The 57,588-nt window shown below is 45.9% G+C and overlaps 2 protein-coding genes and 1 non-coding gene across 3 annotated transcripts in view; 2 read left to right on the plus strand and 1 right to left on the minus strand.

The window, feature by feature from the left end:
* Positions 1-10,162, minus strand: part of PSMF1 (proteasome inhibitor subunit 1) — a 13,304-nt gene extending 3,142 nt beyond the window's left edge. Inside the window, exons 1-5 of the mRNA XM_042464848.1 lie at positions 9,829-10,162; positions 8,554-8,706; positions 6,522-6,604; positions 3,519-3,713; positions 2,388-2,441 (exon numbers count right to left, since the gene is read on the minus strand). Of these exons, the coding sequence (XP_042320782.1) occupies positions 2,388-2,441; positions 3,519-3,713; positions 6,522-6,604; positions 8,554-8,706; positions 9,829-9,957 (614 nt within the window). The 5' untranslated portion in view covers positions 9,958-10,162. The remainder of the gene's footprint in view (positions 1-2,387; positions 2,442-3,518; positions 3,714-6,521; positions 6,605-8,553; positions 8,707-9,828) is intronic.
* A 6,947-nt stretch (positions 10,163-17,109) lies between these two features.
* On the plus strand, positions 17,110-22,424 carry LOC121928111 (tyrosine-protein phosphatase non-receptor type substrate 1-like). The gene is made up of 3 exons (XM_042462397.1): positions 17,110-17,203; positions 18,181-18,528; positions 21,779-22,424. The coding sequence occupies exons 1-3, from the start codon at positions 17,110-17,112 to the stop codon at positions 21,919-21,921; spliced, it is 585 nt and encodes a 194-aa protein (XP_042318331.1). The 3' UTR covers positions 21,922-22,424.
* Positions 22,425-52,604: 30,180 nt separating this feature from the next.
* On the plus strand, positions 52,605-52,704 carry LOC121930245. The gene has a single exon (XR_006103893.1). It is a non-coding gene; the product is annotated as a small nucleolar RNA SNORA5 (small nucleolar RNA).
* Positions 52,705-57,588: the final 4,884 nt, after the last annotated feature.

Raw genomic sequence — 57,588 nt, forward strand, 5'->3', positions numbered from 1 at the left:
AGGAGAAGGGAATGGTGAGGGGTGGAGGGAATCAGGTCCAGCATTCTTCTCTCCCTCTGAGGCCTGGACCAAGGCAGATGGACCAGAGGGAGGGCTCTTCTTCTTCAGGCTAGCCCCTGAATGCACTCTAGCCCAGTAAAGCCTCTTCTGAGTAGTTCCAATTTATTTAGTTCTAGTCTGCTCTTACTTGGAGCATTAAAATATTTGTGGGGGATATGTTTCCAGATAGAATGATAAAGTTGGAAGAGACCACAAGGGCTATCTATTCCAACCCCTGCCATGCAGGAAGGCACAAACAAAGCACCCCCGACAGATGACCATCCAGCCTCTGTTTAAAGACCTCCAAAGAAGGAGACTCCACCATTATCCAAGGGATTGTGTTGCACTGTCAAACAGCTCTTACTGCCAGAAAGTTCCTCCTAATGTTTAGGTGGAATCTCTTTTCCTATAGTTTGCATCCACTATTCCAGGCCCTACTCTCTGGAGCAGCAGCCAACAAGCTTGCTTCCTCCTCAATATGACATCCCTTCAAATACTTACTTAAATCGGGCTATCATATCACCTCTCAACCTTCTCTTCTCCAAGCTAAACATACCCAGCTCCCTAAGTCTCTCCTCATAAGGCATGGGTTCCAGACCCTTCACCATTCTGGTTGCCCTCCTCTGGACATGCTCGAGTTTCTCAACATCCTTTTTGAATTGTGGTGCCCAGAACTGGACACAGTCTTCCAGGTGAGGACTGACCAAAGCAGAATAGAGTGGCACTATTACCTCCCTTGATCTAGACACTATACTTCTATTGATGCAGCCTAGAATCACACTGATCTTTTTAGCTGCTGCATCACCCTGTTGACCCTGTGGTCTACTAGGACTCCTAGTACATGTAGTCTTGTTAAGCCAAGTGTCCCCCATACTATATCTATGCATTTCATTTTTTCTGCCTAAGTCCAGAACCTTACATTTCTCTGTGCTGAAATTCATTGCGTTAGTTTTGTTAGTTGGCTCAGCTTTCTAATCTATTCAGGTCATTTTGAATTCTGATCTTGTCCTTTGGGCTATTGGCTACTCCTCCTAATTTGATGTCATCTGCAAATTTGATAAGCATGCCCTCCATTGTTTCATCCGTAAAGACACTGAATAGCACTAGGCCAAGGGCAGATCCCCTGTAGCACCCTTTTGGTCATAGATGTACTGTGAAATTGCGAAACTGCAGATAATAATGAACTTATTGAAATGAATGACTTCTGGCAGAGGTTGACCATAGAGCTGTGCTGTAGGACCTAGAGAGTTTCCTAGAGAGAACACCTCTCTAGGCATTTCTAGGTCCTCCAGCCCAATTCTATGAACAACTTTTGCCACAAGCATACCACAGAATTGTGTTGGAGGACCTAGAAAATGCCTAGAGCGAACATATTTTTTCAGATGTGGGTTAGTGAAACCATGGGTACCAGTCCTGGAGATACAGGAATCATATTGTATGTCCAGTTTTGGACAGTGCACTTTATGCAGGATGTGGCATCTGTATTTGAAATTATGCACTACTGTGAGCAGGTCTTCTCAAAGCTAATTTCAGTCAATGATTAAATGCATTCCAGGTTCACAAATAAACATTTGGGAAGACAGCTGTGGTGGTATCAGGTTGTAGCTATTGGGGGGTAGACAAGATGAGAGTGCTGCTTTTTGAATTTGCATATATGTACATGAGATATCTTAGGCTACATCCACATTGAGGAATTAGTCCAGTTTGACACCACTTTAACTGCCACGGCTGGATGGCTATGGAATTCTGGGAATTGAAGTTTTGTGAGATAATCAGCTTTCCTTTCTCAGTCAGAGCACTCTGGAACTACAACAAACTTTAGTTCCCAGAATTCCATAGCATCCAGCCATGACAGTTAGAGTGGTGTTAAACTGGATTATTTCTGCAGTGCTGATGCAGCCTTAGAGATGGGATCTAAGTTTAAACACAAAATTCATGCATGTTCCATATACATCTTATACATATAGGCTGAAGGTAATTTAATTCATTATTTTGAAAATAAATTTGTGCATGAAACAAAGATGGTGTACACCGAACCACCAGGAAACAAAGGTGTCACTATCCTAGCCACCCATGAAACAAGTTTTGGTTTTTTTTGGAACGTTTTGGATCTTAGAATTCCCGATGAGTCTGTACTATAGTAAATCTGTTATTACTGATTAAGATACATTTACCATTTATGAAGGAGTCAGAGTTGGGTGGCATAAAAGTAGAGGAGTTGAAGGTTTGTTGTACCAACTCCATAGCCCCAGACAAGTAGCATATTGGCAGTGATTCTGTATGCTGTTCCCATCGCTCTGGGAAAGGGACTTTTAAAAAAGGCCCTTTAGATAAAGAGAGAAACTTACCCAAAGGGGTCCAAATCTTCTCCACCAACAGCAAAGGGTCCCATGGGGTCTTGCCTAAAAAGGAGGGCAGATTCACTCAGATTTTGGACAAGTTTGAACAGTCCTTCATTTAATAGAGGGACAAGCACCTGTAGCAGCCTTTACAACCAGGTTGGTCAACTGCTTGCTCCTTGATTTCTTTAAAGGGTTTTTAAAAATTGAAAATACATAGCTACATTATGTACTTATTTCTTAAAAGACTTAAATTCTATGCTTTTATTGTGAGACCTTGGGTAAATTTAGAAACAGGACTATATAAACAGTTTGAAACAATTCCCAACTAAAATGGTACAATAATTTAAACAGGGTAAAAGAATATTAGTTAAAGAAGTTAAAACAGTTTTAAAGGCTGTAACAATTTAAAACTATGTACATGTATATTTAAAGCCGGCATGGTGTAGTGTTTGAGTGCTGCACTGGGAGACTTGGAAACCAGGGTTCAAATCTCTGCTTTGAAACTCACTAAGTGACCCCGAGCAAGTCACGCTTTCTCAACCTCAGAAGAAGGCAAAGGCAGCCCCCTAAACAAATCTTGCCGAGAAAACCCCATGGTAGGATTGCCCTAGAGTTGCCCTAAGTCATAAATGACTTGAAGGTACACAACGACAACAACCACCACCCTCTATCTTGGAGACATCACTTTATTAGACTACAACTTCCCAAATTCCCCAGTCAGCGTGAGGCACACAACAATAACAGCAGCTAAATGGAATTTTATCAACTATGATGCTGACTATAACACATTTAGTTTCTTTTCCCCTTCCATTTCCATTGACAGTTATGGGATTACGCTGAAGTGGGACATCTGTGAATTTCAACAGCAAACTCTAATGTCAGGTTTTATTTTCAAAAACTTAGAATTCTGGGGATTTTGTTGGGCTACATACGAGTTTGTGACCCACACATGGCCAATACTTTCCCTACTCCTCATTTAATGCCAGCCTCCAGGTATGAAGTGACACCAAAATAGGAGCATCCCTAAGCAGGCAAGAGATATTATTCTCGCCATCATGACTAACTTGCAATATGCTGCCTTGTGAGGCCCGAGAGGTGCCCACTCTTTGTCCTCTCCTGCTTTGCAAAGGAACTCACCAGTTGGGCTGCCGGCTGCCATGAGGATGTCGAGGTGGGATCCACAGTGGGTCGTGGTCAGGCGGGTTGGGAGGAGAGGGGTTCCTCTCATGCTTGGGCTCCTCCCTGGTGCGGATGTGTTCTTTGGTGTCCTCAAAGGGAGAGACAATGTGGTGGACGATTCGTGTCTGCAGTTCCTCTGTGTTCTGGTAGACCCTGTTGGGGCAGGAAAGTCAGAGAGGCGGTTAAAGTCTGGGCCAGTCTAACTTTCGTCAAAGGCAAAGTGTAGAGGCCCAAGAAATCATGTCTAGCCTAGCTTCATGGGGCAAACCAGGCTCTTCTAAGCCAGTGCCTTCCAGATGTGCTAAAATGCAATTCCCAGCATGACTGATGGCTTGGATCAAGAGTATTTCATAGAATTATACAGCTGGAAGAGACCACAAGCGGCATCCAGTCCAACCTCATTCTGCCGTGCAAGAAGACACCATCAAAGCTCCAAAGGCTCCAAGGTTGATTCAGCCTTCCAGGTCAGTAAAATGAGAACCCAGCTTGGGGGTAATTGGCTTACAGACAGTAAACAGCTTAGGGCGGCACATCCCATTCAATTGAATGGGCACACGTGCCTGTTGCGCCCTGTGCGCATCCGCGCCGCCACGCACGAGCCCCATTGTTTCCAATGGGACTCGAGCATAGGCGGAATTCGCCTTACGCGGACGGATCCGGAACGGATCCCCCGCGTAAGGCGAGGACGCACTGTACAAATGTGCCCAAATATTAATATCGTTAGGTGTGTGTGTGTTCTCTTACCTCCCCCCCGACACCCCCTTTGGGCATGTCCAAAATTAGGACTTGGAGAAAAAGAAGGCTATAAATAAATATAATAATAGTGACAATCATAGTCTCAAGCTGAGGTGTGGTAAGGTGTGGCAGAAGGCATGGTCAACACCTGCTTTATTAGTAGGAAGAAGAGTCATTTCTCCAATACTGAGTCCATGAACAAGTCTGACCACTTTTAAATTTGACTCATGCTCAGACAAGAGAGGTTGTTCTAGTAGATTTATTTTTAGTCTACCTCATGCCACATACATTTTTTTGAATGTTAACACAACTATGATATTGTTTACAAAAGCTTGACTCAACCACAAAAATGCTCCTCTATTCCTATTACAGTTTACATTTAAAACGAAAGGCAAGTTTCTAGTCCTCATGGTGAAACCAAAAATAAGCTTACCAGGGTGCAGTTCACGCTTGGCCAAATCTCCACACCCAGTGAAAATGTGAAGAAGATAGTCAGGGCATAGGGCTTTAATATAACATCTTGCTCCTCCTCACAATAAGCAAAATTCAAAATCATGCAACAGACGCTGTGCAAATTGCCTACCTCATGTAGGGAGCAGAAATGTTTTATTTTATTTATTGTATTCTGAGTATTTATACCCCACTCTTCACCCACAAAGACTCGCAGAGTGGTTTGCAGATTGTTAATCTGACAGTTGGCAAAGACCTTTGGCTACATCTCATTGCACTGAGGTGGGATGACCATATGCAACCCTGATTTGCATGCATCTGCACAGCTGAAGAGCCCACTGTGTGTACATGTATACACACAGAGAGACATTTCTATGTGTGCCTCTCTACAAATAAAATTCTTTATGGATTTTTCTGCTTATAGAAAACAGCTCCATTGCACAGTCTGAAGGCACTATATATATCTCAGGCTGCATCTGCACTTCAGAAATAATGAAGTTTGATACCACTTTAACTGTCATGGCTCAGTACTATAAAATTCTGGGATTTGTAGTTTGTTGTGTATCAAGAGCTCTCTGAAAGAGAAGGCTAAATATCTCACAAAACTACAAACCTCAGAATTCCATAGCACTGAGCCATGCCAGTTAAAGTGGTGTCAAACTGCATCATTTCCATAGTGCAGATGCACCCTCGGTCTGACACTAAGCATACCTGGGCCTGGCCAGTGGCTTGCAAGTTCAGCAGAAGCTTAATGGTAGAAAAATAGTTTTTTTCAGTTCAATTGCCAGAATCCCATTTATGTTGACCTCCATCACTTCCTGGAAATATTTCACCAGCCATAAGAGAAAACAAAATACTGTATATAATGTACAAGTCTAGAAATGTTTGTGCAAAAACTGATCCCCAAAAGCTGGGTCGACTTATCCACAGGTCAATGTAAGTACTGTATTTTACACTGAACTCTTTCCCTTCTCTGAGTAGAGTGGCAAAAGGTAAGAGCTTAGTTCATTCTGGGGCTCACCCAAAAGAAGCACCAACCCCATCTACTCTTTCTACCATGATGCTGCTTCTGGCCTTTTTGAATGCTTGGATGGGAAAATGGCAGTGGTGGCACCCCTTTGGTGCTTCCCCTCAAAGGAGTGCCAAGAGGAACTGGGCTTAGAAGGATCTGAATAAGACATTTCTGTATGAAGACAGTAAATGTCATCCTTTATATCCTATGTAACATGCCCCTAAGTTTTACCCTCGACTTATCCATGAGTCATATCAAAATCCATAATTTTGGTCCTAAAACATGTCCTCCACTTATATATGAGATCGACTTATAGTTGAGTATATATGGTAGATCATTGTGGCCCAAAGCTACAAAGTAGCTTTGTAGCACTGTGTAGAGTATATATTGAATGAACTGGTTTTTACCTAGGTGTTAACTCACTATTCAACAAATGATTCAGTGGGTGTCTTCTATATGGGACTACCTGGTAGGATTCCAGCCTCTCTCTGTGTTGTACTGTGCGGGTTCAACAATCTAACCAAACAGGATTCTTCTTGGTTTAATTTGCCACTGGTACGTGAGATGGCACTCCAAGACCTCCTTCCCAAACTGATGGAATCATGTGGCCCTAAGGGGCTGCTGGAGTCTAACCCTCATTGCCTTTTCTGGCCCCATCACTGGGTATGCTGGCCAGGGCTGATGAGACTAGCAGCCCAACAACATCCCAAAGGCCATGTGATTTTCACCCTGGACCTACAAAGTTGAAAAAGAGCAACAGTTACTTGTCAAAATCAGCCAGGTGTTCCGGGTTGACGTAGTCAGTCACCTTCAAGGTCAAATCTGCCACTTTCTGGGATTTGGGCTCCTGGAGGGGGAAGGAAAGAAGACAGCACTGAGTTTGGGACTGCCATAAGATATAGGGGGCAGTCCACATTTGCAAGAGAGTGAGATGGGACACTAGTAGAGAATGAGGAATGCCTTATTTAAGGGGAGACAGGTGGGAGAATGCTTGGCACTGCCCTCCACCACACTGCTCCTTCCATGTACATCCCAGGGAAAGGGCACCCTTGCAGCCATGACAAATAGATGTGTGAGGCCTTACTGTCCCCTAGATACACAGCTAGAGGCAGGTTGGTGGGAGATGGTTCTTTCTATCCTCTTCTCTATGCAAATTCCTACTCCTTTTCATTGATTTAACCTCTCCTTCATTTGGGCTGCTTTCTACTAACATCAAAAACAACCACAACCATAGAGTGTTGCTACCCAGAGCTGTTAATTTCTTGCTGTGGGCCAAGCCTACAGAGTCTGTGACACAGCTGCAGAAGAGAGCAGGTTCAATCGCTGGCAGCTCCCATTAGAACTGGCTGAGATTAGTATGCAAAAGGATCTTATAGCACCTTTGAGACTAACTGAGGCGCATTAAAGACCGCCTAAAAGCGGCGGTCTGACAGTGCTGCTGGTTGCTCCGCGAGGGAGCCGTATCAGCCAAACCGTGCGGCTCCCGCGCGGAGCAAAAAAGAAGCCCGTGGCGCGTTACACACCGCCATAAGGGACATCCTTAGGATGTCCCATTTTGAAAAAGGGGCGTCTCTTCCAGATTCCCCGTACCCTATTATGGACAGAGTCCGTAACCAATGGCGGCGGCCGTTCCACACGGCCGCCGCCATTTTGACGTAGCGGATGCTCTGCGTCCACACGTCACAGCCCAGAAGTAATGCTGCAAGTGTGCGCTTTGGCACTTGCGGCGTCTCTTCCGGGTTGCTGGAAGGAGTGCGATTTTTGCGCTCCTTCTTTGCAGAGCGGAGGAGTCACGCGGTTTGGCTGCTGAGACTCCTCCGCGCTGCAACCGGCAGCGGCCCGAGACTACCCCTTTTGGGCGGTCTGTAACGGGCCCCAAAATGGTGCTTCTTCCCTTGGCGCGGTTATGATGCTGCGAGGCGCCAATGGTGCACTCGTGACATCATAAGCGCCGTGCGACGTGCGGACGCTATGCGTCCGACACGTAATAATGGTGGCGCCTGTGTGTATAGGGTTGTTGTTCCCTGTGACCTTTTCCAACTACAGTATTGTTCTCTACAGCCCTCTGCAACCTGGTAGTGTTTCTTCTGGCTTTCTGCAAGACGTGCCCCACATCTCTGTTGTGGAAGGCCTGGAGGGAACAAGTGAACTGGGGAGTTGTTGTCCAGCACCTTCAAATAGCCTGATGTTAGGGTTGTGGAATGCTAGATGGAACATCACTGGGTCATGGAAGGCCAGAAGGAAGCATGCATTGGGCATGCAGGCTGGGGAATTGTAGCTCAACATCTCTGGAGGGCACAAGGTGGCAGAAAGTCAGAGGAAACAATGCCAGGGGTGTGCAAGGCCAGAAGGAACAACGCCAGAGGTGCAGAAGGCCAGAGGGAACAATGTCAGGGAAGGGTAAGGCTAGAAGGAATAACACCAGGATCACGTACGTTCAGAGCGAACGACACCAGGATTGCAGAATATCAGGGTTGGAGAACATCAGAAAGAGCAAAGCCAGGGTTAGATGGAACAATGCCAGGATGGTGGAAGTTCAGAGGGAACAACACCAGAAGGTTAGAGGGAACAATGCCAGGGATGTGGAAAGCCAGAGGTTGCAGGAGTTATGGAAGGTGGCTAGACCCATGGTGTGGTTAGCTTTATACTCCATAGACCACAGATCATATCTCCCTTTCCTCACCATTCTTCAAGGCAGAAAGTCTGGAAATGAAGGAGGGGAATTGCATGGCCATTGCCACATCCTCCTCCATTGCCAGAGGGACACTGCACTCTTCGGGAAGGAAGCCACCTCACCATGATGTTGAGGATGATACTGCCGTCCATCATGATTGCCTTCAGGAGGAGGTCGCGGGAGTCGTCCTTCAGCCGGTAGCGCAGGGTGTAGAGCTCCTTGTCTGCATTCCACCCGGTGGGGAGCATCTCCGACTTCCTCTCATTGACACCTGGCTGGGCAACAGTCATTCCCCCCAAAGAAGAGAGAGAGGTGATGTTTTGGCTCAGTTCCACCATTTCAAGCAGTTGAGGAAGGGCTCAGGACATACCCAGGGACTTTTTTGGACTACAGTTCCCAGAATCCCCCAGCCAGTGGTCATGCTTGCTGGGTGAAGTCTGGGAGCTATGGTCCAAAAAAGTCACTTTCTCATAACATTGGACGTAACTACACTACATATTAATTTTATCTAAGAGCTAGGGCAGTGCAGTGGTTGGAGCATCAGGATGGGGCATGGGAGATCTAGCTTCAAGTCTCCATTGGAACAATAAACCCCTTTGGGGCCAGTCACACAAATTCTGGTCCAGCCTACCTCACAAGGTTGTTGTGAGGATGAAGTGTAGGATAGAAGAGTCTGGTTCTTGTCACAATTTATGGATCATGATTGTTTTGAGCCCTTCTCTCACTCACTCATTCTCCATCGCAAGTTAAAGTGATGTCAAACCAGATTATTTTGGCCATGCGGATGCAGCCTTAGTCATGTTCAAAATGGAGGACCTTTTGGAATTCTTCCTGGACAGAAGGCTGAAATGGAGGACATGCCTAGGAAAAGGAGAGCCTCTGGTCACCTTGTCTCTGTCTGCTAAGGTGAGGAGGAGCCCTGCCAAGGGAGTGAAATTGGCAACCCATTCCTGGACCCTGTCTGCTGAGGGAGCAGAGAAGCCTTTCCAGGGGAGTGAAACTGTCCACTCTCTTCCTGGACCCTGCCTCCCAAGGGGGGCAGAGGAGCTTTGCCAGTGGAGTGGAGTTGGCAACCTCTCCTCCTGGACCCTGCCTTCCAGGGGAGTGAAGATGGCCACCCTCTTCCTGGACCCTATTTTCCAAGGGGCAAAGGAGCTCTGCCAGGAGAGTGAAGGTGGCCACCCTGTTCTTGGACCCTGCCTTCCAACGGTGCAGAGGATCCTTGGTAGGAGGGTAAAACTGGCAACCTCTCTTCCTGGACTCTGCCTTATAAGGGGACAGAGGAGACCTGGCAGGGGAATGAAGTTGGCAACCTCTCTTCCTGGATCCTGCTTCCAAGGGGCAGAGGAGCCCTGCCAGGGGAGTGAAATTGGCAACCCCTCTTCCTGGATCCTCACCTGGTCCCCAGGCCCCAGGCAACGGTAGTCGTGGGTGATGAGCTTCCAGTGGAGGTAGCAGAGGAGGGCGTCCTGAGGGCAGGAGATCCCAGGTGCCACCGAGTGGAAGAGCAGCTCCAAGCCGGCCATGGCGCCTCCTTTGTGCCCTGGGGAACGTGGGAAGGGGCAGACACGTGTCAGAAGCAGAAAAAAACACCACCACCACCAGCAGCAAGAGCAACAAAGAGGGATGGAACTGGGGCCCCAAAGTGAAAGGGAACCAGGAGAGGGACAAAACAGCTGCGTAACAATAGGAAAAAAGGGCTGTCCGTCCCCATAAATAGGTCCGGCTGGAAACAAGGAGCCCAGCACTTGGTTCCGGGGCTTTTCTTCCAAGCCTGCATCCACACTGGAGAAATAACCCGGTTTGGCACCGCTTTTACTTGTTGTCTGGCTCCTTGCTATGGAATTATGGGAGTTGGAGTTCGTTGTAGGCCCAGAGCGGAGCAGAGCTCTGCTCTGGGCCCCACAACAAACGCCAACTCCCAGAATTCCATAGCAAAGAGCCAGATAAAGAGTTAAACGGTGCCAAACCGGGTTATTTCTCCAGTGTGGATGCAGTTCAAAGTACAAATGTAGTTTGCATTCAGTTTACTGTGCAGAGGAGAGAGGACAGGAGGAGGAAGTGTCTTGCCTTTCCAGGAGGCTCAGGGTCACCCAATGGGGTCACTCATGGTGTCACCCACCCTTTGACCTCCTGTCATTTCACACCATATAGAATCCTTGGGAATGCCGGGTAGACGCAGCGCCAGAGGAGCACTGTGATGGCGCCCTCCATGTGGTGCGGCATGCGGCATTATGCTGGCCTGGGCATGCGTTGTATGGATGCCGCTCCCCAACTTCGTCCTTAGGCCAGTAGGGTCTCTTCCCCTTGCTTAAGGTGTCACCTGGTGCCATCCGCACCCTCTGCGCCCCTTTAGTGATGCCACTGGGCTGAGGCAACAGCAAACTGCTGCAGCCTTTCCTACCTTGTCTGGTCTCCCTCATTAATAACATTTGCCATCCTGACCCAACTCTGATGTTGCTTGGCCACACTTGTCCCAGTTTTCATGTGTGAAATCTTGGAGGGCATGCAGTTAGTCAGGGATGCTGCAGTTTACATTGCAGAGCCCATAAAAAGCAGAGGTTGAACTCAATGACTTTCAAGATTCCATCCAACTTTTATGACTCTAAGTTACTTTTTTTTGGACTGTAGTCCTTAAAATCCTTTGCACACATTGGCAAGAGGATTCTAAACATTCTTCCAGTCCAAAAAGAAGCAATTTTGCCCTAGCAGTTCTAGCCTGAAATCTAGGCTAGCTGGTTCCCATGGGTGAAGGTGATCCTTTTTACGTCTCAATAATTGTATGATCAGAGAAAGTGCAGAGATGGAAACCACAGACAGTCTTTGGAAGCCAGATTTCTGTCCTTGGGACCCTCTGGGTGCTGGGTGAATTGCCAAAAATGCCCACAAAAACGGGAAGTGGTTGGAAGGACTTGTCTGGTTTTGAAAAGTGGCCTTATAAGTCACTTAAAAGTTGAATTGCGGTTGCTGGAGGCTTCCAGGAATAGAAATTCACCCTTATTTTTGGCCAAAAAGGGGTAATTTAGGAACCTAGTGGCTGCTGGGCTGCAGAAACAGCTCTGGGGGCTTCATGTGGCCCAAAGGCCACCTATTGACTCTTTGGCTCCTGCACTTTCTTCTTTTTGTTTAATTAAAATTTTATCAACAATAACAAACACAAATAACAAACAAAAATCAATATGCACTTTCATAATTAATCTGATTTCCCAAAAAGCTCGTATAGCTCATTATTCCAGACTTCTGATTTATCATACCTTTGTTGAGAGTCTCAAGCAGTCGTATTCTTAAGAAGCACAATGGTTAAATCTATTTACTTTTAAGACTTCCCACCTCTTCTTACAAAATTTTATAGCTGAAGCCCACTCTTTCTTCTGTAATATTCACATTTTTGTTATATAGTCTGGCTGTTCACACATATCTACTAGTTTGAATAACCAGTCTATCAGAGGGACTTTTGTTGTTTTCCAATATTTCGCTAACAGTAATCTGGCAGAGGTTACCATGTATAATATTAACTCCTGCACTTTATAACATCAAGATGTATGGGGCCAGGCAACAGCAATGCGCGGTCAAGGTGGGAATAGTTATTAATGAGGAAAAATACACAAGCTAGAAAAGGGTGCAGCGGTTTGCTTTTGCCCAAGTCTACAGGGAAGAGCAAGATTTCATGCCGTCACCTCCTCTCCATCCAGCTAAGTGAACTGACTTTGAACACAGCTTGCCACAAGTGAAGTCAGCTGAGGACGAAAGTGGACACTAGGAGGGAAGAAACAAACTGTTTTAAAAGCAGCCGGAAAATTGGGACGAGAGAGGATTCGAGAATTTAGGGCTGTCCCTGCAAAGGCTGTCCTTTCTTCTGAAGGCCTTTGTTTCTTCCCCACTTCCAAGAGCCACTGACCATGTACTTTCCGGGGACGCTCTGCCATGGCTATTGAGACTTGCCCCACATGATGCAAAGAAGAGGATGAGGATGAAGGGGCAGATGTTGGGAGGATAACATTGGCCTCCGTTCCGTGCGGCCACCTGGCTGGGCAGCCTTCCTGGTTGCCAGGCAATGGAGCCTACTAGGTTCTGCATTCCATCTTGGTGGCTTCTGCTAAGAGAGAGACACCCAAAGCCTAAATGAGTCCCTTTTTTTCTCTTTTGGAGATGTATACTTGTCCCTCTACATTTGTTGGGAGCAGAGGAGCCCTGTGAATGTGGAAGACCCGCCAATAACAAAAACACCAGGTTTTTACCTGAGAGAACACCTCTCTAGGAATCTCTAGGTCCTTCAGTGCAACTGTGTGGTCAACATCTACCAGAGATTGGCCATAAAATAGCACTGGAGGAGCTACAAATGCCTAGTGGAGTGTTCTCTGTAGGAATTTCTAGGGCTTTCAGTGAGACTTTTGGTTAAAGTTGACCATCAAGTTGTGCTGGAGGACCTAGATATTCCTAGATATAGTCTCGCCCAGCAGAGCTGTTCAAGGTGGTTAGGGAATTAACTCAATTGCCGACCACCGTGAACCCTTTACTAGAACCAACTGTAGCCTGCTGTGACGCTTTCAATGACTTTTTCGCCGATAAAATCCCTCAGATAAGAGCTGATCTGGACGCTGGCTTTTCGTCAGAATCAATATGAGAGGTATCCAATGACTCTGGAAGCAAGGTTATTCTGGATAGCTTTGAGTTTGTAAATACCGAGGACGTGGACAAGCTCCTTGGAACTGTTAGGACAACTTGCCCTCTTGACCCTTGCCCTTCTTGGCTGACCGTTCAGGGAGGAGATGCAATAAAGACATCATTACAACTTATAATTAATGCATCTCTACAGGAGGGCTCATTTCCATCCGCCTTGAAGCAGGCAATTGTGAAACCAATTCTAAAGAAACCCTCCCTAGATCCCCTGCTGAGAAATAACTATAGGCTGGTCTTATTACCATTCTGGGGCAAGGTGATCGAGAGGGCGGTGGCCCTCCAACTCCAAGATGTCTTGGATGAAACCGATTACCTGGACCCATTTCAAACTGGCTTCAGATCGGGGTTTGGAGTTGAGACTGCCATGGTCGACTTAATCGATGATGTCCGTCTGGGCATCGACAGGGGAAGCGTGACCCTGTTGGTGCTCTTGGACATCTCAGCGGCCTTCGATACCATCGACCATGATATCCTTCTGGAACGCCTGAGGGAATTAGGTATTGGGGGCACTGCGCTCCAGTGGCTCCGGTCCTACCTCTCAGGAAGGTTCCAGATGGTGAAGCTGGGGAACAGTTGCTCTCGTAAAAAAGAGCTGACATCTGGCATCCCTCAGGGCGCCATTCTGTCCCCCATGCTATTTAACATTTACATGAAGCCTCTGGGACAGATCATCTGGAAGCATGGAGCTCAGTGTTATCACTACGCTGATGACACCCAGATCTATCTCTCCGTGTCTCCGACTGAGACAGTGACTAAGGAGGGCATCTCTCCCCTAGATGCCTTTCTGCGGTCAGTAATGGGCTGGATGAGGGAAAACAAACTCAAGCTGAATCCAGAGAAAACAGAGGTACTTGAGATAGGTACCCCAGGTCCAGGCAGGGAGACTTGCCATCCAGTCCTGGACGGGGTCACACTTCCCCTAAAGGTCAAAGTTTGCAGTTTGGGAGTACTCCTGGACTCATCCTTACAGTTATCATCCCAGGTGGATACTGGCCAGAAGTGCTTGGTACCAGCTTCAGTTGATACGCGCCAATTGCGCCCGTCTGGACCGAAAGGACCTTGAAACTGTAGTACATGCATTGGTAACCTCTCGTTTAGATTTCTGTAATGCGCTCTACATGGGGCTACCTTTGTACCAAGTTTGGAAGCTGCAGTTAGTTCAAAATGCGGCAGCCAGATTGATCACGGGGACACCTAGATCCGACCATATTACACCGGTATTAAAATCTTTACACTGGCTGCCAATTAGCTTCCGAGCCCAATACAAAGTGTTGGTTATTACCTTTAAAGCCCTACATGGCTTGGGCCCGAGTTACTTGAGGGAACGCCTCTCCCTACACAATCCGCCCCGCACTCTCAGAACAACTGGGAAGCTCCTACTCGAACATCCTAAAGTGAGATTAATAGCTACTCACCAAAGAGCGTTTACAGCTATGGCCCCAACGCTTTGGAACAATTTCCCAGAAGAGATACGATCATTCCCACTAGACGCCTTCAAAAGGCGCTGAAACCCATCTCTTCCAGAAAGCATACCCTCTGCACCCTTTAAAGGGAAATCACCCCAACACATACCTACCTCAGGACGTTTTTAAATTGTATTTGTAAATAGTGTGTTTTTTAGATATGTTATTTTATGAAACTCTTTTTAATGATTGTAATTATGATGTATTTGCTTGTGATACTGGCTGTAATCCCGCCTCGATCCGTGGGGAGAGGCGGGAAAATACAAATAAATTTTTATTTTTTATTATAACAAATCTGTGAATAATCAATCCACAAAAGTCAAAGCCGCAAATGTGGAGGGACAAGTTTTTTGTGGGTTTTTTGAGCTCTGTGGCTATGTTCTAGAAGAGTTTTTCTCTGATGTTCGCTGCCTCTGTGGCTGGCATCTTCAGAAGGCTGGCAGCTGTGGATGGCATCTCTGAAGATGCCAGCCACAGATGCTGGTGAAACGTCCAGGAATAAACTCTTCTAGAACAGACCACATAGCCTGAAAAGTAGTGTAGATGCACCTTTGGTGGCTGAAGTTCACCTGCAGGACTTGTGTCTGCATCTTGCAAGTCACGTCTACAAATGCAGAACTAGAAGTACTCAAACTCCACACTGAAGGGCCAACTCAACCCATGGAGGCCCCAGAGGAGATACCAGATTGTCCATTACAATGCTTTGAGGACTAGAACTTATACCACTTTAGGTGCTGTGCACCACACTCTCCAGACATCAGAAGATGCTGTAGTTGAGAAGGAGGAAGCAACAGTTCCTCTTTCTGCAAGAGGGATTATCGAGGGAGAAAATGAGATAAGCAAAAGAGAGTGCAAAGCTGTATTCCTGCTTGTCCATTTCAAGGGCTGTGTGAGCTCTTGTCTGGACTACGGGGTCCATTTCAGCTGCTGATCCTTCTTCTCAACTTCTTGGTAAGTGTTATAAGTAAACTTGCTGAAGTTTGGATTTCTGAGCTAAAGTCAGCCAGTACACTGACAGGCAATTGAAAGAACAAATACATAATTTACAAGGAACCAAATAGCAGTGTAGAAGATGATGATGTTAGTCCCAAGTACTGGAGCCAGGGTTCTTACATTAGCAATGCTCCCCCATCTCCTCACTTACGTATAACTCAACTATATAAGTCGCATTCATGCATAAGTCGGGCAGATTTTGATGCTAAAATTATGGATTTGATATAGCCCATGGATAAGTCGAGAGGTAAAACTATGGGGCATGTAGCAAAGGATCTAAAAGATGAAGCAAAGGAAACAACAATGCCAAAGAATTATAACTTCCAGCCGGCACAACTGTTTGTGCTCACGCTAAAGGCTGGATGGAGGTGAGAAAGTAAAGGGAGTCAGTGCTTCCAGGATAGATTGCACCAACATTTCACCAGTCACTCTATTTTGCTTCGTCAGACTAGGGTTGCCATAACTGTCAAACCTCCAAAACGGGACAAATGGGGAAAAAATGTAGGGACAATGTAGGACAACATTTAGCCCCAAATGTAGAACATATTTTTAAAATGGAGGACAGCCGAAAACTTTATGATTAAAAAAGTATTGATATAAACTCCATTGTTTCTAGGCATGCTCAAAATCGAGGACCCTTTGGCATTATTCCTCCGACAGATGGCAGAATGTACTTCCCTTTTCTGGCCACCCCCCCCCAAATTCACCAAACACACCACAACAGCACAGTCCAGGCATCCTTAGCATTGAGCCGAGGTAGACAGGCAGCCCCTTGAGCCGGCAAAACTAAATGTTCCAAGCCTTCTTAGCAATTCCCCCCCTTCCTCCTCTCCTTGCGCCCTGCAAACCCCCCAACCCTCACCCCTCTCTTTTCCCTCAGGTACATTATATCTCAACTTACTTATAAGGGGGATTTGTGGGTCACTCTTTTTCTTTTTGCATGGGGGCAATAGCAGCACGCAGCAGCCGAGGAGGAAGGGGGGGAGGAGGAGAAAAAGAAAGGGAAGGAGAAAGAAGAACAAGGCGGAGAAAGACGAATAGGAACAATATAAAAAGAAGAAGAGGAGGAGGGGAAGAAAAGAAAAAAGGGGAAGAAAAAGAAGAAGAGGAGGGGGAACAGAAAGAAGAGAAGGAGGGGAAGAAAACAAAGAGGAGGAGGAGGAGGGGAAAGAGGAAGAAGAAGAAGAAGAAGAGAAGAAAAAATAGGGGAAGAAAAAGGAAAGGAAGAGAAATAGCTTGCTGGCAAAGCTCTTTCCTGCCCTTGGCCCGCGCGAGGGACCAAAGAGGAGACACTCCTTCTCTTGAGGCTGGCTGGCCAATGGGGAGAGTGGAGCTGGAACAGCCCCGCCTCCTGCTAGCAGTCACAGGCTCCTGCAGCAGGGGCGGGTTGTCCAGCCATTGGCCAGCCACCCTGAAGGGCAGGAGCTCCTGCTCAGCCCTGCGCACGGCCGCGCAAGAGCGCGCAGGGCTAGGGCAAAGCGAGGCAGGCAGCGGAAAGGCTGCAGCAGCAGCCGCAGCAGCAATGGCGGTGGCGGCTGCAGAATGGCCGCGGTTGTTGCGGTGGCGGCGGCAACCAGCTCAACCCGGGGCAAAGAGCCAAACCGGGCCGTGACCGTGCCAACTGCCCAAAAATCGGGTTTGTCACGCCCCCAGGGGGGTTATGGCAACCCTAGTCAGACCTCACCTGGAATATTGTGTCCAGTTCTCGGCACTACAATTCAAAAGGGATGTTGACAAATTGGAGTGTGTCCAGAGGAGGAAAACCAAAATGGTGAAGGGTCTGGAAACCATGCCTTATGAAGAAAGACGTAGGGAACTGGGGATGTTTAGCATGGAGAAGAGACAGTTAAGAGGTGATATGATAGCTCTGTTTAAGTATTTGAAGGGGTGTCATGTTGAAGACGGGGCAAGCTTGTTTTCTGCTGCTCCAGAGAACAGGACCTGGAACAATGGATGCAAGCTCCAGGAAAAGAGATTCCGCCTCAACATTAGGAGGTACTTCTTGACCGTTAGAACTCTTTGACAGTGAAAAACAATCCCTTGGAGATTTTGGTGGAGTCTCCTTCCCTGGAGGCCTTTAAACAGAGGCTGGATGGCCATCTGTCATTGGGGATGATTTGATTGAGAGTTCCTGCATGGCAGAATGGGGTTGGACTGGATGGCCCTTCTTGGGGTCTCTTCCAAATCTATGATTCTATGATTCTGTGGTTCCTGTTTTTTTATAAGAGTTAAAGTACAGTATTTACCTTGATCTGTGAATAAGCGACTCAGGTTTTCTTTGCCATTTTTTTGACTAAAATTTCTAGACTTATACATGAGTATATACAGTAAATACCTGTGAGGAGGGAGATCAGGGCCATGTTTGCTTCAGCCATCGAATCTGCTACAGCTTTCCCACTTTCCTGCCCCAGATCCCAGAAACTCACAATGTCTGAAGCTGTCATCCTCTCCAACTTGGTTCTAAAGATATAGCAGTTTGCAGGATCCCCAGACAGCATGACTAATGGTGATAAAGGGACTCCACAAAATGGATCCATGAAATGTCTGGGGACATCAGGTTGAGAAACAATGTTCTAGAGAAAAGAAAAAAAAATAGCATTCACTTTGTTGCAGGTGTCAGAAGCCATACATTGGTGTTAACACAGACTCCAGAATCCTTGTCGGTGTCAGCAGGAGAAGAGCTCACACTGAGTTGTACACTGAGTGGGATCGGTCCACCAGGAACGGTCAAGTGGCACAAGGGCCTAGACAGAAACCAGCCAGCCATTTATAGTCAAAAAGGAGAGTCTTCCCCCCGAGTGACAAGGGTTGTTCCTGGATCCCTCGATGACCTCTCCATCACCATCAAAAATGTTCAACCTGAGGATGCAGGAACTTATTACTGTGTGAAATACAGACAAAGATCAGGGAGCCCAGAGACAGAAGAAACTGCTGGAAAAGGCACCGTGGTTTCTGTGATTGGTAAGTACATGGAGGAAAAAATCTCACGTGAAAACAGAAGAAATGATCTAACATGATCCATTTGACCCAATACAAGCACAGAGGATGATGAAAGAATGAGGGCAGTGGAGGAGACACCAAGCCCAAGCACTATTGGAGAGCCAGAGGGACTGGAAATTTATGAGCCCCCAAAATCACAAGCCCCTTAGCCTGAGGACCCTCCCCACTCAACTATGAATCAAAACCAGCATTGACAGCCTCTGTCTCTGTCTTAAGCTCTAAGACAGTACAATTTCTAAGTACTACACAACCTTTAAAGCTGGTTTACCAATGCCAGCAATGCACAGTGACCCTAAGGCAACCCTATCATGGGGTTTTCTTGGCAAGATTTGTTCAGAGGGGGTTTGCCTATGCTTTTCTCTGAGATTGAGAGAGTGGTTTGCCCAAAGGCATAAGTGCATTTCCAAGGACCAATGAGGATTCAAATCCTGGTTTCCAGAGTGTAATCCAGCGCATACCACTACACCCCACTCTCTCTCTCTCTCTCATCTAGAAAACCAGCCCTTTCTTCTCCTGCAGGAATATTAAGTATGGTTAGAGAAAGAAAAAAAGGAAGGGGGGGGGAGAGAAAAAGCAGAAGGGGAAATACGTAAGGCATGGGCATGAGCTGGGCCTATATGTTAACATATTTCCATAAATAGATTTTCTTGAAGCTGACATTTAGAAAATACACATTCATGTTTAGCTAAGGCAGTAAGATCTTCTGACCATTGAATGACAGGAGGTGAATCTTTATTTTTCCAACATGCCTGTAACTTTAAAGCAGCTGTGCATCTGCAAAGGATGAAGATTTGAAGCTTCATGTCCTAAGTGTGGCTTCCTAAGGAAGTTTCCAAATGAACTGCATGCTTTGTCCAATTCTCACAGAACCAGCATAGCTCATTTTTGTTCCAGGGGGGTGGATTTGTTTCAGAACAGCAGCATTGTGGGTCATTGCTTTGAATGTGTATTCCTGCAAAGCAGTGGGTTGGAATGGATGGCTCTTGTGGTCTCTTCCAACTGTATGATTTTGTAATTGTATAAAATGTAAACCTTTCCCTTTTGGCTGATTCTGTAGTGGAAACCCCCCACTCTTGAACTTGTGTTTGCACATAGGAGAATACATGCAACAGACTTGGTCATAGCGAATCTGCAGTTTCAACACCAGGGAAGAAAAAGGTGTGTGTGTGTGTGTGTGTGTGTGTGTGGTTCTCATTCTTTTTATTCCTTATTTGTCTCCCCCCCCCCATGGATCAAGGTGAGGAACAACAACAGATTAATACACAACGTACAACATCAGAGAAAAACACACACCATAGGTTAAAAGGAACAAGTAAGACAAATATAGATTAAAACAGGCAAATACACACATGAAAGGCAATAGACCCTGAGGTCTTGCATTGCTTAAGTGTAGCTCAACTATACATTAATGGTAGAATTTAAATGTGTACAGAAATGCCACTTAGTTTCCATAAACAAAGGATTTTGAATTTGAATTGACATTCTCACAAACTAATGGCATATATATGTCTGTCCCTGGCTTTCCACTCGACCAGATCATCTGAGGAAGTAGACTTAAGTCTACGAAAGCTCATGCTCCCAACTTCTTTCTTTCAGTTAGCCTCAAAGGTTCTACAAGACATATATATATATATATTCTCTCTATATATTAATGGGGTTATGCCTCAGTTGTGCTACTCCACGTCATTATAGAATTGTCACATTATACAGCCATGTGCAAGCATGTGATCAAGGTACAATGTAAAACAATGCACAGTGACACCACATGTGTGACTTCACTTTTGTAACCTTCAACTGAATACAGATGTTAATGCCTTGGCAAAAAAATTGAAGAATCACGTGTGTAAGGGAACTTACATATGTGCTGTTGTTGTCATTTAGTTATACAGCACCACCAGAGCACATGTGAGCCAGTGTGGCCTAGTGGTTTGAGCATTGGACTATGGAGGCCAGGTTTGAATCGCTTCTCAGCTATAGAAACCACTGGGTGACCTTGGGCAAATCATTTTCTCAGCCTCAGAGGAAGACCATGGCAAGGCCTCTTTGAACAGACTTTGCCAAGGAATCCCTATGATAGCTTCACCTTAGGGTCATCATAAGTCGGAAATGACATGAACCAAAGTGGTTAAAAACTTGTTGTTTCCAACTTATGGTGACCTGAAGGCAACCCTATCGCGGGGTTTTCTGCTGCTCCAGAGACCAGAATCTGGAACAATGGATTCAAACTACAGTGGAAAATGCTCCCTCAGAGAGTTACAGTAGGTTAGTTTTATGTTGTGGAGCTAAATGGACAAAGGAGCCTGTCCACCAGTTCTGATCAGGAGATGCCCTTTTATGTGTTCCCTCTTCCAACAAATATGACAGCAACAAGGAACAAGTCCTTCTCAGGGGGAGCAACCCAGGATGAGGATCACAAGGCTCCAGGAGACCCCACTTGCACATTCTCTGCTAATATTCTGACTCTTCTGAAGCTGATTTGTATTTCAGTGCAACTTTAATCTACAAAATTGAATAAAATCAACTAGGGCCTAATTTTACTTGGCACTGAAATGACCTCAGCACTGGTACCAGTTGGTCAAATAATAATAATTATTATTTATAAAATGCTGTAAATTTGTAAATTGCTGTACATAATGAATATACAAAATAGGATGAAAACTGAGGGGAGAGTATTCTGTAAGTGGGATGCCACAGTAGAGCAGGCCCAACGGGGATGTTCTGTTCAAATAACCAAAGCTTGCAGGTAAGATTATGAGATGTGTGTCCCTGAATATGTTCTTGGACTACGGTACCCATCTTCCCTCACCATTGGCTATGGTGGTTTGTGGCTGATGGGAATTCTAGTTCAATGACATTTGGAAACTGCATGTTCTCTACACCTTGTCTCTGGAAAATATAGAATACCATGCTGGAAGAGGTTTGCTTCAGTGTCTGGATATGCATGCTCTGTAAAGGGTGTGCTTGTGTGTGGGTTGGAACCTCTTTCCTTGCTTGTGCAAAGACAAAGATGTACATCAAACATAGTGCAAAGATATAGCTATGCTTCACATCTATCAGAGACAAGGTAGAACTAGTGGCACCTTGATACAATACCAGCTTGGGGTTTAAACATGTTGTTGTTGACCATCAATGCTGAGCATGGAGCAAGTTAACTTGGTAAATAATTCAAATATATGAAGCTCACTAGCTGATCCACTGTTTTTCCTAACAGATCAACAGCTGTCCTCCTCCCCTATCAGTCTCTGGGTTGGACTTTTCCTGAGCAAGATTGTCACTGCTTTTTTCCTCCTTTACCTTTTTCTGAGAAAAGAGCGCAGCAAGATGACTCCTAGAGAGACAGCTGGGAGCGGCTGAGAAAGCAAGACAAACCTTCTGCCTAGGATTCCTTTGGGCCTCCTGTTCTTGCCAATTTTCCATCACCTGAGAAAAACCTGACATGGAAAACCCGATACCAATAATGTATTCAAGTCTTTTGCTCCAAGTCTCAAGTCAAGTCTCACGTCTCTGCTTTCAAGTCACAAGTTGAGTCTAAAGTCCTTGCAAGATACTTTCAAGTCAAGTTTCAAGTCCGGGAACCATTTTAACAGAAAAAAAGGAGGTGGGGTGTGTTTCTCAGAGGAGAACAGTAAACACATTGGGCAATGGGCTCTAGGTGGGGGTTGAGGTCTACTCAGCAGCCTGTCCTTGCTGCACATCGGAGGAGCCTTTGAAAGCTTCTCAAAAGCTTAAGGAGGATCCTTCCAACTCAAGCCCAATGCCGAACACATTTGATGTTCTGTTCCAAGAAATGCGTCCCATGCTCTGGCCATGCCTGATGCTTTAAGTGAATTATGTTAGCAAGTCAGTTACTAAAAATACACAAGTCATTTATTGCTGAGCCGAGTGTAAATCTGAGTCTGACTTAAGTCCAAGTCAATCAACTCAAGTCTACTTCACTTCCTGACACATTGTAGTTTGTGGTCCTTGTTGTGGCTTAGAAGCTAAAAAAAAAAAAAAAAATGAATCCTTGCTTTTCTGATGTATATGCCATCTTAGAAATGCTGGTCAAGATCCTGTAGCAGACCTTGTATCACGTTGCTGTATCTCCATAGCTTCTGATACTATCTCCCAAACTCACCAGTGGGAATGGGGCCCTTGTAAGCAGCTCAACACCCCTACTTATTTGGCTTTTTGGGTTATTTGGCCATGTTCTAGAAGAGCTTGTTCCCGACGTTTCGCCAGCATCTGTGTCTGGCATCTTCATTTCTGTGTTGTTAGAGAGCTGGGTGATAAGTGAGGATTGATCCAGCTATTTTCCTATACCATTGACAGAATCAAATAATAATAATAATAATAATAATAATAATAATAATAATTAATAATTTATAGCCCACCCAATCACGAAGAATCTGGGTGGGTTACAACAGTAAAAATACATTTAAAAATACAATAAAATACAAAATTAATCCCTACCCAACCTCCCATCCCGGTGGTAAAACTAAAATAATCAGAGTTAAAAACAATAAAATATAATATATAATTAGTGTAAAGTTAGAGGAAAATTTTGGCAGGCGGAGAGACATAAATCACAGTTGAAATCATACTCATAAATGGGGAGAGGAAGCTAGGGTTTGTTAACTAGGTTGGGAAAGCCTTCCGGAAGAGATCTGTCTTCAGAGCCTTTTTGAAGGCTGCAAGAGTAGAAATGTGGTGGATCTCTTCTGGCAGGTCATTCCACAACTTCAGAACAGCAGTAGAGAAGGCTCTTTGGGTGACTGTGGTTAGCCTAGGGTTTTTTTTTTTGGCTGAAGTAGTTTCTTCTTTGAGGAACTCAACGTGCAGGATGGACAGTACAGAGGAAGGCATTCCCTTAAGTATTCTGGACCCAAGCCATGTAGGGCTTTAAAGGTAATCACCAACACTTTGTACTTTGCCCGGAAACTGATTGGTAGCCAATGAAGGGACTTCAGAACAGGTTTTGTATGATTGTTCTGGGAAGTACCTGTGATTAGTCTTGCTGCCATGTTTTGTACCATCTGGAGTATCCGAACTTGGCACAGAGGTAGCTCCAAGTAGAGTGCATTACAGAAGTCCAAGCGAGAGGTTACTAGCATGTACTACTGTTTCAAGGTCCCCTGGCTCTAGGAAGGGGCGCAACTGGCATATCAGCCAAAGCTAAGTGCTTCTGACTGTCGCATCCACCTGAGCTGACAGCTGGAGTAATGAGTCAAGGAGCACCCCCAAGCTGCAGACAGAGTCCTTCAGGGGAAGTGTGACCCCATTCAGAACTGGCTGACATAACTCCATTCCCGGTTTCGGGTTCCCAATAACAAGTCCCTCCGTCTAATCTGTATTCAGCTTGAGTTGGTTTTCCCTCATCCAGTCCATTACCACCCCAAGACAGGCATTCAGAGGAGAGGTGCCATCCTTAGTCATTGAATCAGTCGGAGACATAGAGAAATAGTGGCCTTCAGTCCAACCTTAACCAGGAAATGATTCGTCCATGACAGTGCAGAGATATTAGTTATTTTTGCCCATGGATATGCCTGTTCCTTGCAGAAGACCACATAGAGGGCATGACCTGTGCAATGCGTGGGCTCGGAGACTATCTGGGAGAGGCCCATGTTTGTCATGAAACCCATGAACTCCCGAGCCACACCAGTAAGATTAGTCAAACCAGCCTCGAGGGGAATGTTGAGGTCGCCCAGGACTAACAACCTAGGCGTCTCCAACACCAGCTCCGGGAACAGTTGTGTCACCTCAGTTAGGGAGTCTATTAAGTTATGGGGTGGATGGTAGACCAACAGAATTCCCAGACTCACCCTGGTCTTCAAGCTAGGGTAGATGCACTCAGTGTGGTCTAATGCGTGGATAGATATCCTGGTTAAGGTGAGGTTGTTTTTGTAGACCATGGCACGCCCCCTCCCCGCCTGCTTCCCCTAACCTGCTCATTGACGGAGTACACGGCTGGAAAGGCCTGAGCCAAGGTTACAGAGCTACCTGCTCCAAGCTAGGTCTCTGTGATACATGTCAGGTCAGCATTATGGTATGTCAGTAAGTCATAGATGATTTGAGACTTATTCTTCACTGACCTGGCATTACATAAGAGCATAGAAAAGTTCAGCGGCTGGTTAGGCATGCTCTCCAGATCTTGCGGGATAGCAGGGTGAGTGGAAGGTGGAATAGATTGCATCCATTATTCTGGGTCCTAGTCTCTGGAGCAGCCAGAAACAAGCTTGCTCCCTCCTCAATATGACATCCCTTCAAATATTTAAACAGGCTATCAATCACCTCTTAACCTTCTCTTCTCCAGGCTAAACATCCCAGCTCCCTAAACTCATTCCTCATAGCCGATGGTTTCCAGACCCTTCACCATTTTAAGTTTGCCCTCCTTTGGACACGCTCCGTTCTTTTTGAATTGTGGTGCCCAGAACTGGACACAGTATTCCAGGTGGGGCCTGACCAGAGCAGAATACAGTGGCACTATTATTTCCCTTAATCTAGACACTATACTTTTATTGATGCAGCCTAAAATTGCATTGTTCTTGTTAGCTGCTGCATCGCACTGTTGATTCATGTTCAACTTATGGACTACTTGGACTCCTGGATCCCTTTCACATGTAGTTCCATTCAGCCAGGTGTCACCCATCCTATATCTGTGCATTTCATTTTTCCGCCCTAAGTGCAGTACTTACATTTCTCCGTGTCGAATTTCATTTTGTTAGCTTTTGCCCAGCTTTCTAGTCTATTCAGGTCATCTTGAATTGTGAGCCTGTCCTCTGGAGTATTAGCTATTCCTCCTAATTTGGTGTCATCTGCAAATTTGATAAGTATGCCCCCAATTCTGTCATCCAAGTCATTGATGAAGATGCTGAATAACACTGGACCCAGGACAGAGCCCTGTGGGACCCCGTTGTCACTCCTCTCCAGGATGAAAAGGAGCCATTGTTGAGCACCCTTTGCGTTTGGCCGGTCAACCAATTACAAATCCATGTAATTCCAAAGTGGGCAGAGTCATTGGCCACATATATCGGCTGATACGCCAGCTGCGTCCCTACCTCAACCGGGGAGACCTTGAAACGGTTGTACACGCCCTGGTAACCTCTCCTTGGAAGTGTTAGGAAGACAACATGCCCTCTCGATCCCTGTCCCTCATGGCTAGCGGCACAGGGGGCCCCGGCTGTAACCTTGTTGTTACAGCGGATTATTAACACCTCATTGAGGGATGGGCAATTTCCAACAAATTTGAAATTGGCCATAGTAAAACCTCTTTTAAAAAAGCCCTCCCTCGACCCCCTGTTGATAATAATTATCGGCCAATCTCGCTACTGCCATTTTTGGGGAAGGTGATCGAGCGGGCGGTTGCAATCCAACTTCAATCGATCTTGGATGAAACGGAATATCTAGACCCATTTCAAACCGGCTTTCGGGCGGGTTACGGGGTTGAGACTGCTATGGTCGCCTTGGTCGATGATCTCCGTCTGGGCATGGACAGGGGAAGCGTGTCCCTGTTAGTGCTCTTGGACATCTCAGCGGCTTTCGATACCATAGACCATGGTATCCTTCTGGGGCGCCTGGCGGAGGTGGGAATCGGGGGCACTGCACTCCAGTGGTTCAGATCCTACCTCTCCGGGAGGTCCCAGATGGTGCAGCTGGGAGACGTGCGCTCCGATGAGAGGGCCCTTACATCTGGGGTCCCTCAAGGAGCCATTCTGTCTCCCATGCTCTTTAACATTTACATGAAACCGCTGGGAGAGATCATCCGGAGACATGGGGCGCAGTGTTATCAGTACGCTGATGACACCCAAATAGTCTTCTCTATGTCTCCGACTGATGCAGTGACCAGGATTGGCGTCTCTCCTCTCGTGGCCTGTCTGGAGTCGGTAATGGGCTGGATGAGGGACAACAGACTCAGCCTGAATCCAGAGAAGACGTAAGTACTCGTGATAGGTTCCCCCGGTCCGGGGTTGGCGGTGGTTCCACCAGTCCTGAACGGAATCACGCTTTCCGTGAAGGACTCTGCACGCAGCCTGGGGGTGCTCCTGGACTCGTCGCTCCACCTTACATCTCAGGTGGATGCGACGGTCAGGAGCACCTGTTATCAGCTTCGGCTGATACGCCAGCTGCGTCCCTACCTCAACCGGGGAGACCTTGAAACGGTTGTACACGCCCTGGTAACCTCTCGTTTGGATTTCTGCAATGCGCTCTACATGGGGCAACCCTTGTACCATACCCGGAAGCTGCAACTTGTGCAGAATATGGCAGCCCGTCTGGTCACTGGCACTGCCAGGGCCAGTCATATAACACCAGTCCTTAAAGACTTACATTGGCTGCCTATTCGCTTCCGGGCGCAATACAAGGTGTTGGTAATTACCTATAAAGCCCTAAATGGCTTGGGCCCAGGGTACCTGGAGGACCGCCTCTCTCCGTACAATCCGCCCCGCGCACTTCGATCTTCAGGGCAGCTATTATTAAGTGTTCCAGAGGCGAAATATAATTCCACCTCTAGGAGGGCTTTTTCCATCTCAGCCCCCAACCTCTGGAACGCGCTGCCCTTCGAGCTCCGCTCAGCCACCTCCCTACCTCAATTCAGGAAGGGGTTAAAAACCCATTTATTTGAACTAGCTTACCCTGACCAGTAATTCTTCCCCCCCCCCCCTTCCCACTCGCTTTTTCCACACGTTTTTTTTTATATTTTTATTGAACTGTTTTTAACGTATTTTATTTGGTTTTGTGTAATTGTATTGTTATTTCCTGTTGTTCACCGCCCTGATTTTTAGAAGGGCGGTATATAAATAAAATTTTATTATTATATTATTATATATCACTGCATGCATTTTTTATACTCTCATCCATGCACAGTCTGCCTAGATATGTTTGTCTACCCTTGATCAGCTATTGATTTCTGTCTTGCATAGACATCTGTCAGTCATCCATTACTTTACTGATATCATACCTTTCTCCCAGACTGGGACTCAGGGTGGCTAAGCAAACTCAGGACAAGGATCTGACATTGTTTCTCACTACACAATTACAGCAGTATGATTCCGCTTTAATTGCCATACCCAAATGCTATGGAATCCTGGGATTTGCAGTTTAGGGCAGAATACTTAGAAAACTGAGACATCAGGGTGTAGTAGCTTGGGCATGGTACTACAACTCTTGAGACCAGGGTTTGAATCCCTGCTCAGCCATGGAAATCTGTTAGATGACCTTGGGCAAGTCATACACTCTCAGCATAAGAGGACGGCATGGCAAACCGCCTCTGAACAAATCATGCCAAGAAAACCTTGTGATATGTTCACCATAAGTCAGAAACAGATTTAAAAGAGTTTCAAGCTATAATAAAATGCTATGGCTGGCATTCTGCTTGGGACTTACATCTCCAGAAATGGTGTTATGTATGCTCAAAATTTAACTGAGGAGTTTCACAACATCCATATTCCCGTAGGGGCTGCCATGACAGTAGAATAAAACCCCCAGCTCTTGTCAAACTCAAAAGTGACAGGTGCTCCGCCCCCTTTTGAGTCTTAGTCCCGCCTCCTGGACATGTGGGTTCTAGGTCTTGTATATGGGGGTTCTGATCCTGGATATCGGGGTTCTAGGTCCTGGATTCTGGGGTTCTAGGTCCTGGATATGGGGGTTCTAGGTGTCAACGGGTTAACTGGGGTTCTAGAATTGGGTTCTAGATTTTGGGGTTCCAAGAACCCCCAAAGGTTGGCCATTTTGGGGTTTTTTACCAAAGAGGTTTTTGGGGTGCACGTGTGACCCCTCTATGAACTCGTCTGAGGACCGCCGACCACGAGGATCTTGTCCCATCCCCGTCGGACCGACGGCGTAGCGGTAAGCCACATTCAAAAATGACGGCCATTTTATCGGCATCAATGAAAGTTTTCGGGGTGGGTGTGAGGTGTCTCCGAACTCGTCTCGGCCTCCCGAAATGAATGGTTTGGAGACCTAGCGCACTCTGATCTTCGCAAAGGCGCAACGCTGGATGGCGTCCTCACGCTCCGCCCCAGGGGGTGTTTTCAAAAAACGGTGCACTTTTGAGTGTCGCCAATTGGCCCAAAGGACCGCGCCCCCATCCCGGATTGGCCTAAATCCCCCTGCGCCTCCACGGAAGCCAATGGGGTTGGGGCGAAGGGAACAACGCCCTTGCGGCGCGGGGTATATGAAGGGGACCCTCCGCGACATTGGCTACTCCCGCTGCCGCCCGCTGTCGAGCGCGATTGTTTTTGGGAACAACTTACCTGCAAAATGGAGAATTTCACAGAGGGACGTGCGGCGGAGGAAGATTCTACCCCAACTTCTCCCGGGGATGAGCAGAGAAGGTACAGGCATCTCGAGGACATGATTGAAAACATATGCAAACTGTATGAAAGTACAACAAAGCTGGTGATTGAGAAGCAGATCTACGGTTCTCCAGAAGACCTGAAGTCCCGCTTTGAAAAATGGATAGCTGAAAATCGCCTAAACTGCTTAGAAGAAGTGTCTTCCGATGATGATGATAGCGGATACGCTGGAGAAATCTCAAGCAGCGAGGCAGACCTGTACATGACAATGGAGCCCCAGAACTCTGAAGCGGAGGAGCCCATTTATGAAGATATAGCCCCACCCAACAGGGTAATGTTCCTTGCCGAATAGCTGCTGTGTGTGTGTGTGTGTGTGTGTGTTAATGTACGATGAGTTGTTTTTCTTTGTGTTTTTACAACAGAGAAAAGATAAAGAAGCTCCCCAGGAGACAATCGCTGAGAGCTCTGGGAGAAATATACAAGAAGTCACAGAGGCTGTCTCCAGAGATTCAAAATGCTGTCTGAACTGCATATGTGTAAATGTGATCAATGCTGGATCAAAAGAGGAAGAGGAGAAATAACTCTTTAATTGACGTGAAAAGATCAATAAAATAATATGTTTTAAAACACTGTGTCCTTTTTAACCTGGGGGGATCAGGGGGTTTTTTTTGGAACTAGAGTCACCCTAGAAAAATTACCAAATATCTCACCCCAAAGCAGTCAACAGGAGTGCCCTTATCTCTTGCAATACAGAGACAAGCTGGAGAAAAGACAGCTCCCTGATGCCATCACCCCATGCACACGTTTGTTGAAGGCCCCTATAAGTGGAAATGAACCATTCTAAAAGGTCATGTATCCCAGCCTGCCTGTGGCCTGTTGAAATACATATTATTTCTTCAAGAGCATAAATTTGTTAAAATGCCCAAGGCCTAAATATTCTCACAAAACGAGCCGTTTTCAGAAGTGGCAAAAGACTTCTGTGTGCAGAAAAGCACACAGATCATAGATCAGCCGGTCTCCCAGGACGACATCGAGTTGAGAAAAAAGAGAGGCTATGGAGTAATTGATTAAGGCCACTCGGGTGTCGTCGATATCGGAGTCGTCCTCTTTTGTTATTTTACAACAGATGTATAAAAGAGTGTTGTTTAGATCGATGTAGTCTTCGCTGTTTCCCGTGATATAAAAATCCAGAGGCGCGTTGGGGGAAAGGGCAGCCAAAGGCGGAACCTCGATATATGTACTGCTCTCGATGCTGGTTTGGGTTGGGGATAATTGAAAGAGATCCAATTCGGACTTGGTGCATTCTTCAGAGGTTCCGTGAATGAATGCCATCTTAAAATATCTCTCTTCTATTCTTTTTCGCCTCACCCTTTTTCTTCAGCGCAGCCTTCTTCTTCTCCGCCGTCCGCCGCTTCTGAACCTTTGTTTGCCACACCGCCATCCTTTTTAAAGGCACCGGTGGTCCCCACCGCTGTTGAGACGTCTTGCACTTCACCCCGCTCCTTCTTTTCAAGTAAGCCACACCCGAGCCCTCTTGGGGTTGCATTTTGTCCATAACTCTTCCCACAACGTCCCCCGCAATGTTGTTCACCGCCGTCTTAATGTGAGGTTTGATCAATTCCAGACCCTGCCTCAGAAAAGGAACAGCTTTTCGAAAAAGCCCGCAAAATATTCCTCCCAACCCCGCTCCATACATCATAGTTGCCCCTACGAAGCCGGGCAATCCTTGTCCGGCCTGAGCCCTGTAAGCGTTGATGTCCCCGTAGTCTCTTAACACAACCATTTTTTAAATTTAAAGATAATCTTTTCGGGGTCGAAAGTGCAACCTCACTATCACCTTCCCAACACGAAATGGCACGTGTCTGTTTAAATCTGTCTTTATTTCAACGGTAATCGTGTGAATGTGGCTCTTACTGACGGGGATATAATACAGTCTATCATAGACCATGGTGATACACTCGTGACTTTTTCCTCTGACCGGTACGCAGCGCAGCAGCGGCACCAAGAAATCTCCAACAATCTGGTGCTCTATAATATCCGTGTATAGGTACAAAAAAGTGAATCCTCCGGTAATGTCTGCCGGGCGGTGTGGTTTCACTGGGCTTCTATGGGTATTGTATATACCCACTATGTGGGATAGTTCCTCAGATGCTGAAAACTCATAAACTTCAGGCCCTCTAAAGTGCACTTTGCCCGTCATCGAATCGTAATAGAGAAACAGGTCGGGAGGGTTTGTTTTGCACGTCTGTATATTACAATTCATGGCTTTCACAATATCGGGGATGTCCTTGTAATACCCTTTCTTCAGCTGGAACTCCCAGTCCTTTGAGTCTTTGGACAGCCGAAACGTCATATGCTCTGTAACCGTGAACCAGCTGTTGGGATACTGTATCTCTGCTAGCCCCACTTCCCATTCTCCCATGCAAATCTAAAGGTTGAGCCAGCTGTATCGTGAAATTGGAATTCGTATTATGGGGATAGGCGTCTAGACTGGCGTTACTGGGAAGAGTAATATAAAACCCGCCACTCATTTCTCTCGCTCCTTTGATTTCTGTTCAGGATCCGTGAGCTCCGAATCGGCTACCCAGCTGTTAAATTTATCAGGCCACCCTAACCACTTCACCAAGTGGTATTTTTTCTTTTTTCTGATCCTTGTGGATATAATTTTTTCAATTTGGTAGCTCCTATTCTGCGGATCGTTCACTTTTTGTAATTCCTCGGGGTAGAAACCTCCCAACACCACTTCACCGTCATAATCTTTTAGCCGGTAAACGGGCCTCTTTCCTCTTCTGTGAACCTTGTCAACTATGAAAATTTCCTGAGAATACGTCCCTTCATAACTTTTTTCAAACCAGCGCCTACTTTTGGATACCCTCACGCAATCTCCTTTTCTGAAAGCCGCTTTTTGATCCTTCGTTTGAAAATAGGGCCCATAAACTCTTTTCCAGACCCTTAGAGAGTTAGAAGAATTCACATCCCGAGGCATCTCTTGTATGGTTCTATGAAAGCTGCTGTTATAACTCTTTATGAGTACCGGCAATATGTCGATATACTTGTAGGTGTTATTGGCTGTAAAGTATCTCCACATTCGTGACTTTAAAGTTCTGTTGAACCTTTCCACTACGGCTGCTTTGACTTCGCTGTGTGTTGAAAAATGGTGCACCCCGTGCTCCTTTAGCAGCTGTTTCACCTTTTTATTTAGAAATTTGCTGCCGCCATCTGTTTGCAAATGGCGAGGGGTCCTCCTTTCCGCAAATAAAATTTTGAAAACTCTGTACACCTCCGATCCCGTCTTATCTTTCAAGGGTACTGCCCAAGCATATTTTGACAAAATGTCCACCACCGTTAAAATATACTTATAACCCCGATTGTATTTTTGGAAGGTTTTGCATGTCCACCAGATCCGCCTGCCATTGGGTGTCCACATCGGAAACAACCGTTCTATTTCTCAGGAAATGTTTTCTGACCTGTTTATGAAAGGTATATGCATCCTGATCCCTTAACCACCCTTTCACACGATTTCTAGTTACACTGCTGTGCTGGGAAGCTTCTCGAAAGAGAGCTTCCACTCCTCCAAAGCTACCAGCTCCCCCTGGGTTATAATATATCTTTTTTAATAAATCATTCTGAGACACCATATTGTCCAGCGCCCATACTCCAATAAAAGGCACAGTGTCAAAACATACTATTTTATTTATTTATTTAATCAAATAATTCTTGGACTTTTTTACAACACAGTTGTCGCAGAATTTCAGGAAATAATCGTAGTGTACACCAGATACAAGCTTTTCAGCGTAGTGTAGATAGATCTTATCGCTCGGCTTAATTAAGAGAGAGACCGTGCTTGAAGGAAAATTCGAATTTAAAATGTGCTGTTGTATTTGAGAACCCAGGACCAAATGTCGGGTATTCAAAGAGAGGCAGTCAAGGGCAATAGCCAAAGTGATTACATGATGTAAATATTTCTTCATATCCAACTTCCTACACATCTTTTTAAAAACAGAATCCCTAAATCCTCCCTCCCAGCTCACGCAGCTGTGCGCTTCTTGACTTTCTAAGTCGCATAAACACCCGAAACAACATTCTTTTAATCTTTCATATTTTACGTGCTGAATGATTGCGTAAAACATAACGGGGATCAAGCGTTTCATCACTCCTGCCCGTTTCTTTGGTGCCACCAGGTGCTGCTCTTCCACTCCGAGGTCGTACAGGTTGCTGACTTGTGTGTATGTCGGACCTATGTTTTTTGGAAAATCCATGATGTAGCATTTACACAATTTTTCATCCTTGTCACAAAGAGATGGTTCCTGAAAGATAATATTTAACCAGCTGCGGGGGGGGACAGAGGAAGGGGAACAGAGGGACGAGCATATCCGGGCCGCGGCGGGGCAACGGGCAGGGAAAGAGGGCAAGAGGGGGAATGAGGCCGATAACGAACGGATGGCACGGGCGGAAAAATGCACCCACAATGGAAAATGAGCCAATAGTATGGGGATGCAACCGACACGGTGGAACACATGTGGTTGAATTTTCTGGTAGATGCCTCAACAAAGGAAACCTTCATGGGGCTCATCCTCCCCTTACGAGATGTTAGGAGAAATACTTTTTGAAGGTGGAACATGAATACCCTGGGATTGTAACATGGGATCCGATGATGGCTGACTGTTTTTTCTTTGTTGTGTTCATTGGGAGGCGATTGCTAAAACCGAAATGACCAGTGTTAATCTGTAATGTCCAAGCCACCAAAAAAGCAGTGAAGAAAATAATAATTGTTTTTAAACAAACATTACACAGGTTTCAGCTTCTCACAGGTGCGAAGACCATTTCTAAAATTACTTGCTGTTTCTTCCAGAATATGAAATCAATGAACGAAGTAGTCAGGAGGGTCAAGGCTGCAATAAGACTCATGCTCTCCCTGCGGCCTTAACTTGCCCACCTGGCTTACACATCCCTGGCATTTGTTGCCTGTAAAACCCAAGTTCTCAGACAGAAAAAGACTAAATATCTCACAAACATTAACATAAACTCCAGACTTCCATAACCATGAGCCAGGCAGTTAACGTGGTTTCAGCCTGCATTCAATTCTGCCACAGTAGGTTTTCTTTCCCCTTTCTAATTTAATTTTTTTAGTGCGATATATCCCAAAACTTTTGTCAGCCAGATGGCTTGGACTTTGCTCCAGATTCCTGACCTGTGGCAAGTATTGGTTGGGGTGCTGGCGGTTTGTTACAAGACTGCTGGAAGGATCCAAACTTTGGGACATGACTGTCCAAGAGGGGAACGTCTGTGAAGAGTGGTTAAAACTGTCTAGTTTACTCACCATGGAAGGGAATTGGCCAACATCCTGTGCAGAACAGGATTTAACTCCTACAAAAGTGGGAGCATTTTTCTGATGCACTTGAGCATCCTAATCTGAAATTAACCCGCACAGAAAGTGGGAACAATTCCTATCATTAAAGCAGGATCCTTTTCAAAACACATTGGGGGCATGAAAATTACTTTGACATTAACCTTGCACAGAAAGTGACAAAATCCAGCAACTTTTTATTTCGCGGATTTTCCTAAACGTAAAAGTCAGCGGCTTGTTGTCACTTCTCTGTGCAGTGTGAATGCCAGAGTAATGCTCAAATGCCCCCACCGAGGGGGATTGGATAAATACGCGATCCCACGGGTGGGAGAGATTTATCTAGAAGGTAATAGTCCAGGTTGTGCATAGGATTGGAGAAGCACTTAGCCTCCCGGGAGAAACAGGCCTCCTGACTGGGATGAAGGTTCGGCCGCAGGGGTGTAGGTGGAAGCGCAGTGCCCTGGAGTGGGAATGCAGTGTTCCATGTCCACTAGGGCTCGGTCAGCAGCAGCGGAAAAAACAAGCTGAGCCCGGCGCAAGGCCAGTGTTAGTGCCCCAAACGCAGGAGACTCGGGGAGGAGACGCTCAACCTGCCCTATCTCTCCACTGCTCTGTTTCGGTCTGTACATTCATGCCCATGATCTCCCTGGTGAGGTTATCAATAGTTTGTAGTCTATAATAATAATATTACTAATAAATTTTTATTTTTATATGCTTTTCAAAGATCAATGCGGTGTTAACCACAAAATGTTAAAACCCAGGTTACAAACACATCATAAAGAGATAACAACCAATAACACACTACCATATACCAAATCTAAAACAAATCATTCATAATAAGGCTTGAGCCAGGCAGTTAATGGGACTCAAAGTACATAGTTCATTTTCCAGCGGGGAAGGCTTGGACAGAAGACGGAAGTTTTTAGCCTCTTTTGAATGTTCCAGGGGCGTGATCAGCGGAGCTCTCGGGAAGACTATTCAGATTTGTGGGGCCGCCTACTGATGACAAAGCCTCATTCTGGGATTAAGTTACTAAATATTTAGCTGATGGATTTCTGCAAGTTCTTCCGGTTGCTTCTGAGTGTGCGGGGCGGATTATATGGGGAGATGCATGTGTTCCCTCAAGTTACAATTTGGGCCCAAGTCCAGTCAGGGCTTTATAGGTTAATAACCAACAATCCCTTTGTGATTGTGGGTCTCCGGAGAGCTGCAGAAGTTCAGTGCCCTAGCAAATAGGCATTGCCATGTTGGCATGAGCGTCTTCTCTTTGTCTACTACCTTCCACCCCTTCCCCTTCAATGCAGTTATGTCTTTCATGCTCTTCCGCCATGATGTGGGCCAAAAAATGTACGGAGAGCCTTCAATTCGTGTGATATTAGTTCCAGGAAAGTTTTTGGTTTTTATCTGTCTCAAGAAGCCACAGGGTAGGTGTTGTTGCTGCGGGCCTCTAGGAGAGCAGCAAGCACCACCGCGCCAAGGGACGTGAGGGGCGGCTTAGCCCGGTAGTCCACGGTCCAGCTCGCAACATACATACAGGCCCGGTGGTGAGGGAGCGGGGATTACAAACAAAAAATGGCTTGGTACGATTTAAAAAACGTCAGTATTAGTTGAATATCTTTTGCACTTCGGGAATCTTTTCGAGTTCTTTCATTGTTTGCACTGACCATTCCTTTGACTTATTCGATTTCTTGACTGCAGTCTCCATTCTGGTCAATGTTTGATCCCAAAGGTCTGGGAATTCCTTAACTATTTCAATTTTCCTCATTTCTAGAGTGAATGTATGTAGTTCTTCTGTGGTCTACTTATTTTTCTTTAAGTTCAGCATTAAACCTTCAGTTGCCTTGCTTCTTTTACATTCTTAGTTAATTGTTCCAAATTGTAGATTGTTTTCTGCTAGTGGGATGGTGTAATGCACGTATTTTCGATTACGTGGTAACTCGGGATACGAAATACCCAGGTTACGCATTTTTCGGCGATACGTAATAAATCCATAGGGATTTTATATGCTTTTCGGGTTACGAAGTTTTTTCTGTGTTACGAAACAAACTCCGGCGCTTGTTTTAAATGGAGCGCGGCCGAGCAGAACAGCATTCTTGGTCCTCCCAGGTTCTCTGAATTCTGTTCTAACCCAGTAGCCTCTGGTTCTAAGTATCTATACTATCGGGACTATCAGATTGTTGCACTTCCCAGTTCTTTATCGGCCCTCCAATTTTTCATGATTTATGACAATCAACTGCTTTGCTCAAGTCGGCAAAGACTGCTGATTTATTCGGGAATTTCCTTGTGGTATTCCATGAATCATGTGTCCACTAATATGGGCCCTAGTTACTCTCCTTTCTGAACCCGTTTTGTCCTCAATCTATGACAGTCTCAGTATGGCTCCCCTTCAACTATTTAAACAGGGCTACATACCACCTCTTACCCTTCTCTTCCCAGGCTAAAGCTCCCCCGCGTCCCTAAGTCTTTCCCCCATCGGGCCTTAATGATCTCCAGGACCTTTCCTCATTTTGGTCACCCTCCTCTGGCCCACCACTTCGTTTGCCCCCTCCCCCGCTTGCCCTGTGGTGCCCCGGACCTGGACTAATATTTCCCGATACAGCTCAGCCCCAAGCTCCCCTCGGGGGGGGGGGGCCCATTTACTCTTTCTTTTTTTTCCCCTTCCGTCTAGCACCTTCTCTCTTATTGATTGCAGCCTAGGAACATATTGGCTTGTTAGTTGCTTGTCGGATCACAGATTCTAGATTCCCTTTGAGCAGCATGGGGGGGATTTCACTTATTTAAAAGTGAATCACTGTTGCTTTTTTTTTTTTTTTTGGGGAAGCTTCCCAGAGATGCGATTCTCCCCTTCCTTTGAACAGAAAAGGGGCAGTGTACAGGAGCCCTCTGTGGGTCAATGGGTCAAAAATATATTTGGGGGCCACATATACAGCTCCATGGCCACACTTTCCATCACCCTCTTATGTAGAAGTATCACACATGCCCCCGGCTATTCTCCGAGGACAATGGCATTTCAGGTTGTTCACGACAGGCTGCTGTCCACCCAACACGTTTATTTCTGGCCCGTGACAATGGAAGCCAATTGGCCACAAACGAATGGACGTTACCCCTGGAGTCTTTTCCCGTTCTTCTCCACGCTGCGGTGACGCACCAACAACCCAGAAAGTGAAACCAAGGCATAACTCCAAGCCAAAGATGTTTTATTTAAAAGATAATGTGAGGGGTCCCCCTTTCCCTTCCCTTGCCTTTATGTATCATTCTTCGACGCAGATGCCTACATGGGACTTGTTTTCTAGATGGTTTCGACAGCAAAAAGCCACAGTCTGGATGCAAAACAGATTTTTTCCAAAATCCTTATGGTTCCGTGAATGCTCTGCCCCAGCCCTTTGACGGGGACCATGCTGTTGTCAACACCAGGTTGGCTTGCTTTCTTACATTCAAAAGAGAAAAAAAGACATTGGTTCTGGATAGAATACAGAAAGAAGAGAGGATGCTGAGGAAAAAGGAAGACTAAAAGCAAGAGGGGAAGAAGAATGAGGAGAGAAGAAGAGGAGAAAGAAGAAGGTAAGGACAAGGAAGAAAGAGGGAGGAAAGAAAAAGGAGGAACAAGAGAGGACGAGGAGATGAAGGAATAGGAAGGAGGAACGGAGGAGGAAAGAAAAGAGGAAGGCGAAGAGGAAGGCAAGACAGAGGAAGAAAAGAGGAGGAGAGGCGAAAAGGAGAAAATGCAGGAAGAAGGATGGAAGAGTAGAGTGGAGGAAAAAAGTGGAGGAAGTAGGAAGGAGTGGAGGACAAGACGGAGGAGAAAAGAAAAGAGGAGGAAAAATTGAAGAAGGAAAGAAAACAAGAAGAGGAAGGAGAAGGGAGAAAAAGAAAAGAAAAGGATCTGAATAAAATGTACATGTCCTAAATCTGTATGTAAACTTTTAGAGATGATAGTACAATTAAGTATGGAAATGCAGACAGGAGTTGTTTGACAGCGGCGACACCCTGTGAAAGTGGTAAGAGTATCCTCTTTGGAGGTTTTTTACACAGAAGCTTGGAGTGCCATCTGTTACAGGGAGTGTTGGACTGGTCTTTGCACCGGAGCGGAGGTTAGGACTGGATGGCCCTTTTGGATCCCTTCACTTCTAGGATTCTAGGATTCTTTCATTCTGATCACTCTCCTATCACAATTTTAGGCCAGACTGGTTACTGGCAATTAGGATAGATCATATTTACCAATATTGAGCAAGCCCACTGGCTTCCAATTTATTTCATGGCCAAGGTGCAAAGTTGTTGGTTGTTATATTATATGGTTTGGGTCCAGATTACCTTTCCCATATAACCCACCCCCCTACACTCAGCCTTCTAGGGGAAATTTATCCCAGTAAGCCAAAACAGTGCGAACAACTGCTTTTAACCCAAAGATGATTTTCTTTGGCTGCCCCCAAATTGAGGGAAGGACATGATTGAGAGAAGGGGCGGATGGGGTGGTATTGGGGGGCGGGAAAAGAGAGCGAAAAAACAGGAGATGCTTGGGTGGACGGCATGGGATGCGCTAGAGGGCGGAAGCCGACGAAGGGGGCTGGTGGGGGGGTGGGGAGAGATTGAGAAAACACGAAGGGAAAACTCAAGAAATTGAGACGGAGGGGTGAAGTACGGAGGGGGGGACAAAGACAGGACAAAACAGACCAAAAGGAGACGCGACTGGGGTACAGGCAAAACAGGGGGGTGGGATAGCCAAAATGGAACACCAGTCCGGGGGGGACAGGTGGGGAGAAGAGGTTTGTTTGGTGGGGGTTAGTGAAGGGGTGAGGGGAAGGAAAGTGACCCTAGAAGGCATGAGGGCGGGCGAGGTGGGGGTTGGTGTGGGGGGGAGAGGGAAAGGGGAATGCTGGTACCCAAAAACACAGAGACAGATGAACAACAACAACGTTGTCACGGGGCCATAAAAAAATGGGAACAGCCAGGGGGCCGGGAGGAAATAGTGGTAAAAAAATGATGGATCATTCTAGATTTAATGTGCCAGTAACAAGTTGGCCGAAAATTGTGAGAGGAAGGGAGAACGAATGAAAGAATCCTAGAGAATAATAGAATTGGAAGGTGAGCAAAGGGCCATCAGGCGAACATGCTAGGAGCAGGGGCAGAAGAAACAGGCCACAAACAAGCCAGGGGAAAGAGGGACCGCAAGCGGCGGGGGCAAACATACCGAATTAAAGACTGATGAAGCGAGGACAAGGCAGAGGGCGGGCCGAGGGAAAAAAAAACGCTGGCGGCAGGGAAATGCGAGAGGGGCAATAGCAGACGGCGAAGGCGAAATGGACCGAGGAGGACTAGGGGAAAGGGAGGCACTGCCAAGCGGGTGCGTTGCGGTGAGGCTGCCGGCTGAGGAGCTGCGAGGGGGGGCTGGCGCCGGCGGAAGGGCCGAAGACGGGAGGGGGCGACGGAGGAGGGAATGAAAAGAAGCCGAGGAAGAAAAGGGGGCGAAAGCGACGAGGACAGCAGGAGGGCCGGCAGGGGAGTACGGTATGGGTTACAAGAAGACGACTCTTGGCGCATCGGGATGAAGGCAGATGAGTAAGTCCGAGTTGCGGGAGCCTCCGGCGACGCCTTCCTTATGCCTGCATCTCCGATCCTGCGTCTTGTCCGCTTGAGTTCTCCCTCTTTTCCCTTTTCCTACCGTCTGCTTCTCTCCTCTTTCTCTCCTCTCTCTTCTTCCCCTCTTCTTTTGTCTTTCCTTTTCCTCTCCTCCTTCTCTTCTTTTTTCTTCATGAACCCAATGTGCGGTGGGCTCGGGGCAGATGTTTACAGCAAAGAGCCACCCGGTGGTACAAACAGCAGGGGCCCCAAGGGCTGGGGCGAGAGGCATTCACGGCGGAACCTACGGAGTTGGGAACAACAAAGCTGTTGCAAGCCAAGACGGTGCGTGGCGTTGGGCGTATAACCAGCTAGAAAAAACCAGTGCCCAGGGGAGGCAGCTGCCGGCACAGGAGACACGCGAAAGGGCCCAAAAAAGGGGGAAGGGAAGGGGGGGGGATCCCCCTCACCATATCTTTTTAATAAAACAGCCTTTGCTTTTGGATTTATGCCTTGGTTCACTTCTGGGTTGTTTGTGGTCACCGACAGAGGGAGACAGAACGGTGGATGGAAAAGACTCCAACTCCAAAGGGGTAGTAAAAATTCCCATTCTGTGTGCCAAATTGCTTCCACTTTGTCACCGGGCCAGAAAAACTGTGTGGGTGACATGCAGCCTGCGGTAACACTGCAAAATTCATTGTCACTCGGAGAATAGCATGGGGTATGGTGACTACTTCTACATACGCGGTGATGATGAGAGCTGTGGCCATGGAGCTGTATATGGCCCCCAAATATATTTTTTGACCCTTGACCCACAGAGTCCCTTACACTGCACCTTTTCTGTTTCAAAGGAAGGGGGAGAGAGAATTCATATCCTGGGAAGCTTACAGAAACCGTGATTCCACCCTTTTAAATAAAGTGAAATCCCACCCATGTGATCACAACGGGGATCTATGCATCTGTGTATACGCCAAGCAAACGAAACAAGCCATATGTTCCTAGTGCTGCATCAAAATAAGTGTATAATGTCTAGACTGAAGGAAAATAATAGTAATTTCTCTTTTTTGCTTTGGTGTCTGCGTTATCTGGAATATTATGTCCAGTTCTGGGCACACAGTTCAAGCGGTATTGGTCCAAACTGGAGTGTGTCAGAGGAGGGTGACCCAAAATGATTGAATAGGTCTGGAGATCATTTTTTAGGCCCTATGGGGAACGAATTAGGGAGCTGGGTATCTTTAGCTGTTGGTCGGGGAGAAGAGGAAGGTTTAAGAGGGGTGTATATGATAGCCCTGTTTAAAATATTTGAAGGGACGATTGCCATTCACTTGAGAATGTCATATTTGAGTACACACAGGGTTCAGGAGGAAAAGAAGAGGGTTTACTAGGGACATATGTGGGAACATACAATGATCTCATGGAATACACCAAGGAATTCCAGAATAAAAATCCCGCATGTGGCTTGCAGACTTTCGCAAAAGCATTGATTGAATAAATCATGAAAAAATTTATGGACGGGCAACTTAAAGACATGTGAAGTGCCCACACATCTTGATAGTTCCGCTGAGTATAGTATGACGGAGGAAAAGATGCTCCACTCGGTTAGAACAGAATTCAGAGAGAACTGGGAGGACCAATGAAATTCTGTTTCGCGCTTGCGCGGCGCCTTTGAAAACCGCGCCGGAGAGTTTTTCGTAACCCGAAAAAAACTTTCGTAACCCGAAACAATAAATCCTATGGGATTTATTCGTATCCCTAAAAATTCTGTAAACCTGGGTAATTTCGTATCCCGATCGGTACCACGTAATCTAAAATACGTTCATGACACATACCCTAGCAGAAAACCTCCTAACACTTTGGAACAATACTAAAAGAAGGTTAAAAAGAGCACGTGCAAATGAAGGTTATGCTGAACTTAAGAAAACAAATAGTAATGACCACAGAAGAAAGATAAATACATAAATTCAACAGATAATGAGGAAATTGAAATAGTTAAGGAATTCCCTACTTTGGATCAAACATGACCAGAATGAAGACTGCAGTCAAGAAATCAGCAAGAACGCAGAAGTCAAGGAATGGGGAAGGGCAACACTGAAAGAATAGAAAAAGATCCCGAAGTGCAAAGATTATTCAAACTGAATATGCGTTAGAATCGTCCAAGCCATTGTGTGTATCAAGATACATCACCAACCATGTATGGAATGTGAAGAGCTGCGACAGGGAAGGATGAAGAAAGTGGTGGATAAGAAGAAAATCAGTACTTGATGACTGGTGGTGCTGGGATATCATGGACAGCCCAAAAAAATTCCTAACTGTGGATTCTTTGGCAGATACACCAAAAACCTTTCCTTGAAGCTCATATCACCCGAATTACGGCTCTGTACTTTGGCCCACATCATGGCGAATAGCATGATGAAAAGACTATTAAGGTAAGGACAGGTGGAAAGTAGTAGACCAAAGAGGAAGAACTCATTGCCAATCATGGCATTTGCCTATTTGCTGCCTATTCGCTTTTCTGGCACCAATCAATTGGTGCTGGTTATACCTATAAAGCCCTACATTGCTTTGGGCTCCAAAGTACTTGACTGGCGACCGCTCCTCTCCCAATATAATCCGCCCCGCACACTTTCAGAACAACCGGGGAAGCGGGGGTGATGGGTAGGGAAAAAGAACTTGCATAGAATTCCAGCATCGAAAGATGTGATTACTTTCCCAGATGGCTTTCTCTCAGTAGCGGCCCCACAAATCTGGAAGCAGTTCTTCCCCGAGGGCTCCGCCCTGATCACCCCCCTGTGAAAACAGTCCAAAAAGAGGCTAAAAACGTTCGTCTGGCTCGTCCAAATGCCGTCCCGCGGGCAAAGGAACTAGTGGAGTTTGATCCCATGAACTTCCTGTGCTACCCTTTTGATATGTAAGTTGTTGGAGATGGTATATTGTATTGTGTTAGGGGTTTAGCTATTTTATGATTTGTGTTTTGTAACTGGGTTTTTTTAAATTTGGTGGTCCCACCGCTTTGATCTTTTGGATAAAGCAGTATAAAAATTAAATCATTTATTATCTATTATTATTATTATTATTACTACTACTACTATGGATAACCCTCACACCAGGGAGATTCCATTGGGCATGAATGTCCAAGACCTAAACAGAGGCAGTGGCGGATTATAGGGCTAGGTTGACGGGTCTCATCCACAGAGTCTCCGTTGCGAGTTGGCGGACATAACACATGGCATATTGAGAAGGGAGTAAGATTGAGTAAGATTGTTTTTTTCCCTGCTGCTGCGGACTAGGTGGGCCATGGAATCCAATGATTCAAAACTCCCAGGGAAAGAGATTCCACCTCAAACATTAGGAACGAGGACAAACTTCTTACAGTAAGGAGTATTATGTTAAGGGAGGCTACTTGGCTCAATATCCTATGCAAAAAAATTGATTTAAATTCTTCAAATATCTCATCAGGACGTGGGATCGTTTTCAAACACCATAGGGGGATTGAGCATTAATCTGGCATTAACCTGCACCGAAAGTGGACAAAATCAGTGCTTTTTACTTTTAGGAAAATCCCGAAAGTAAAAGTGGCTGATTTTGTCAATTTCTGTCGGTTAATGTCAGATTAATGTTCAATGCCCCCAATTTTGTTTGAAAATGATCTGCTTTTGTAGGATTGTTCCACTTTCTTTGCGCGGTTAATTTAGATTAATGCTCAATGCCTCCGAAAATGCTCCCACTTTTGTGGATTTAAATCCGTTCTGCCAAAGGCGGATTTGGCCAATTCCCTTAAAGTTGATAAACTAGAAGTTTTTATACCACTCTTCAACATCCTTCCCTCTTGGACAGTCATTCCCAAAGTTTGGTCTTCCAGCAGTCTTCACTCCCAGCATCCCCAAACAACTTGGCCAACATCTCAGGAATGCGGGAACTTGGAAGCGAAGTCCACGCCATTGGCTGACCAAAAGTTTGGGAAATATATCCCTAATATTTAGGAAAGGGAAGACACCTACATGCCGAATTGATGCAGGGGCTGACACCACTTTAACTGCCATGGCTCAATGGTAGGATTCTGGAATTTGTAAAATTTTGTGAGATTTTAGTCTTTTTTCTGTCTGAGAACTTGGTTTTCAGGCACAAATGCCTAGGGATGTTAAGCCAGGGTGGGCAAGTAAGGCCCAGGGAGGCATTGAGTCTTATTGAGCCTCTTTGACCCTCCTGACTATTCTTCATTGATTTCATTCTGGAAGAAGAAAGCAGCAAGTATTTATAAATGTTTTCCAGCTTGTGAGAAAGTCTGAAACCTGTGTATGTTTTTAAAAACAATTATTATTTTATTAAATTCTTTTTTTGTTTACATCTACGATTATGTCATTTCGTTAGCAATCGAATCCCCACTGAAACAAACAAAGACAAAAAACCGTCAGCATCATCTGATACCCCTGTTTACAATCCCAGGGGTACTTCTGTTCCATTCAAAAAGGATTTCTCGAACATCTGCTAAGGGAGGATGAGGACCCCAGGAGAGGTTTCCTGTTGGAATATACAATCAAATTAAAACCAATTTGTTCAACTTTGTATTTAATCACCAGAGTACTTTGGGCTCATTTTAAATGTGGGTGAATTTTTCAGCCAGTGCAGTTAAGTATTTAGCATCTTCCAATATTGAGAACTTCCATGACCTACGTGCCAAGAGCTGAAAGGAATATCTCCCTCTGGTTCAAATCATATTTTCACCCAAGAAGATGGATAAAGGACTAAGGCCACTGCACCATTTAAACATTCTGATTGTTACATTGATAATTCGTTGTAGGACTCTCATTCCAAAAATTGTTTAGCGTAGGGCACTCAAGCCCAAAAGTGTTGTTAAAGTGCCTCTTTCCACAACCCCTCAGCACAAGGGAGAAATCTCAGGTTGCACCTTTGTCATTTTGTCCTGTAGTCCAAGTGCATTCATTTTACTAAACCCTCCTTGCTGCTAGCGGAGATTAAAGCGTAGGAGAGTAGAGGTAGATAAAGCAGTCTCACAGCCTGTCTCTGGGCTGAAGTGGACCCTGCAAAATACCAAGTTCTGTTTTCCCCACAAGTATGTCTAACTTATGAAGAGATCTTAAGTCCTGTGTTGAGTCCTTCCATCTCATTTGTCATCTCATTATTACTATTATTGCACAATAAATGGAGTTATGACACTTTATTTTGCGTTTGGTTTTTTTTCTTAGTCTAGATGAGTCTATGCGGCCAACAAAGGATCCCAAGGCAAAAACTGGCCCACAGACTGCTACCCCCCTGATTGTAAAGGAAAAGTAGTGCTGATAACAATAGCCACAGCCTTGGAGGGGGGGAAATGCCTGCCACTCCCACCACTGCTTCGCCTGAAACCTTGGGAAAAGCCAAATTCATAACTATTTGCAGCACATTCTGTTCTGTTCTTTCTGCAATTGCTATACCATCCTGATCCTGAGGAGTACAGTGGTGGGCCTATATTTTAAGAAATCGATCAGATTCTTAACACGGTGTGTTGCAATTTAAAGTTGGCATTGCTCCCTACTCCATCTAAAAGGCAGTCCGCGGCTTTTAATGCCTTTAGCACCCATTTCCTGGGGGGTTTGGGTGGGGAGCGCGATGGGGATCATGTATTCGACAATCATACCCAAAAATCATGCTGCAGGACTTTTCCATGGATTTTCAAGCTCAGTGCTTTTCAGCAATCCAAACCTTGCTCAAAACGAGGCAGGAGTGAGCTGGAATAAAAAGATGTTTGTTGCATTGTCCGAACCTTATTTGCAGAAAAACCAGACAGTATGCGCTCTGCTTTCAAACTTATTTATCATACAACCGGCTTCTGAATGCAAACCAGAGTTTGAAAAGTTACTTTTAAACTGTATCCGTACTTTTACTGTTCTAACCCCCCCCCCCACCCACACACACACCCATTGAGGTACATATATGGTAGTGTTTTTAAGGAGTATTTTTCTCAATATTCAAGGAACTAAAAGAGATGGCCAGATTCTCTTAATGATTACTCAATCAAAAAATGTGGTTTATGAAAGTCATTTTCAGAGATGTTGTTGGAAATTTTATCATAACTCACGCAGTGTTCCAAACTCCCTGCATCAAAACACACCTTTCCACTTTAAAAGCATCAGAACCTTAAGGTTGGAAGCGGACCCCAAGGACCATTAGTCCAAACCCCGTCATGTAGGAAAACACATCAACACACTCCTGAAAAAATGCACAACCACTGTTTCAAGACCTCCATAGATGATTCCCCCACCCTCCACGACGATCATTCTTGTCAGACAAGGCTCTTATAGGCCAAGAAAGTCTTCCTAATGTTTAGGTGGAATCTCTTTCCTTGTCATTTGAATCCCATTGGTTAAAATTACTCATCCTCCCAGTTTATGGCCATTTGATGACTGGTTGCAGGGCAAGAGGGCTGGTCTGCGATGGCTGCAAAAGGGCCCAGCTATGTCCCTGTCGTTTTATTCAGTGGCCCCCAGTTGGTCCTTCAGATGTTTTGGGAGTTCAGCTCCCATAATTCCTGGTGGGCCAAGTTGGCGGGGCGCTTCTGGACTCTGAAGTTCCAAAACAAATGAAGGGACCATGTGAATGAAGTCAAGGCTTTCATGCGCCAGGCATCCATAATTTTTTGTGTGTTTTTTGGGTGACATTCGGAATAAACTTCTCTGACCATGCCACCTAGCACGAAAAACCCACAACAACCAAATGGAGGACCATTTCAGAGTCCAAAACAAAGGATGGAAACCACTGCTATAGCTGGAGGCGTAGCATAATGTTCTAGTCCCAGCACCTCAAACGATCTCCTGAGAAGTTGTGGGAGAGCTTCATAGAGCCTCATTGACTGTGCACCCAGCGATAGAGATGTCGACTCCTAGTTCGGATGTAGGTTGGGATATAAACATGACGCCAAAAAGAACCTAACTCACACAACCCCACACACACACAACCACTCACAAAGTCTTTAAAAATCCGAACGGCCAGGTTTCCCAATGCTTTTGACCTTGCTATTTAATTGTCATATATTTAACAGAGGATCTTATCTAGTCCTTCACAGCAGTCCTTCTTCAAACTATAGATTTCTTCTGATTTTTCACTAAAAATCCATTTTGATTGCATTTGTTCGGAGCCACCAGTAAATATTTCATCGCCCCATGTATATCTTTTGTGTAGTTTCCCCCCCCCACCCCCCCACCCCCAAATTCTCGTCCATAAAGCACTCAGCTTTTCCCAAAGCAAAACTACTTTCCATGGAGGCCACTAAAGAGTCTTCTTACTAGACCCCAGTGATTCTAAACTTTGGTCTCCAGGTTTTGCGACTCACCTGCCAGAAGTCCAGGCCAGCTTGGCCAGTGGCCGGAATTCGGGAGCTGAAGTCCAACACACTAGAGGACCACCAGTTTGGCAATCCACATTGAGGAAAAATATAATACCCTGTTACTCTTGATAGGATTGCATTCCCTCCTCAAACCCTTATCCTTGTCCTGTCCTCCTCTCTCCTTTTCCTCTACCCTTCCCTTCCTTTCTAATGCCTTCCTTCTTTTCTCATCCTCCCCCTCACCACCCCCAAGAATGGAACACAGTTCTCAACCTGCACTATGGAAGCTATGGCCCCATTCCTACCTAATATCTGACACACTTCTAAGTAAGTGCCCCTTCCGCTTCCCTACTACCTGCATTCAGCAGGTGGTAACCCTCCCGATCCCACTGACCCAAAGCCCCACAATTTCTCATCATGCTCTGCTGGGCAAAGGTAATGGGAGGTTGCCGTTGAGTCAGTGAGACTGGGTCTTAGTACACTCAACAAGGGAATATCCAATGTGCTGAGTTCTATCCCCAAAGCGATTTGGCATAAGCGATTGGAAGCCCACCAGCCACGCTAAGTCCAAGGTGATCTGAGGGCTCACACATCCCCTTTCGACCTAAAGAGAAGGCAATCTTCCATTGTTGACCAAAAGAAGCGCAGGTCCCACAGCAATGTGTATGGTTCCTTTCCTCCCAACAGGAAATGTTATTTACTGGAGGAAAAACCGTGTTTGGCGTTGGCTTCCACTGCAGCTTTACATGATTATGATCATTGGGGCTTTGCAAATCCGTTCTCTGCTTCTCTCCTGGGGGAATCAATCGTTGTCAGTTTTGTTGGATATTTAAAGTCTTTTGTTATGTGGAGTCACCCCCCCCCAAAAAAAAAAACTCCTAAAAGACTTTGAGGTTGTCAGGGGCCTAAATACCTGTGGTTGTTGACAACTGCAAGGATGAAACTCTTACCTCTGCCCACCTTCTTTCCCCTGAGTTTGATGAAGAAGCGGCTGCATGGCTTTGAAGATGCTGTTGGCCAGGTATTTTGGCTACGTTGCCTTGACATTCCCACCCCGGCCCAAGATGCTTGACCAGTCTGTCACCATTTTTTGGTTTTCACGCACCGGGAAAACTCCTTGACTTATTAAAAACGAAGTGTGGGCTGTGAGTGAGTCCACAACAACAGCATGTACTGTACCAGAACATCATGCTAAGGTATCAAAGAAGAAGACGGATGTGCAGAAAGAGAATTGGATGTGTCAGAAACAGAGCTGAAGGTCCATGCTTGGATCCCCAGACGGGCTATGTCGAATCTTCCGAATTGGGAGCAATAAGTCTTTGCTGACTTTGTTTTCAAAGGGTATTCTCAAAAATCTTCCAAACAAAGACAAATGGTGTTCGGTGCGGAATTGTCAACAGGAGAAATTTCAACAAGGGAAAGACCTCCAACCAGATTGGTTGTCTTGTGCAAAGTAAGAAGTACATACAAACCATTTATGTTGATGTACCAACTGACCCATCACCAGTGTAAAGATCAAACAATGCAAAATGTCAAATACCCTTTTTAAAATAAAAATAAATAAATGTGAGCATACAGGCGAATCTATTAGTCAGAAAAGGTGATTATTCGGAGAGAATGGCAGACTACCCCCAACTGTCCCCATTGTCCCAACAGGAGCAGAACAACAAGAAAATCCCCACTTCCTTTCAGGTGAGGAGGCTATGGATGCCTCATGGCCCCCCCAGTCACCCCCACTGATGGTCACCTGGGCACTATCCACTTCCCCACCCCCCCTATAGACAATAGAAGAGTTGCAGAGACCCATGGGCCCACTGAGTCCCAAACCCTTGCCATGCCGGGAAGACACAATCAACGCCCTGGATGGCCCTCCAAACTCTGTTAGTAGGACTACAAGGCCCGAAATTCAGGACCAAAATCTGAGACTCAGGACCTATCGCCCACTAACTAACCGGCTTACCTCTCTGCAGTCCAGGTCCCCAGTGGCTTTGGTGGCATTTTTTGAAGTCAGAAGCTCCTGGTTTCTTGAAATGTGGCTCCCGGCGCTGCTGGCGTCCCGGGCTGCATCTGGGTGACTGACCGGCACATGGCGGCAAAAGCATGCAGTATGAACGGCTTGCCTCCCAATTAGCTCAGTAGAAGAGGTAAGCCAGGTTAGTAAGCGGTGTGATACGGTCCCAGGATGGACTTGCTTGGATATCAAGGCAGACTATTATATTACAAGTGATATTGAACAGGTGGATGGGGGGTCCTTAAACAAGAGCGTTTGGCCATAACCAACAACTCTGCCATTAAATAAACACCACAAGTAGCAACGTGCGAAATGTACATAATTTTCCAAAGGCAGTGCCCCACCGAAAAATTTCCCCCTTACCTGCGGACTGGAGAAATGGAGCCGACCCTGATCTAGCAACCCTAAACATACCTGAAGGGGATCTCCTTTCCCCGCAAGCTCTAGACGACGGGGAAGACCAGATCGCTGAATCAAGGATCCAAGCTTTATTTGGGAGCAAGAAAGAAAGAAAGCCTCTGTGCCCCCGACAGGCCGGCACTGAAGGAATCGGAGCCCTGAGCTACCAGTCATCAGGGCCCACATAGCTTGCATTACATGTGACGCAATAGTAGTAATAGTAATAGAATTGGAGAAAATTCTACTGAGCTCAGAATTGGATATCATTTGACTTCTAGCCATCAGCGGTCAATATTGGCAGGTAAACAAATTCCCCGCCTACTACTACCCTGATCCATTCCCATTCCCCATTCCCTTGGGCTGAGTATTAAGTGCAAAAGAGTTCAACATTTATTCTGAATACGTTAAGCCATTCCAAACAAAGTCATTCTGCGAGGTTTAAAGTCTTTGAATCCATTTTGGAGGTCTGTCTCACTAGGCTTCGGCAAACTGTCTAAGTGCCAAAAACCGTGTCCAGGTTCAGGACTCACAGATAGGCAATAAGAACCATTTTTGAAATTTCCCTTACCGCAAACATCCTTTCCTTTGCAGGCATAATGAGTTACACCAGATTCTGTCTGTTAGAGCTAGGAAATACGCACACGTACAAGAGTGGGGTGGAAAAACATTAGGGTTGGTGCAGAGAGAGGAGTGATTATATTGATGCAATCCATTTTCTCCAAAGTTGGAACTCAAAGCAGCACATTTAAAAAAACTATGAAAAAACAGACAAAAGTGAAAAATTAAAAAAAAACCAGAAAGAAAATTGATCAGTATGAAAAAACCATGACTCAATAAAAATAAAATGCAATTAAAAAGATAAAAAGCTGCTTTAAAAACCATAGTACAAAATCCCCAGCCGTTCTTCACAATTTTGATTTAAAAGCTGCCCTGAATAAAATTTGCCCCCTTGTTTGGTAATCTGAAACCTCTCTAAAATGTTACCACTGTGACAATAAAGTAGTTCAATCAAGAGGCATTGCTGCAACGTGGATGAGAAGTTGGGTTTTTATGTGGATCCTTGGAGGAGACTTGAATGGAACCTCTACCTGTCCCATCCAGTTCAAAGGCTCCAACCAGCTCCATGTCCTACTCAAGAGGATACGGGTGAGAGTTAATATCTTAAATCAACCTAAGTAGGGAAGGGGAAAATATACGAGCCCTTGGTATTGCTGGGTTTGGTTCCATCGATCCCCCATGGATACCAAAATCCCGGCTGCACCGTTCCCATTTAATACTATGGTGTTTTGACAATGGGTCCCCATATAAAATAGCACAAAAGGTATTTTTTGGGCGGGGGAGGGGGCGAGGGGCTTGAATCAACAGATAACGGATCCGTGGATATCGAGGGCCCGGACGACAATATAGTGGCCCCCCATTTGCAGCTTGACTTTTGCCAGATTCATTATTTACCGTTTGATAATATGTCTCTCTGGGAACTCTCGGTCCTCAGCCAATCTGCCAGAGGTGAACCCTGAGTAACCTAGCAGTTCCTGGAAAAACACTCTTAGGCCTTTAAGGTCCCTCCAGCAGATTCTAAGTCATCTTTTGGCGATGTGACCAAGAGTTGGCTGGATCGACATAGAGAACTTACTAGAGAGATGCTCTCCTGGTAAAAGCAACGGGGGGGGTAGTATTATTTCGGTTTTTCGGGTTGCACCTGCAAAAGCCATGTACCTTTGTCCTTGGCACTCATTTATTAAGCCAACTTAATGCCAGAAGCCCGTGTCAGATGCTAAACACCTTCCATGCTTCCTGAAAGGGGTCTGTTTGTGGCAGCAGATCCCAAAAGTAAGACAGAATCTGCTACTATCCCCATACATAACAGCTGTTGCTGTCTATCCTTTGCACAACAGTGCTTTTGAAACAATGCACACGCCCCTAATAAGTAATTTTAAGCATCACCCTAGGCACTGATAGCAACATGAGTTCACTAGACACCAGTGTGCGTAAGGAGACTTCACAGAGAACCTGCATTTGCAGGCTTTGGCTGTTTTTGCCTCATTTATTATTTAAAAAAAATTGGGGTTTGACAAAGCCCCTTCATCCCAACCCGCTCCTGTCCTCAGGGCAGCCAACTTCACAGGCTTCTCCCCAGCATCGGAGAAAAATAAAAGCGTTCCTGCTTAAGAAAGTTTCCTACATTGAATAAAATCTCTTAAAGCTACTCGGAAAGGAAAGGACGCCCTGGCGTGAATCTGACGAGACCAGACAAGTTACATCGGTCTCATGCGGACGGAAATTTCTCAGAACATTAGGACCTTTTATGAGAAACCTGTATTAGGACAAGAGGCAAACATTGGAACCGAATAGGGAAAACCCAATGGTTTCCACTTGCAAAGAGGTGAGGCACGGCTGCATACTATCACCAACGTTCAACTGTAGACAGCACAATATCATACCCAACACGAAGATTTAGATTCAGAATAAGAGGAGTGAAGATGGGAGGATGAACACACACTACAATGGAAACTGTCAAGACTTAGAACAATTAATAACGATCATTAAATAAGGAACTACCAAGGCCGGCTATGCGAACAGCCAAAGGAAAACCAAAATAAGACCCGGAGGATCTACAAAAATCAATGAGATAACGAGGAAATCAACATAGTCAACCGATTCCCATACCTTTGGTCAAAATATTGATCAGAACACGAGGGGCCGCAGCCACGCAAGTAGAAGACGCAGAAATGGAAGGCCAGCCAGAACAATGGTAGAAAAAATACTAACGAGTAACGATTACAAACTGAGCCACTAAAGTTGGAACACTCCAGGCCATTGTATCCCCTTGCCATGTACAGATGTGAGGGCTGACCAGTAAAGAACGCCGACGATCGGAGGAAAATAACTCAAGTGAGACGTGGTGGCAGAGAAGGAGAGAAGAGTGTGAGGAACTGGGGAGAGTCAAAATGGGTCCTTCAAAGATCAAGCGGAAATCTCCCTGAAGGCCAAAATGGCAAAAGAGTGTCGACTTTGGCCACATCCTGAGAAGGCCTGACTCATGGAAAAGACAATGAGCTGGGAAGGTGGAAGACAGCAGAAAGAGAAGAAAGACCACCATGCCCGATGGCTAGACACATCAGGACTCCCTAATGCAGCCTTGTCAAATTTGGGCCCTTGGCTGCCACAAAAACTGCAGTTCATGGGCCCCAGGTTTTTGTGGTGACTGGGGAAACAGCCAGCTACAACATTAGCCCAGGGTCGGGGTAGCTGGAGTTAAAATGCCCCTTGGCTATTCCCACACTTTAGCTGCCCCCAGAGCTCGCAAGCTAAACACTCTGCTATACCTAACTGACATAGCAACATCATTGGACCCCCCTGGGGTTTATCTGTGGGCAGGCACTAGGACCTCTCTGGCCGAGGCATTCTAAATCCCCTCTTCCCTAAACTACAAACAATTCAACAGAAGGTTACATGACAATTCAAAACAGAATCATAAACTGCACAGTGTGAAAGGGCCCCGAATGCTTCCCGGCACTCGAACTGACAAGCCCGCTGTTGCTTGTGAGCTGCAGAGGTGGCAAATGCTTTTGAAAAGGAGCCATTCAACGCCTGTTACACTGGGTAGAAAACTGTCAGGTAGGAAGGTTCCTTAACACTTTATATAAGCTTCAACAGCCTACAATTACAGTACCGGTTAAGTCTCCCTTTCTTAATCTTGGGACCAGGGGTGTTTTTGGTTTAAATTTCATTGGTTTTTTGATACTGATACCTGTTTTTGCCTGAGTACATAAGTGAAAATATTGAAGATGGGACCACAAGTGTAAACACTGTAAACCAAATTATTTCCATACATGTTGCCATCACAATTTACATTTCACACTAATAAAAATACTGTACTGTTTACAATTTTTAAACCCCACTAAAACTGGAAAAAACAGTTAGAAGGGACCACAAGGGCCATATAGTTCTGCTGTGCAGAAATACACTATTAAAGCACTCCTGAAAGATGTTCAGGCGGGTTACACCCGCCATTTAGTACTAATGAATAAGTACTAGGTTAGGAAGGGCGGTTTCTTGCACCCCCCTAACCCTAGTAGTATTCTGTGTACAATATGGCGGCAGCCGTTCCACAGGCCACGCCCTATTTACGTATCGGACGCTGTGCGTCCACATCGTTGTCGCGGGTCTATGACGTCGCTTAAAGAGCTCCCATTTGGAGCTTCTATTTGTTCGCCTGCGGGAGCCGCCGGTGTGGCTGCTGCGGCTCCGCACGGAGCAAATGCGCTGGCGGTCTGTAACCCCGCCTCAGTTTGCCCACCCCTGCTCTAATGCTTTACAATTGATCTTTACCTGGATTTCTCAAGAAGCAGCTTGCTGAGAAAAGGAAGGGACGCTATCTTTTGGCTTGGTCCTATCCTCCAGCCAGCATTGCCCCAGGAACAAATGGTGGAGTGCAAGAGCGCGTCCGTGTTAATCCTGTCCAATTCAAGTCACCAGTTATCAAGCAAGACAAGGGTTGACGCAAGGAATGGTTGTCAGCTGGTCTAGAAGTTGTTACGAAAGTCAATAGTCCAGATACATGAAGCCGCAAGGAGTTATGGCAGAGTCATGAATAAAGAGCCCAGTCCAAGGTCAACAACGATAAACACTGGAAGAATACTGCAGTCACCAAGTTTAGAATCGGCTTGCAAGCAATATGATGTCAAGAGCTGCGGGAGATGTATAGGGCAGCTGTTCAAAACACCAGGTGCTTAATTGCATTGCCTATTTAACAGCCTCTTGGGATCAGTGCACTCTTTCCTTATCCCTTTAAAGTTCTGCAAAGGATGGTCATGTGTTCCGCATCTTCCACTTCTGGTGGGGAGCAGCTCCCAGTTCCTTGGGCTCAGAAAAGGCCACCATCACCAGGACTTATCCATTCCGTGACTCGACTCTTCTGAGTCTGGATTATCTGCTCCCGAGAGAAAGTTATGACAGTTTATGCTGAATGGTATATTTATTTCAAGTTTACTGGCATCCCATATAATGTTTATATAGCAAAAATTGATAATACAGGCATGTGTTTTATATGGTAGCCCTCCCTCCAATCCATGGGTTACATTTCCAGATTTATGTTTTAAATGAATTGGGAGGGTAATAGCAAAACCACTATAGAATACCTTGGCATGGAGGTCCCTCAGTGTCCAGAGAGAGAAAAAAATAACTGCTGCGTTACTTTCAACTTCTATTTTAAAAAGTATATTTTTGGTTTTTTTATACACTTTTGGCCTCTGGAATGCTATCTTTGAGAGCTGGATGCAGACAAGGTTCCTGTTGGGGCCAGCACTGAAGAGAGAGGTGGTGGTATCCATTTAAGCACATATAAATCCTTTATGTGCTTGGGGGCATTTAAACGGCCCCCAAGTTGAGTGTTAGAGAGGTGGGGATCGGGGAAAGCCCTCACTCATGGTAACGGCATGAACACTGGGGAATCTCACATGTTCGTGTGGTTTAAAAGGTAGAAATCCCATATTTTGGCCACAGTGGAAGGACTGCTTGGGAGGAATCCTCAAGTTGGCAAGTAGTGGGGGATTGCTATGGGTGGAAAAAAAAAAACAACCCCAGATGGTGGGATAAGGTTTGGGAAAAACCGCAAAGCTTGTTTCTTCTGGTCGTAATCATCACAGCGGACCATTCCCAAATGTTAAACCCTTTATGTTTAGGGTTCTCAAGTTTCAAACTGCTGCTAAAAATTCAAAGAGGAAGCCAGTGTGGTGCAGTGGTTTGAGCATTGGACTAGGACTCTGGAGATCGGTTCAAATCCCCGGTCCTCGGCAAGTCAGACCCTTCAGTCTCAGAGGAGGCAAGGCAACCCCACTCTCTAACACATCTTGCCAAGAAACCTCTTGTAATAAGTTCATCTTGGAGTTTCATACATTGAAAATTACTTGAAGCACCACAAAACAGTTCAAAATATGCTCTCTAGAATGAGGAGGGCAATGAGCACATGATACTCTCCTGGCAAACTAGGGAGGGAAGATATGAAGGGGGGGAACTTCTGACAACCATGCATCATCGTTTTGCAAAACGTTTTGCCCTCCTTTGGACACACTCCAGTTTTCAACATCCTTTTTGAATTGTCGCTGGCTCAGAACTGGACCACCATATTCCAGGTGGACCTGACCAAAGCAGAATAGATTGGTACTATCTCTTCCCTCGATCTAGACACAATACTTCTATTGATGCAGCCTAGAATCACATTGGCCTTTTTAGCTGCAGTATCACACTGTTGACTCAGTTCAATTCTGGTCTACTAGGACTTCTGGGTGTGAAGCAGACAGCCCCAAAGGTCAGTGTGGGCAGTGGCAACCTACATGCCCAGTCCCAATGTGGGCGGCTGCTTGCCGTCCTAAGCCAGTTCCTCTGAAAAGGATGCAGATTTTTTCCACTCCCTTTTGGCCCAGCTCTTCTGAATTGGGGCAACCTCGAACCAGTTCCCGTCCCTGCATTTGGGGGGGGGTTTTGGGTTGTGTAAATGCCATGCCTCCAGCACAGCCTGACAGTGGCCCTTTTGATCTGTTTGTTTCCTGTTCACATGTAGTCTTGTTAAGCCAGGTGTCTCCCCTCCTGTATCTGTGCATTTATTTTTTCTGCCCAAGTGCAGTACCTTCATTTCTCCCTGTTTGAATTCATTTTGTAGTTTGTGTTTACATCACAGCCTAAACTTTTCATAACTTTTATGACTCCATAGTACCATGCTATGCATGAACATTCTAAACCCTGTTAGGGAATGGGGAAGATTGTTGCATCCAATGGATGCTTCTTATGTACACAACCACATGCCTGATGTGCCCTAGCACTTCCCAGCAGATGTTCTGCCTACATTTCCCATGCAATTCAGTGTCCCATGGTCTTCCGGACATTGTCCATTGGTTGATCCACCTGGATGCCTACATGTAATGTCATGAGTAGTATAAAAACCCCCAGCTTTGTCAACTTCAAAAGTGACCAGGTGCTCCGACCCCCTTTTGAGTCTTAGTCCCGACTCCTGGATATGGTGAGTTCTAGGTCTTGGATATGGGGTTATGATCCTGATATAGGTGGTTCTATGTCCTGGATATCGGGGTTCTAGGTGTCAACAGGGTAAACCGGGGGTTCTAGATTGGGGTTCCAAGAAGAACCCCCAAAGGTCAGCCATTTGGGGTTTTTTCAAAAGAGGATTCGGGTGCACGTGTGACCCCTTATAGGAACTCGTCTCAGGACCGCACGACCAAGAGGAGCTGGTCTCATCCCCGTCGGACTGACAGCGTAGCCGCAAGCCGCCGGTTGGAAAATGACAAAGCCGCACCATTTTTGGTATCAACGAAAGTTTCGGGGTGGTGTGAGGTGGTCTCCGAACTCGTCTTGGCCTCCTGAAAGACATGGTTGGAGACTAGCACACTCTGAGCTTCGCAAAGGCGCGACACGCGGATGGCGTCCTCACAGGGAGTGTTTTCAAAAAACGGGTGCACTTTGAGCATCCCGATTGGACAAAGGACCGCACCCCGTTCCCCGATTGGCCTAAATTCCCCACGGCCTCCCGGAAGCCAATGGGGTGGGGCGAAAAGGGAACAACACCCTTGCGGCGTGGGGCATATGAAGGGGACCCTCCGCGACATCGGCTTCTGCCCGCTGCCCCCACTGCTGCTGCTGTCGAGCGCGTTCGCTTTTGGGAACAACCTGCCTGCAAAATGGAGAATTCACAGAGATGACGCCCATGACATCAGGAGCTTACAGAGACTCCCGGCCAAAAAACGTGGCATTACAAGGAAGCGCGACAACACAGAATCCTGTGAGGTGGTCCAAACAGCTGTTTTCGATGCCCTGTGAAATGAAGAGGCGCCCCAAAATTCTGCGGTAGTGTGGAGAGCGGAGGATTCTGACGTAGAGAGTTTGAACATGGTGTGTATAATTATTTTTATTTATAGACCGCTATTCCGCAATGATATAGCGGTGTACAGTAAAATTGCAGTACCTAAAAAAAATTGAGTGCCTCTCTCCTTCAAGGATGGTGGTTGGAGGAGGCTCTCCGTATTCCAGGCCCGGCCCTCCTCCCCTCAAGGGGGGGAACGCGCCGAAAAGGGGACCTGTTAGTTGATGTTTTTAATTCGTTTTA

This window comes from Sceloporus undulatus, chromosome 4, assembly GCF_019175285.1.
Source record: "Sceloporus undulatus isolate JIND9_A2432 ecotype Alabama chromosome 4, SceUnd_v1.1, whole genome shotgun sequence".
Lineage (NCBI taxonomy): Eukaryota > Metazoa > Chordata > Lepidosauria > Squamata > Phrynosomatidae > Sceloporus > Sceloporus undulatus.

Coding starts and splice junctions, on each gene's coding strand:
- LOC121928111 (XM_042462397.1), top strand. CDS start 17,110: ATGGCCGCGGTTGTTGCGGTGGCGGCGGCAACCAGCTCAACCCGGGGC. Junction 17,204..18,180: donor GCCAACTGCCCAAAAATCGG/GTTTGTCACGCC, acceptor ACTTTGTTGCAG/GTGTCAGAAGCCATACATTG. Junction 18,529..21,778: donor CACCGTGGTTTCTGTGATTG/GTAAGTACATGG, acceptor TTTTCCTAACAG/ATCAACAGCTGTCCTCCTCC.